The sequence below is a fragment of the Jatropha curcas genome, chromosome 7 (genome assembly GCF_041381405.1).
Source record: "Jatropha curcas cultivar XTBG-Jc1 chromosome 7, XTBG_Jcur_1.0, whole genome shotgun sequence".
Taxonomy (NCBI): domain Eukaryota; kingdom Viridiplantae; phylum Streptophyta; class Magnoliopsida; order Malpighiales; family Euphorbiaceae; genus Jatropha; species Jatropha curcas.
This window is the reverse complement of record NC_143157.1, coordinates 17,278,331-17,344,385: the sequence shown is the minus strand read 5'-3', so window position 1 is coordinate 17,344,385 and position 66,055 is coordinate 17,278,331. Positions and strand designations below refer to the sequence as shown.

Here is a 66,055-nt window from a genome sequence, read left to right as displayed (position 1 = left end):
AATCCACGTTTAGGGTTTTACACAATGAAAACTTATAAGTTTCTCAAGAGGTATCATCAATCACTATACTGAGATACGAACTCTATCAATAAATTGATATTTCACGAATGCACATTGTTATTGTCTAATTCACTGAGTTTATTGGCCCATAATGAAACTCATTCTTTTAATGAATCAAAACAATATATAACATATATTACTAATAACAATCAAATCAAGATTAAGAGTAATTAATATATATCTATTAATGAGCTAGAGAATTTATTTTATTTAGTTAGCATAAAAATACTTATTCTCTACTTGGTCCACGTTCAATACATACAATATGCACCAGTACAAGAAAGTTAGAATTTAACCATTCACATAATCGAGATAAACTACATATAATTCTGTGTTACAATCATATTGATGGTTTGTCAGCTCCACCTTAAATTGTTACAAACTTTATATCTCATATAAACAAAATAATTTAATCTTCTATGCATAGAATAAACTCTATACATCAAATCATCCACTAGTATAAGATAAAAGATAGTAATTATAAATATACCACAAATGATTTATTAAATGTAAATCTTAGTTTCAACAATAAGAAATAATAGTTATACTATTACAAGGGCATGATTAATAGTATAAACTCTATCAATCTCCCACTTAGACTCATAATCATGCATTTATAACTCTAACTCACATTCCTTCTACATGACTTTTGACTTTCAAATGTCTTTGTTGGTAAGCTCTTCGTAAAAGGATCTGCCGGGTTATTTTCTGATGTAATCTTGCTGAAGGAACAACACTTAGATCCAACAGGAAGTTTTTTAGCCAAACCGCTTCCTTGGCTGCCTTAGAGGCTGCCACATATTCGGCTTCCATGGTGGAATCGGCAACACAAGTTTGCTTAATACTCCTCCAACTTATGGTTCCACCTCTTTGGAAAAACACATTTTCTGAGGTAGACTTTCTAGAATCTTTATCCAACTGGAAATTTGAATCTATATACCCAATGGGTATAAGATCAACTGATTGGTAGGTTAACATATAATCTCTTGTCCTTTTCAGGTACTTGATTATATTTTTTACTATAGTCCAATGCTCTCCCCCTGGATTAGACTGATATCTGCTAATCGTACCAATAGCAAAACATATATCAAGTCTTGTACATAACATCACATAAGTGAGGCTTCCTACTGCAGATACATAAGAAATTGCCTTCATGCTTTCTATCTCATCAAGTGTCTTAGGACACTAATCCTTAGATAGAATAATTCCATGTCTGGAAGGAAGAAATCCTTTCTTTTAATTCTGCATGTTAAAATGAGCAACAATCGTATCAATATAACGAGCTTGGGATAAACCTATTATCCTATTCTTGTGATCTCGCATAAGCTTGATACCTAGAATGTGAGCTGCTTCTCCTAAGTCCTTCATATCAAAACGTTTGGACAACCATTCCTCAACTGAAGATAACATACCTATATTATTTCCTACTAGCAGAATATCATCCACATATAAGACTAGAAACACCACCTTGTCCCCATTCCACTTCTTATACACACAAGACTTATCGTGACATTGATCAAAACCAAAAGTCTAAATGGACCTATCAAAACAAGTATTCCATGAGCTAGATGATTGTTTAAGTCCATAAATGGACCCAGTCAACTTACAATACATGTGCTCCTGGCCATTTGCTATAAAACCCTCTAGTTGCATCATATTGATTCATTCATCAAGACTTCCATTCAGGAAATTTGTCTTGACATTCATTTGTTAAATTTTATAGGTGAAATGAGCAGCAATGGATAAGAGAGTCCTAATAGACTTAAGCATGGCTACCAGCGAAAAAGTTTCCTTATAATCGATCCCTTCTTTTTTAGTAAACCCTTTCGCAACAAGCCTAGCTTTAAAAGTTTGCACTTTTCCATCTACACCTCTCTTTTTCTTATAGCTCCACTAGCATCCGATGGGTTTTAACCCCTTCAGGTGGTTCTATAAGTTTCTAGACTTGATTAGAGTACATGGACTCCATCTCTGATTTCACAGCAGCAAGCCATTTATCGGCATCCTTATCATGTAATGCTTCGTCGTAACAGAGTGGTTCGGTATTCAGCTTTTCAGGAATTCTGTCATATGGCTCCCCTAAGAGTGTATATTGAACTAGCTTCCTAATTACTCTCCCACTACGACGAGACACTACTTGTCTAAACACAGGTGATCCGATGGGTTTAACTCCTTCAAGTGATTCTACAAGTTCCCAAACTTGATTAGAGCACATGGACTCCATCTCTAATTTCATAGCATCATGCCATTTATCGGCATCCTTATCCTGTAGTGCTTCGTCATAACAGAGTGGTTCGGTATTCAACTCTTTAGGAATTCTATCATATGGCTCTCCCCTAAGAGTGTATACTAAACTAGCTTCCTAATTACTCTCCCACTACGACGAGACACTACTTGTCCTGACACACTGTAACACCCACTGCCCGATCCCGAAAGACCCGACGGTGGATGCCACATTCGGTGCTGGAGGCACCGTCCTAACCTACATATAAATCATACAATCATATTATGAATGAGAAGTGACTTAGTATTCACAAGTTTAGCAAGTAATAATATTTTATTTTGAAAATGATTTAGGAGAGTCCTATAGAAAAACTGCAAGAGTTTCCCCTAAAAATAGAAGTTGCCAAACATATGAGTACAAAGCACTCCCAAATTCAAACTCCAAACCCCATCAAACTCCAATAACAACACAATAGCACTTCTATAATTTCATAACTACATAATTGCTCAATAACATTTTAATATTCATCAATTCAATACATTCATTTAAACATATCAACTTCTAATGTTCTAACCATTAAATAAGTTCCAAGTTTATCTCCCAATATATACACCAAAATAATTTACAATAACATGCTTAAGTTATAAATTAAATAATACAGTCTCCAAAAATGTAATACTTATACATGCCATAATTCTTAGTTACATAAAATACTAATCAACTACCAAAATATCTCTTCAGTTCTGATGCTACTCTTCAGGTCTTTAAGCAGCAAGCACAGTCTCCAACTTGTGCGTGATAAAATCAACGCGCTGAGTATAAAACTCAGTGGTGCTTATAAACACAACAAACCAATGTTGTGATGACAACATATTTAAAAATCATTTATATACATAAAATCATTAAATTTGACCATGCATTACATATGTACACCAACACATCATGCTTTAGAAACTCATTTGATATCATAAATAAGTTATGGTAAACTAAGAGTTATTAACATAATGTGATCTCATTTATTTCACTTCCTTAAAAATATTTTACAAGGGCTCAAATACACTTAGGAGAAAAAGAAGCAGATAAGTTTTCATAGCTTATTCATAATGGCCTTAGGTCGCCAACCTTTTCATAACATATAGAGCACGTCTGCCCTAACATAAGACACCCACGTGCCTAGCATATGATCATAGCTTCTTATCATAATGGCATCAAATGCCGAGCATGCTCATCATACATAATAAAATCAAATCATGCATCAAATTCACACCAAGTATATTAGAGCCCAAAATTCTTGTTTTTCATTCTTACTTCATACCATTTCTCATAAAATTCATTTTCTTAAGTCTTCTTAAAATCATAATAAAAACTTAATTTCAACTTAAGTAATTCATAAAAATTCTCATATTTAAACAAAATGACTTAACATAGAAAATTGCCAGCATAAAAGTAACATTGACCTTTGCTGTGATTTTAAAACATAACTTGAGTTATGGGTCTCCAAATTGAATGAAATTAGATTCATTAGAAAGTTAAGACAAAATTCTACAAATGTTATGAAGGGATCATAGCCCAGATCAATATGGAAGATAACAAAACAAAGCTAGGAACACAGATTAACAGACCAGACCTGATTCAGCAGAACCAAGTCCAATGTTTATTGAATTCCTACTTAACCAAATACTCAAATTAAACCAATCCAGAACGAGGAAAGTCTCAAGACACAGGGCAACAACTTTGATGAAGAACTGAGAACCTAATCTTGTCATTATAGTGGTCAAAATGGGCACTCAATTCAGTGATGCATGTGGCCCAACACAACAGAGTCAGTTTGGGTGTTTCAGCCATAAGTTGAACTATGTATCTCCAAATTGGACACAAGAGGATGGGTTGGAAATCTAAGAGGTAGGCCTACAACTTTTATGAAGGACTCAGATACAAATGGAAATTAGAAAGGATCGAAAAATGGTCCTTAATCTCACTCAAAAACACGTTTTTCCCAAATTCAGCTTTCTTTAACCATAAAAAGAACATGAACAACAAAGATACAAGGTAGAAATGTCTACCACATAATAAATACTCATCCAAGAGCATGTAATTGCAACCAAAATTCAACAAATCATTCATTTCATACAAAATCCCAAAATATACACATAATAGCATAAAGGCAGAAAATAAAAAATTTGAGTAAGGTAAGTGTGTTTATGAACACTAACCTTCAAAACAAGCTTTAACAAGCTTTAATCAAAGCTTCTCAAGCTTTGGTCTTGCCCTTATCTTTGTTAGAAGGCTCTCCACCCTCTACATGTAAGAAACTCAAAATCAAACAAAGAAAACAAATAAAAGAAGTAATTGGAGCATGATTAAGCATGTATATGCTAAAAGAAAACTCTAAACCCAAAAATAATGAAATTAGCATAAAATCACTTACTTGACCCAAGTAGGAAGATCACCAAATTCCTTGAAATTAGTCACCAAATATTACTTCTCTAGCTTCACTCTCTAAGATTTATTACTTAAATCAAGTTGGATAGGGTGAATTTGATGTGTTTACTAAGTAAGAATTGAAGAAAATGAAGAAGAAGAAGAAGGAGAAGAAGAAGGAGAAGGAGGAGACGTGTAGGAAAAGAAGAAGAAGGAAAAATTGTTGCTCAATAATTGATGGTTGCCTTTAATAAAGCAACTAAAGGGTGTTTTGGTCTTTTCTCCAAATTGGATGGCTAGGATTAAGTCACTAGTAATCTAATCTAATGGCTACAAATATTCTCCAATTAAATTCCTTCAAACTATTATTTATCTCCACAAAACTCTCTAATTTACTCCATAAAAAAAATTCCTCAAATTTCCTTACTTAATATAACACCATAATTCACTATTCACTAATTCTCTAAATTCTCCAAAAATATTCCTTACTTACTTTCTATCCATAAAAACCATGCATACATGCTCCAAAAATGTGAAATAAAATATAAAACATATATAGTAATTTTTCCGGACCAAAAATAATACCGACTCCCGGATTGATGGTACTATTCACAGACCGGTAAACTACTATTGAAACACAGGAAAAATAGGGCGTTACACACACCTTCATTTTATTGTGGTTCTAAGTTGGCAAATCTATGACTGGTGATGGGACTGTGTCATGGTTAGAACCCTACTCCTCGACATCTCCTCCACCACCATTTTCAGGCAGTTGAATGTCAACAGGGACTTCTACTTGTGGCACATCCTGCTCAACATTTTTGTTGTAGTTAGAACATCACTCTTACTACTATGTTGCTGTAGCAGAATGTCATGAACTACTACTTTAGGCAGCTGTTGATCAGTTAGTCTATCAACATTTCTCCCACTACGGTAAGGTAATGGAATGTTAAATCTGACTAAGGGTGGTTAAGATTCTTGGACTCTAGGAATGTTATCTATAAGTACATTATCCCCTCATAATTCTTTCAAAACTAGTTGACACCTGATAATCTTATTATTAATATAGTCCTCCTCTAATAATGAGCATTGGTACTAACAATGACTTTATTTGACTTAGGATTATAAAGCAAGCCCCCTTTCGTTCCTTTCGAATACCCAATAATGAAGCACAATTCTGTTTTTGACTCTAGCTTATCTGCCTTCCCTTTCAGCACATGGGCTGTACACCCCCACATCCAAACTTGTCTCAAAGTAAGCTTATGCCCAATCCACAGTTTTGTAGGAGTCAAAGGTACTGACTTAGATGGAACCAAATTCAAAATGTACGCCATTGTTTCAATCACTTGTCCCCAAAATGAAAGTAGTAAATCTGAATAACTCAACATAGATCTCACCATCTCCATAAGTATACTATTTCTCCTTTTTGCTACACCATTCTATTGTGGCATACTAGATGCAAAAAATTGAGATGTAATTCTTTGTTATGACAAAAACTAATAAATTCCCAATAAAGGTATTCACCAGCACGATTAGATCGTAATGATTTGATATATTTACAATGTCGTTTCTCCATTCCTGCCTTGAATTCTTTGAATTTCTCAAAGAATTCAGACTTACGATGCAACAAGTAAATATGCCCATACCTTGAATAATCGTCTGTGTCATTGGACCACACAAATCAGAATGAATTAATGCTAATACTTCAGTAGCTCTATTACCTTTTAAAGGAAAGGCCTCTTAGTCATTTTACCTTCCAAACAGGATTCACAGGGTGATAGTGCCTCCACTTTCTATGAACTCAAGGGTCCATCATTAACTAACCTAGAAATCCTATCTAGATTAATATGACCAAGCCTTAAGTGCCAAAGATATGTTTTATTTATTTTAGTAGGGCGTTTTCACTTATGTGGCAGATTATCTATGTTATGTAATTCACGATTTAGTTGCAGTTCAGGAATAACACTTAGAATATAAAGGCCATCTATCAATGTATCAGAACAAATATTTTGTTTCTAAACTTAATAATAACAGTCTTACCACAAGATATTGAATCATCAAACAATTCATTAAAATAAACTAAATATCCATTATTTTCCAAACAAGAAACATGAATTAAATTTCTTCTAATTGAAGGTACATAAAGAACATCCTTTAAAACTAAGGTCTTATTATTCCCAAAACTAAGACAGATATTTCCCATAGCTAAAACTGCAACTTCAGTTCCATCTCCCAGGAAGATGCTAACCTCTCCTTCACTTAGCTGGCGCGTTACCTGAAACCCCCTACAAAGAATTGTAGATATGATTAGTGGTTCCTGAGTCTACACACCATTAGAATGTAGACAATACCGCCAAACATGTTTCAACTACCAGTAAATGGAAAGAAGACTTACCTTGTGTTTTCTACTTGGCTAAATAAGTTGGACATTGCTGCTTCTAGTTTCTCGCTTGCTCTCCAATGGAAACACTTGCCCTTAGGCTTGATATCCCCAGCACCAGCAACTATAATAGCTGTTCTCGGCTTAGGTTTCTAAACTTTTTTCTTTTTCTAAATCTTTTTATTGCCATAAGCAAAACCTTTTTAAGTATTAAGTACAACAGCTTGAGAAGATGGTTTTAGGATAGTTTCTGCAGCCTGCAGCTCATTCTACAATTTCGCTAAGGAGAAATTCAAATGACTTATGTTATAATTAATGCGAAATGCTAAAAACTGTCAGGAGTGTCTACAGCACCATCTCCACACGCGATTCCTTATCAATCTCAGCACCTAGGATCTCTAGTTCATTCAAAAAACCAATCATTCTAAGAACATGATCCCTAATTAGAGCTCGCATGGTAGCCAGCAATCAGTAAAGCTCGCATGGCAGTTTGTTTAGCTGTCCAAGTCTGATCTCTGAACATCTCTTTAAGGCTTTTTAAGATGTCATAGGTACATTCCATATACTAATGCTGATGTTGCAATACTAACAGTGATTTTTGCAAGTGTACGAAATCGCAGCAAGTAATATAGAATGAGGAGTATCGTCTCCACAGGGATTGTATATCGAGTACCAAAATTATGTTAACCTATTATTATTTAAACGGCAATAAAGGGGAATTATTGTAAGAAATTTAAAATAAATAATTAAAAGAGAACGAAAATAAATCAAGCAACAGTATTTGAAGGAAAGAAATCAAAGATTTAAAGCTACTAGGGATTTTGATTTCACTTAACTCTATCCAATTTATTTTATTAGTTTGTTAATCAACTTTAATTGTTCAAGTTGGGGAAATAACCCTAAAATCACTAACAAGCTCTCCCGATGTTTTGTTAGCTATTCTAATCCAATCTAATTACCTATCTTCCAATAGTGTAATCAAACATGAATTAAATCATTAAGTTTTGTGGTTTGTTTTGTGAATTCATAACCTAAGGTCATTAACTTATGAAAACCCCCATGAGTCAAACCACATAGCTTCCGCATCAAGTTATTATTCTCATGTAATTTATTACCCTTTTCATATCACAAACCCTTCTCCCAATAGTGATTAATGAAATAAATCAATCCAGGGGAGAAACTCTGCCTGGAAGCATTAAGTTCAATAATAAATTACATTTTGAACAAAGAAAAAAAAATCTAATATTATAAATTGGAAAAGAATTCAATCTACATCAAATCCCTAGTATGAGAATTTATTTCGACATATTAATTAAATAAAACTCAATAATACTTGAATAAAATTCCATAATCAATGTGAATAATGAAAAATAAAACAAGATTAAGAGTTTAGAGATAAAAACTAGGCAACAAATAATGTGGATGGCTTCCTTGAATCTTGGCACAAATCTTGAATGCTTGAAGTCTTTGAGAGAGAGAGGAAACAATAGAACAAGAATTGTCAAAGACTGGAGATATCTTACAATGAATGGCCCCTCTCTTTATATAAACTTCTTGGTCCGACTCCGTTTAGGAAATAGAATCCTTATTAAGTAAGAAATCTTTTTGGAGATAGGAAACTATTTAGGCTTTGGATTTCTTCTTAATTAGGACTCTTCCATCTTCCTAAATAGGATTAGATCTTGATTTGTATGTCAGGAAAATATCTGAGTTGGGCCCATGTAAGTTATAGAAGCTGGCTGGCGTTCTCGATTCAAGACAGCACCAAATTCGTAGCACGGGCATGCTGCTGTTTTGCACGGTCTGGGCATGCCAAAGTCTGAGTTTTATGGATGGTTCAGCACAGGCCGTGCTCCGCGATACGTCCAGAGAAGAATCTATGGTACGAGCGTGCCCCATGGCACAGCTAGGGCATGCTAAGCTTTGACTTTCCAGGATAAAATGCATCACCCTGAGGTCCTCTTAGGCACGGGCATGCCAGATAGCATGGTCTGGGCGTGCTAGAATCTGAGTGTTTTACTTTAATTTACTCTTTTCTATGCCAAAACCCTGCAAATTTCTTTAAGATCAAGTGGATTATGATTCAAGGAAGCTTTGAGCAAAAACATAAATAAAACTAAATAAAAATTAATTAAAGTAATTAAAACTACTAAAATTCCTAATAAAAACTATATTAAAAATACTATAAGAATAACACCTATCAAATACATTTGACATAGATGCCAGAATGTAACACTGTGCCATCTCATCAACCTTAATCCATCTTTTGTATGGTTTCTGTTCCTCCTTGGAAGCTGTAACATCCTCTTGAGTTGAGTCGGGTTGAACCAAACCTGGTTGAGGTAGAATGGATGATAAGTGGACTTATTTGCATGGAAAGTTTAGGACTTGTTTGCCTCCAAACATATAGCTTGGGTAGTAAGTTGTAGCCTTTGTATACTTGAGGTACCAATTAGAGAGTTTACACAGCCAAATCACTTCTTCTAGAGTCTACCCGTTCCTATCATTTTCACTTTCCTATTTTCACGTTTTTCATTTTCTTCTTACGTTTCCCTTCCATTTCCTTGCACTTTTCATGCAAGTTATGCAGTAAGTCCACTCCAAGTAAGTAGAATTCCTTGAAGTTATATGTTATTCACTCTTTAATTGAGTTATATTGGAGATGAGTTATGAGAATTCTTGTGTATAGGAGAAGAAAGTTCAAAGGTAGCAGAAAAGAGAAGCTAAAATAGAGCCCCAGCTTTGTGGCAAGACAGGTTTGATATCTCTTGTTATTTCCCATGTTCTTTGCATGAAAAATTGTGTGGAGTGTTGCTCATGAGATCATATGTTGCTTATTGTGGAGTGAGAGGATTGAAAATGATGTGAAAACAGGGGATGGAATGAGTTTATGAACCAGAGTTTGCTGGAAATTTTACCAGCAACTTCATCTTGATTTTGACCCCAGTAAATGATGGAACTAGGAATTGTCATAGAAGAGTTATTTGTTCCTCTATGTGTTATCTTTACGTGGGCTTTTGAATCACTCAATTTGAAGTTGTATATTGAGAGTTATGGCCAAAAGAACACAGACTGCACAATCTGGAAACACGTCGCGCGCCCGCGCGGTCTGGAAAGCAAGTCGCGCTCGCGACTTTCACATGCGCGGTCGCGACTTTGGCCAGAAGCTCTCTGACTCTCAGTTTGCGCATTTCGCGCTCGCGACTTCATCTCGCGCTCGCGACTTGTGCTGCGCGGTCGCGACTTGAGCCAGAAACCTCTCTGACTCTCGATTGCACTTCTCGCGCTCGCGAGGTTTGAAGACGCGCTCGCGACTTCTCCCTGGGAAGCATCTCGCGCTCGCGACTTTTCCCTGCGCGCTCGCGACTTGTGTTTTCATGCATTTTGGACTTCATTTTCTATACAATTACATTCCTTTGCTCAACATGCATGCATCCAATCATTGTAAAACAAAAATATAATATAAGAACATGGATTAAAACAACATGTAAGCATTTATATGGTGTGAAATCAAATCAATATGATGAACTATGACGTTGTGAAACCATTTATGTGCTATTGTGTTACATTGTTGACATGCTAATCTTAAGCTCCATTGAGGTTAGGTAGAAACCATGTAGATAAGGCTATGTCGCGACATAGAATAGCAGATCTGCGCCCCATACAGTTTGGAACTCCGGCTACAGGCCGTTGAGTGGATATGATTAAACCGTGCGGTGCAAATCCGGTTAGGGGCACCAAAACGGACAATATTGGCATAGGCGAATCCGGTTCGGGGCCTATAGCATACAGTTTCATCCAGTTTCATACAGTTTATCTTATCACTTCGGTTTCACTATAACCTTATGGAGCCATACAGATATTTTAACTTGCTATTGCATGAATCAGACAGTAAAATAAACAGTAAGAAAGATCATCAAGGTGAAATGAAAGCCGTATGTTATGTGTGATTATATGTACTTACATAATTCTTTCTGCATATATGTGTGCTTAATTATGTCTTTCTATATTGAGATATCCACTGAGCTGTAATAGCTCAGCGAGTTACTTGTTTAACTCGCAGGTTTTGAGACTGGTCTATAGAGCGACAGCGTACAACTGCAGCAGTTCATCTGTAGAAGACACGGTCTTCAGGGTAGCTCCCTATTTTGATATGTATCTTTTATTATTCTTTCATGGCATGTACAGGGCACACAGTTGGGCCCATCTCATTTTGAACACTTGTATAATGTATATAAATATTCAGTACACTAGTAATGTAAACGGCACCGATATATATATAAATATTCAGTATTATGATATCAGCATGTCTAATCATACAGTCAACCAGTGTTGTAGCATCTCGACTCGGTTCATTCGGGTTAACGGGTGGACCGGGAAGGGGTGTTACAGAAGCACCATCAGTAGGTTTCTCAGGACACATCTCAGTAAGCATAAACTTAAATTCCTCAGCAGTTAGCACAATGTCTAGGTTCCTCTTCTAGTCAAAGTAATTAGGACCCTCTAGCTTATTTCGGATGAGAATGGCGGTAAGAGGGTTAGATGAAGTCATATCAAATCTGAGATACATTATATTCATAAAATCATCATCACTACAATATATTAATAACATAGTAAGACTGAATTTAAAACTATAGTTGCAATATCTCATATAATTAGAGAATCATACAATTGCACCTATATTAAAACTCAACAAGCTTATACCAACAATCAGGAACAATATCTCAATGGGAAATATTACTACTCATTGTAAATGCTAATCAAATAATGAAGTATATGAAAGAACAATTTTAGTCCTACAAAACATAACAACAACTCAGATGGAGAGATATTGCTATTAATTATAGTCAAGTATATTCTATTACCTAAACTAATTCCATTTGCCCCTTAAGTAAAATATTCAGATAGAGAATAAATCAATATGGACAAACACCAGAAAACTGTACTTAGTGAACTTATTACACAACTAATCCAATGTGGAATTAAAACAGGGTTACTTCACGTACAACTAGTAATAGAGACTATAGGATAAGTTCAGTACCCTACCCTCATCCACTTGAAAAAATATATATATTTTTAATTTTTGTCTCTCATGGATACTTAGTGACCTAAAACAAGTATTTACAAAAGAATTGCATAAAAGAAAATTTTAAAAAATTCTAAAAAATTGATGAAAACAGAAAAATGCCTGAAAATCCATCTAAAAGACCTCAGATGGGTGAAAAATGATGGACATCACAACATTAGCAGTGTGATTTGATTAGTGGATCGTTTTCGATGTCTCCACCAAATTTCAGCTCAATCAGACAACATTGCTATTTTTACAATTGTTTACCAATTATGGCAAATTTGGTTTTGGAAGACAGCAACACCTATAAATGTTTTTTAAAAAAATTGCTACTGATTAATCTAATATACTGCATCTCCAATTAAATCACAAATAGACAAATTTAATCACAGTAATAATTGTTTAACAATAAGATCAAATTTTAATCAAACTAGGGTTCTAAAAGCTAGGGTTCCACTACTTTTATCTATATTCGATTTCAACCACAGCAACAAATCCAAACACGATTTAATCACAGTAACAGATCTCTACGAATTTAATCATAGTGATAGATCTTTTAAACAGGAACACTATAACTCTAATCTTTTTCTATGATATAGATCACATATATACTTTTGAAACTAAAATATGCAATTTGATAATAAAAATTGGTTACATATATTCATGCACAGAGGCTCTGATACCAGTTGATGAAAAAATCATACAACAGAAGCCATAAAAAATGCATATGCATAATATACAAGCGAACCACAGAGGTACAAAAAGCGTAAATCAAAGTTATGGAATCATAAATACCTCTTAACCGAAAGAAATCAACACTGGTTTTGATTTTACTTCCACGCAATAGTTCCTGCGCCAACAGCTCCTACTCTACTGAAAACGCACTATTTTTCTCTACAGTCTTATGTTATGTGACCTAGGCTATTTCTTTGGAACTGTCTAAGTGGGCAGACGTTGAGAGGCTAAATGAAAATAATAAAATACTGACGTCTAGTGTCACGACCCGTTTCCGTGGGCCGGACCGGCACTAGGGCCTAGGTAAGCTTAAGGCCCCCGAGGCCCGTAGTAAGCCTAAATTATTCAAACTGTCTACATGATTCTCCTAATTTCAACAAAACAGTAAGCCCATATGACTTAAAATATAAGTTTTATAAAATTTTCAAACATCTGGCGCAATATCAAATAATACATAAAATTTAACCAGGGCCTATTCACAATAACTCATAATCACAATAAGGGCTTACTAGTTTACCTACAGTTAATTACACAATAATTAATTTATAGCGTAGTGCTAACAATAAGGCCCAATTTAAATACACAACCCTATAACTGCGGAGTTCAATAATCATCTGATAATAGAGTAATTTATACATCCAAAATTTAATAACAGAAATATAAAGTTTACATTTACAACTCTGCGGAGAAGATTGCAGAGCTTCAGTCGAATCAGCTGCTTCCTAGTACCTGGGAGGTTTGTTGGGGGGGGGGTGAGTTTTGCAACTCAGTGAATAATAATAAATAATACACACCACATACAGTCAAGCAAAATGCACCCTAGTATACTGAATGTGTTGGATTTAATTTTCTATTGTGGGCTTAATATGTAAAATTAAATATGTACAGCAGTCTAATTGTAAAGTCAATTTCAAATGTGGTCTTGATTGTGAATAATTGACTATTGAGGTATCAACTAATTATAGATATTAAGTGTAGAGACCATTATATAATTCCTATTTCGTTAAAGGACCGAAATAGGAATTGTACTAACCCTACAGGTATATAAAGGTCGTGGTCCCCAGAGGAGTTGAATACGATTCAGTTTTACGTTCCTTTCGTACTGCTTCCGCAAAATCGATTCTTCAATTCTCTGGAAGGCTGCAAACCTAATTCTACACATCAAGATCGACGAACAACGATGTCAGGTACGCAACCTTTTCTTATTCAATCTATTTTGTTGAATCTAGTGGTGTGCATGATCTAGGTTATTGTGGAATTATTTGAGATTAATTCTTAACAAGTGGTATCAGAGCCTTGTGCATAATTGCTAGATTTTAGATTGATTTTCGTATGTTTTTATTTGTTTACCCTACTGTTTACGGATTGAGGGTTTTGTTTAATTAAAAAAAAAAAAAAAAATTTTTTTTTCTCACTGTTCTTCGGATTCCCCAAGAACAAGTAAGAGGTTTTGAACAAACGCCATTGACGATTAATTGTTCGTGTGATATTTTATATATTTATTTATTTATTTTTTTTTTGCCGGATTTTGTTTAAAAAAAAAAAAAAAAAAAATTCAGATCGTTTTTTGGTTGGCGGCGGACCTGTTATCGTTTTTGTTTTTAGGGTTAGGGATGGCAAATTACAGTTAGGTCCCTGGAAACTTTCGGTTTAGGCCTTTAAGTTTCTGTAATTTCGGATTAGGCCCCTAAGTTTCTGTAACTTCAGATTAGGCTCCTAATTTTCTGTAACTTCAGATTAGGCCCCTAATTTCCTGTTTTCTTTCGTCTAGACCCATGGATATATATTTAATTAAATTAGATCCCCAAACTTTATTTATTCAAATTTATTTAGTCCAATTTTATAACTTAGTCTCTAATTTAGTGACTTAAAGACTAGATTATAATTTTTTTTTAGGCTAAATAATTTTAGATTATTAAATATTTAGACAATCAATTCATTTAATTGCAATTGTTTTGTTTTAATTACAATTAAATGAATTAATTTGTCGACTTGAGATTAAAATTTGGAGTGATTAAGTCCCTATTCTGTTTGATATTTATTAAAATAAATTGATTTGATCAATAAGTCACCAAAGTGACCTCTATTGCTTGAATTGATTTATTTTAGAATATTAGACAGGTGTATTAGAATTCGTTGCGGATAGTTAATCGGCCCAAAGGAAGGTTGCTATCTGGCTGAGTTTTGAATACATGTTGGCAATAAGTATGTGATAATTGTTTGATTATTTTCATGACAATGATATATCGGCCCAAAGGAAGATTTATTATTTGTCAGGACTATGTTATCAATATTTGATTGCTGCGTTGAGATACTAATTACAAGTTAATGTTTTACATCCAAAGATGAGAATATTAATGTTGTGTCTGTATCTTATTTCCATTTTTTGATCTCTACTTATGTGAATTGTTTCATTTGTGGATTGTGAGCTTATACTTATCTATTTGTTTATTTTCTCCGATGTCAGCTAACATGTCATTTAATCCTGATTGTGTCCCTAAACTTGAGGGATCAAATTTTGAGTCTTGGAAATCAGACATTATGATCTTTCTGGGCTGTATGGATTTGGATCTTGCATTCAGGATGGACGAACCTGCTCCTCTTACTGATACGAGCACTGATGTTCAAAGGGTTCAGTATGAGAAGTGGGAGCGTTCTAATCGCTTAGGTCTGATGATCATGCAGAAAGGAGTCCCAGAACATGTTCGAGACTCTGTCTCAGCTGAAAAGAACAATGCTCAAAACTATCTTGCCGAGCTGGAGAGGGCTTATGTCAAGAATGACAAAGCCGAAGTGGGAACACTTTTAGGAAAATTAACCTCCATGAAGTTTGCTGGCAATGGTGGTGTTCGGGAGCATATTCTTAGCATGTCTCAAATTGCAAAGAGACTGAAGGCGCTGGGTATGGCTTTACCAGATGACCTTTTAGTCCATATGGTTATGAATTCTCTTCCTTCTCAGTATGGACAAATTAGGACTTCCTATAATTGTCAGCCGAATAAATGGACTCTTAACGAGCTCATTTCTCATTGTGTTGATGAGGAGGAAAAGATGAATTCTAACAAAAGAGAGAGTGCTCATTTTGTTTCTTCAGCTGGGAAGGGTAAGAACAAGAAAAGAAAGAGGCCTTCTGCAAAGACTGTTGAAAAGGCTATTGAGAAACCTGCTGCTGCTACTGCTGTAGATCCAGTACAAAAGAAGCCTTATGTGCCAAAATGCTTCTTTTGTAGAAAGACGGATCACTTGAGAAAGGACTGTCCTAAATTTGCTATTTGGCTTGCAAAGAGGGGTAAGTACCTTGTTTTAGTCTGTTGTGAAGTTAATTTAACTTCAGCTCCTAAAAACACTTATTGGATGGATTCTGGTGCTACCGCTCATATAAGTGTTTCATTGCAGGGCTGCCTCAACTACAGAAAGCCAACTGACGGTGAAAGATACGTCTATGTGGGAAATGGCGATCTGGTTGAAGTAGAGGCAATTGGACATTTTAGATTATGTTTAAGTACTGGCTATTTTTTGGATCTTATAGATACTTTTGTTATTCCCTCTTTTAGAAGGAATTTGATTTCTGTTTCCTTTTTGGACAAATCTGGTTTTCATTGTTCTTTTGGAGACAGTGTATTTACTTTATCTATGAATTCAAAAGTTTTGGGTACTGGTTGCTTGAATGAATGTGATAATCTATATATGTTAGACATTGATACTAGTTATCATGAATCCCTGCATGTTACTACAAGAGGTACCAAAAGAAAGTTGAATATTGATAACTCAGCTGTACTTTGGCATAGACGTTTGGGTCATGTATCCAAATCAAGAATTGAGCGTCTTGTTTCTGATGGTATCTTAGATACACTTGATTACACAGGTTTGGATTCTTGTATTGAGTGTATTAAAGGAAAACAGACTAAACAAAAGAGACTAGGTGTCATTCGGTCATCCAATGTTTTAGAACTGATTCATACAGATATTTGCGGTCCATTCCATATTGCAACTAGAAATGGCCAAAGATATTTTATATCATTCATTGATGACTATTCTCGTTATGGTTACTTATATCTCATTCATGAAAAATCTGAGTCTTTGGACGTGTTTAAATCTTATAAAGCCGAAGTTGAAAATCAACTAGGAAAGAAGATTAAATCTGTTCGATCTGACCGTGGTGGTGAATATTATGGTAAATATGACGGTTCAGGCGAACAACGTCCAGGACCTTTTGCGCTTTTCCTACAGGAATGTGGAATTGTCCCTCAATATACAATGCCTGGTACTCCCAGCATGAATGGTGTATCTGAGAGACGTAATAGGACTCTTATGGATATGGTAAGGAGTATGATTAGTCATTCTACTTTACCAGAGTCTCTGTGGGGTGAAGCGTTAAAGACAGCAGCTTATCTTCTCAATAGGATTCCATCTAAAGCAGTTGCTAAAACACCTTATGAACTTTGGACTGGACGTAAGCCTAGTCTAAAGCATCTTCATGTTTGGGGATGTCCAGCTGAAGCAAGGCCTTACAAGCCGAATGAAACAAAACTGGACTCCAAAACTATCAGCAGCTACTTTGTTGGATATTTTGAGCGGTCTAGGGGTTACAAGTTTTATAATCCTACTTCCAGAACTTTTTTTGAAACGAGAATTGCAACATTTTTTGAGGATGTTGATTTTGGAGGGAGAAATAAAGAAAGAAACATTGTCTTTGAAGAGGAACCAAGTAAGGATGATTCGGTTCTCATTCCTTTTGTTGTTTCTGATAGCGTACAGACTCCAGTTGCTCCTGTAACTATTCAAGATCCAATTCAAGACAATGCTATTCTTCCTCAAGAACAAATTCAACAACCTCAAGAATTAGAGCCTGTTCAAATGCCTTTGAGGAGATCTACTAGGGAGAGAAGAAGTGCTATTCCAGATGATTATATAGTGTTTCTTCAGGAACATGAGGATACTGTAGACATGATAGATGATGATCCAGTTAGTTTCTATCATGCCATGCAGAGTTCTGACTCTCATAAGTGGATTGAGGCAATGAACGAAGAGTATAAGTCTATGCAAGACAATCAAGTTTGGGATCTTGTTCAATTACCTGAAGGAAAGAAACCCATTGGTTGCAAATGGATATTTAAAACCAAAAGGGATTCTCAAGGTAATGTGGAGAGATATAAAGCACGTCTTGTAGCAAAAGGCTTTACTCAAAAGGAAGGGATTGACTATAAAGAAACCTTCTCTCCAGTTTCTTCGAAGGATTCTTTTAGGACAATCATGGCCTTAGTTGCAAATCTTGATCTTGAGCTTCATCAAATGGATGTTAAGACTGCGTTTCTCAATGGCGACATTGATGAAACAATATATATGGTGCAACCAGAAAGTTTTATAATTGGAGATCCAAAACATCTGGTATGCAAATTAAAGAAATCCATTTATGGACTCAAGCAAGCTTCTCGTCAATGGTACTTTAAGTTCAACCAAGTAATTGTCTCGTTTGGTTTTGAGGCAAATGCTGTTGAAAATTGTGTGTACCATAAGTTTAGTGGGAGTAGGTTTATCTTTTTGGTCTTATATGTGGATGACATACTTCTTGCTACTAATTGTAAAGTCTTGTTGCATGAAACCAAAGTTTTTCTTTCAAAGCATTTTGAGATGAAAGATTTAGGTGAAGCTTCTTTTGTTTTAGGGATTCAGATACATCGAGACCGTTCTCGAGGTATTCTTGGATTATCACAAAAGAGCTATATTGATAAAGTGCTCAAGAGATTTGGTATGCAGAATTCTAGACCATTGGATACCCCTATTGCAAAAGGTGATAAATTTAGTAATCAACAATGTCCAAAGAGTGAACTTGAAATTCAGGAAATGGAAAAGGTTCCTTATGCGTCAGCTGTAGGAAGTCTTATGTATGTTCAAGTTTGTACTCGTCCAGACATTTCTTTTATAGTTGGCATGTTAGGTAGATATCTCAGCAATCCAGGAATGGATCATTGGAAAGCAGCCAAAAGAGTCATGAGATATCTTCAGAGGACTAAGGGACATATGCTCACATATAGGAGATCAGATCAGCTTGAGATCATTGGGTATACTGATTCTGATTTCGCTGGATGCCAAGATAGTAGAAAATCCACATCTGGCTACGTTTTTCTATTGGCTGGCGGTGCTATTTCTTGGAAGAGTGTGAAACAAACTCTAGTGGCAACCTCCACCATGGAAGCTGAATTTGTAGCATCTTATGAGGCATCCAATCAAGCTATTTGGCTGAGAAACCTTGTCACTGGGCTGCGTGTAGTAGGTGGAATAGAAAGACCACTGAAGTTGTATTGTGACAGCAGGTCAGCCGTTTTATTCTCCAATAACAACAGGAGCTCTTCTCGATCAAAACACATTGAGATTAAGTTCTTGGCTGTGAAGGAGAGGGTACAGAGTGGACAGATATCCTTAGAGCATATTGGAACAAACTCTATGATTGCAGATCCGCTTACAAAGGCAGTGATACCGAAAGTTTTCCATGAGCACACCGCTCATATGGGTATCGTTTTGTTTGAGACTGTCTAGTTTTAGTGGGAGTTTGCTCTTTATGTATACATTATGTTTTTGAATGCTCTATTTTGTTTTGGATATGTTTTATTATGAAATTTTGTTGAGTACTCATTTTGGTTGATGGTTACACTCTGTATTACTATTATTGTTTTGCTTGATCTCACTTTTGTTGGTGACCAGTTGGAAACAGACATGATGATCACATTGCATGTAGTTTTCATGCTACACTTCTATAATGAATCTATGTCATTTAGGGATATTGGTAATGTAGTTGATGATGAACTTAGTCATGAGATCTATGGCGGATGTTTCTTCAGCTCTTTATCAATATAACTAATGGACGAGATTGTTTTTGGATACCTTGTATGACTGCGTTTGTTGAGCTCATTTTGGTGTATGTATTTTATTTAACATATGTTCGCCCAAGTTGGAGATTGTTGGATTTAATTTTCTATTGTGGGCTTAATATGTAAAATTAAATATGTACAGCAGTCTAATTGTAAAGTCAATTTCAAATGTGGTCTTGATTGTGAATAATTGACTATTGAGGTATCAACTAATTATAGATATTAAGTGTAGAGACCATTATATAATTCCTATTTCGTTAAAGGACCGAAATAGGAATTGTACTAACCCTACAGGTATATAAAGGTCGTGGTCCCCAGAGGAGTTGAATACGATTCAGTTTTACGTTCCTTTCGTACTGCTTCCGCAAAATCGATTCTTCAATTCTCTGGAAGGCTGCAAACCTAATTCTACACATCAAGATCGACGAACAACGATGTCAGGTACGCAACCTTTTCTTATTCAATCTATTTTGTTGAATCTAGTGGTGTGCATGATCTAGGTTATTGTGGAATTATTTGAGATTAATTCTTAACAGAATGAACATACAACAGTCAATCATATGACATTACATCAGCACCCACAAACAATATCACCTTCAAATAATCACATCACGTGGAAATTAGTCAGTGGAGTCACCGAAACCCCCGATGATCCGCCCTCCCACATGGCTCATCCTCTCACATGTGCACCAGGGAGCCGATCCCCCATACTGGCTGATCGGTCTAATCCTCACTTGACCAGCCTCTCATTGTTTTTCCATTCTCTCTATTCTTTTCCATACCAACAGGAGGTAACCCGGTCGTCCCCATCAAATCTAGATCATCAGGCGCTCACAACAGGAGGCCACCCTGCGAGCTGCGATCAAATCTAGATTATCAGGTGCGCCCAATAAAGAAACTAACCTGTGGTTTTCCATATCACACAGATCATAGCAGTAGGTGCACACGGGGGCGCCGATCTCCCATTTACCCGGCCAAATTTCATATCATATTCAGGATCCATATCACATATGCCATTCTCACAAACCCATGGTGACCCACTTCATCCCAATTCCACACAAACAAATCACAGTATAGTTACAGCACAAATAATCAGACATTTCATTCATCATAATACACCAATTCCATCCAAATGCACAATATATAAATATAATTATAGTGATCGTAACATAATATATATGATAAAATACTTATAATATATTGTAAATATATAAATAAAAATATAAGGTTTATAAATAAATGTTATGCAAATGCAGTGTTGATATGCATTATTTATTATTACTCACAGTGATGGAGAGCGAAGTTCTAGCTTTGATTCTGTCCTGGAGGAGCACTAGATGGACCCGGGCGATCTAAGCAAAGTAAGAATGACACAAAGAAATAATTCTATCAGACAAAATATTTCTTACCACTCTAAGAATTTTATTTTATATTCTAGCTTTTCTACGTAATTTACTCTCGAGATTTAATTTATTTATTTATTTATTTTTTTTATAATAATTTATATTTCTACCGAACACTATTTTATTTATTTCCTTTTGACTTGTATTTTATTTCCTACCGAAATTTATTTTATTATTTTTTCTTCTACCGAAATTTCTTTTATATTTCTACCGAAATTTCTTTTATATTTCTACCGAAATTTCGGCAGCATCTCCCCTAAAAATTGGACTATCCACCTGTTAAAAATATCAACAATATCAAATATTTCCAAACCACACAGCCCATCCATCGGGCAATCAATCAAGTAACTTAATCCCGTCCTCCACATTATCCATATCAACATTAATTCATAAATTCTTCTTTAATTCCATAAACCATAATTTCCTACAATTTATTTATTACTAAAACTAAATTCTTTAATTAACCAAGTAATTTTAATTAATCAACACTTACTTTATAACTCAATTAACCATTCATAATTGCTAAGTCAATTTAACTAAATTAATTAACTACAAATAATGAATTTAATTCATTAGCTAATATTACTAAAATTAAATTAATCAACTAAAAGTATGAAAATTAAGCTAACTAAAATGACTAAATTTAGACTATCATGAAAAAATTAAACTAATATTTCTAACATTAAATTATACCCAATATCTTACTGCCGGAATGAAGAGCAGGTGGAGGCTAGTGGCCGGAGGTGCGCTGGAGCAGCAGTAGGGCTGCAGTGGCGTCGGCGGAGGTGACCGATCGGCGCGCTGGAGCGGCGGCAGTGGCAGTAGCGCCTTGACAGGGCTGTGGCGCTGCTGTAGGTGCGACAGAGGAGCAGCAGTCGCGATCTGGGCTTGCTGGCGCGACGTGGAGCTGCTCTGTGAAGGTGCGACTTGCAGCAGCGAGCTACAGCAGTAGCGTGCGGTGGTCGATCTGCTCCAACTTGCAGGCGCAGCACAACAGTAGGGAAGAAGAAAGAAAGAAAGGAAAAGAAAAGGAAAGGAAAGAAAAGAAAGAAAGGAAGAAGAAGAAAAAGAAGAAGAAGAAGAAAAGAGGAGGTGGAGGAGGAGTGGTGGTCGGAGGTGGTGTCGCTGGTGGTCAAGAAGCGCAGAAAAAACGGGGGAGGGGAGTGAGGTGTGTGCTAGAAATAGAGGAAAAAAGAAAATTCTAGATGGTTTGGGTCCAACCGGTTCGATTCGGTTCGGTTCGGCCCAAATCTTCGGTTTCCAATTGGTTTACAGGTTTTTCAATCGATTTTTGGTTCGGTTTCCCACAGAGTTCACATTAAAATATTAAAATAAATTTCCAAGCTGTCGGTTTATTAAATTTAATTGGAAAATCTTTGAAAATAAAAATTCGAGTTGTTTCAGTCTTCCCCCCTTAAAAAAAATTCGTCCTCGAATTTTGAAAATAACAAGAAACTAAGATACAATAATTGTTTACGACAATGGTGGTTATGCTTCTCACATAAAGTTGCAAGTTCGTTAGTCAGAGTGGTGAATCTAATTTTTCTTAAATTTAATAATTAAGACAAACCAATGAACAGACCTGGGAAGAAAATCTAATTTATAGAGAGGGTAAGATGATTATAAGATAAATCCATCCCTAAAGTTAATTTAAATGTGAATCATACTATGTCTACAAGTTGTCACCTCAAGTCAAATATTCATAACTTAAAGCACAGATTCGACACTAATATTCACCTTTACACGTAAGAATTTTATTCACTTATAACATCTGCTCAAGTAAGGGTTATTGATCTCATTAGCTCTATATCATGTGTCCTTACATTGATGTATCGTCATTTATTCTCTCACTAGCTATCATAGGCAATGATCATCACTCCATAAGAAACTCATACACCAACCCATTATGTAATCTTACAGATATAAGAATCCACATATTCAATCAAATTTATTACTATTCCAATTTAGAATCCTTATTATTATTATCAATTCTACCATTAAATACCATTCAATCCTTTCCAATTAAAGAGAACAAATTCATGGCATTACTACAAGCTTATTTCAAACAAAATCATGACATTTCTCTAGCTAAGTGCTATCAACTGATAGGATATACTGACTTCTATCCCAATCTCATCACATATTTATCAACTTAACTATTTTCCAACAAAAGATATATAATTTATTCTCAATTCCTACTAATGAGAATTCTCATAAAAACAAATAATACATCGACTATATAGAGGAAATTTCAATTCACAATCAAGTCTCTATTTTAGTTATTAACCTCTCTATCCTTCTTCCCGAATTATCATATCATACCATTTCTTAACTAATTATGACAACAACTTATGCAACTAGCCAAATTAGTTGTTGCCATGCCGGATAATTCTTAATTTATTTTCTAAAATTCGCAAACACAGTTCTATTATACTCCATTCCATCATGAAATCCAGTCTACATTTTTTTTTTACAAGCTTAATCAAGATGTAAAATTCTCCAAACCGTAATTTATATCCAATTTACCTAGGTCTACGTATCCAAAAATCCTAAACAAGTAGTGCCTTTGCTCTAGCTAAGTATGAGATTAAGGATATTAAACCTATAATCTAATTCCTGATTACACTATGTCCATTGTTTTATGTTTATTCTTAATCCCATGAATTCTTAAAGAATATTCAGATAATAATATCATAGGGTTATTCCTTTTCTCCAAGTCTATCATAATGTCTATCACCTCCAAAAATTGTAAAATTTATACCTAATACGATCTAGGAAGATTTTCAACCTTAATTATGTTCTCTCTATATTCTTTACTCCAAACAGGGTTAATAGCTCATTGAATTCCTCAACATCTGAGTTTCAATGTACCAGTCCTCAAATGCACCTAACTAATTAAATATTTCCTTAAACCATTAGATATGTCGCAAACTACCATTTATAACACAATTCTATTCATTCAATCATAATTGCTACCAATTGCTAAGGAATTCAGAGTAGGTTTACATTGACTCTACATTATGTATCAATAATTTTCGCTCTAATTGGTACCTCAATAGTCCCATGAGCAATTTGAATTGATTAGTGATCTGATCGACACACATGAGTTGGCACTCCAATATAATCAAGATGTAGTCTTAGACCATCTTGTTATCACATCCAATAAACCTCTAGTTTATATCCTTAGTCTTCAAACACTAACATGTATTCTCTTCATTAATTTGTTAAAACTATCCCAAATTCACCTTTTCCTTCTTATACCAAGTTTCACTGTTCCATGCAAATGGTAAATTAAAACTCAGCTTGCTTACTAATGAATGAAAATACTCTAATTACCTTCATGTTCTACCAAGGACATAAATATAACTTCCCTTCTTTATCTAATAAAACAAGCAACTTGCAAAAGTTGCACTAATTAATAGAAATTCCTTATTTTAATTGCTTTACGTCAAGAAATTAAATTTATTTACATTCGTTGTCATCTCAAGCTAAGTCCCGTGATCCTTTATCAACTATTATTCCAACTAGATGCTATCAAATTACAGTAGTCAAAATTCTCTTCTCTCTTTCTCTCCAATAGAAAGTCTATCTTTCTTTCTGAATATAAGTACTAAATTCTTTTGTCATCGGGATTACAATCCTCGAATCATTTATCTATTTGTTTAACATAAGACATTCAATAACTTCCTACCTTTGATCTCTTTTTAGATTTAAATTTACTATTTATGAACCACTAAATTCTCGAAACTCACCTCGCAAAGACCCGATTAACTCAACTCAAAAGTTTGGTTATAACATTATCAATTATTTATTTAATATCCTATTAGAATTATCATCAACAGTGATAATTATTTTAAACCTCAAAGCCATTTTTCCTACCTTCAATAGTATACATGTTCCATTATTCTATCTTTAATAATATTTCGCTCCTTTTTTGTTTAACTACATAGTCTTAACTACTTATTCTAAAACATCTGTTAACTTTCTAAATTTTTATAAATTTTAAATTTATTTACAGCATAAAATTACTATTTATGATCATTTAAATTCTTAATATCCACCTTATCTCTATTTATTTATTTTTTTTTTTCATCAATATAACAAGAAACTTTACAATTACACAAATATTATTCTCCTTCAAATTATATTCTAATTATCATTTTCTAATATAATTATCACCCAACATAATAGCGTTCCAATCCCAAGTCCACTAGTTTCCTCTATTATCTTTTACTTTCATTTTATTATACTAGATCCATAAACTTAGTCTGGCTTATTAAACATCCTACATATACTAGGGTCCTACTTATGTCCCGTCTAATACACTCATGAATTCCCAAAGTATAGAAGTCTTTATCTTAAAGCTGCTGAGGTATCACTATTTCTAGTTTTATCAAATCTTGTTACCCATAATCCTTAATTTATTAAACCTCTAATTGCTGACTATCCTCATTTAAATCATATTAATTTATGCCCTTCACGTTTCTGTAATTGATTCTTTTCTTAATATCCAAACAATAACAGGACTAGATCCATCCTTACTTATCTATTTCATTAGTATTATATCAATTCAATAATTGGACAATTATCTCTCCATGTCCGATGTCATTCATCAATACACTTAATCATCATAGCCCACTATTTACATAACATAAGTACCTTAATTCCCTTATGGAGTCATTAACTCCTTCTCAGATCATAGAATCTCCCATTAAACAAAAATCATTGTTTGTAATTCACATACCATCGAGTGTGCAACAATTATTTTAAATATCAAAAGGCTAAATACCATTAGATTTAATTCTTACTTGTACCATATTAAACCATAAGATGCCACAATCCACACAATATCCACCACTAAGTACATCATGATTAAAGTAGTTTATCTTTTACTAAGAATCACAATTTACTTTTCTTATAACCACAATAATTTATATTATTCCCTACATTCATACACTTGAAACGAAATAGCTGATGAATGCTACAATACACTTTGTCCCACCAAGCAGTAATTACTCATAAATAAAACTCACTTCATCTAATAATTCCACCAATATTATTCTTTATGAAAAATACTCATCACCAATTATTATACCAAATCGCACCAAATCCTTCAACATTCAAACCTTATAAAAATCATGTATATCCATTCCATCCAGAAAATATTTATCTCAATAAATATAAGAAATTCCACTAACCAACATCATGTAAATTTCATCAAATTCATATACTCATTCAATACTCTAATTAAATAGATTCTGATGTCCTCGAATCCGAATCATTTAGTTCTCTTGTTAAATAATTAGCAACTCATTCTCAATTCCGCAAGCACACCTATACACACATTCATGCATTCTTAAATATGTATTCCACATTCAACACATATTAAATAAAAATAGCACACTTACAGTATTTGACTTCAACTTATTAATCATATGTAACTTATCTTCTTACATAATTTATATATGAATATTATTTATTCCATAGAGGGATTTTTATATATATATATATATATATATATATATATATATATATCATCCCCTTAGCATCAGTAACCAAATCACATCTCTAAAGAACAAGGATACAAATTTAATTATACTAAACAACTTGACTTTAACCTAACTGCGAATAACGCTGAAGGGGAAAGCAAGGAAGACAATGTCAAGACATGACAGGAATTACTCCGTAGTTACATCTAGACTTATGAACTTTTGCTCTGATACCACCTTTGTCACGACCCGTTTCCGTGGGCCGGACCGGCACTAGGGCCTAGGTAAGCTTAAGGCCCCCGAGGCCCGTAGTAAGCCTAAATTATTCAATCTGTCTACATGATTCTCCTAATTTCAACAAAACAGTAAGCCCATATGACTTAAGATATAAGTTTTATAAAATTTTCAAACATCTGGCCCAATATCAAATAATACATAAAATTTAACCAGGGCTTATTCACAATAACTCATAATCACAATAAGGGCTTACTAGTTTACCTACAGTTAATTACACAATAATTAATTTATAGCGTAGTGCTAACAATAAGGCCCAATTTAAATACACAACCCTATAACTGCGGAGTTCAATAATAATCTGATAATAGAGTAATTTATACATCCAAAATTTAATAACAGAAATATAAAGTTTACATTTACAACTCTGCGGAGAAGATTGCAGAGCTTCAGTCGAATCAGCTGCTTCCTAGTACCTGGGAGGTTTGTTGGGGGGGGGGTGAGTTTTGCAACTCAGTGAATAATAATAAATAATACACACCACATACAGTCAAGCAAAATGCACCCTAATATACTGAATGAACATACAACAGTCAATCATATGACATTACATCAGCACCCACAAACAATATCACCTTCAAATAATCACATCACGTGGAAATTAGTCAGTGGAGTCACCGAAACCCCCGATGAGCCGTCCTCCCACATGGCTCATCCTCTCACATGTGCACCAGGGAGCCGATCCCCCATACTGGCCGACCGGTCTAATCCTCACTTGACCAGCCCTCTTATTGTTTTTCCATTCTCTCTATTCTTTTCCATACCAACAGGAGGTAACCCGGTCGTCTCCATCAAATCTAGATCATCAGGCGCTCACAACAGGAGGCCACCCTGCGGGCTGCGATCAAATCTAGATTATCAGGTGCGCCCAATAAAGAAACTAACCTGTGGTTTTCCATATCACACAGATCATAGCAGTAGGTGCACACGGGGGCGCCGATCTCCCATTTACCCGGCCAAATTTCATATCATATTCAGGATCCATATCACATATGACATTCTCACAAACCCATGGTGACCCACTTCATCCCAATTCCACACAAACAAATCACAGTATAATTACAGCACAAATAATTAGACATTTCATTCATCATAATACACCAATTCCATCCAAATGCACAATATATAAATATAATTATAGTGATCGTAACATAATATATATGATAAAATACTTATAATATATTGTAAATATATAAATAAAAATATAAGGTTTATAAATAAATGTTATGCAAATGCAGTGTTGATATGCATTATTTATTATTACTCACAGTGATGGAGAGCGAAGTTCTAGCTTTGATTCTGTCCTGGAGGAGCACTAGATGGACCCGGGCAATCTAAGCAAAGTAAGAATGACACAAAGAAATAATTCTATCAGACAAAATATTTCTTACCACTCTAAGAATTTTATTTTATATTCTAGCTTTTCTACGTAATTTACTCTCGAGATTTAATTAATTTATTTATTTATTATTTTTTTTATAATAATTTATATTTCTACCGAACACTATTTTATTTATTTCCTTTTGACTTGTATTTTATTTCCTACCAAAATTTATTTTATTATTTTTTTTTTACCGAAATTTCTTTTATATTTCTACCGAAATTTCGACAGCATCTCCCCTAAAAATTGGACTATCCACCTGTTAAAAATATCAACAATATCAAATATTTTCAAACCACACAGCCCATCCATCGGGCAATCAATCAAGTAATTTAATCCCGTCCTCCACATTATCCATATCAACATTAATTCATAAATTCTTCTTTAATTCCATAAACCATAATTTCCTACAATTTATTTATTACTAAAACTAAATTCTTTAATTAACCAAGTAATTTTAATTAATCAACACTTACTTTATAACTCAATTAACCATTCATAATTGCTAAGTCAATTTAACTAAATTAATTAACTACAAATAATGAATTTAATTCATTAGCTAATATTACTAAAATTAAATTAATCAACTAAAAGTATGAAAATTAAGCTAACTAAAATGACTAAATTTAGACTAACTATCATGAAAAAATTAAACTAATATTTCTAACATTAAATTATACCCAATATCTTACTGCCGGAATGAAGAGCAGGTGGAGGCTAGTGGCCGGAGGTGCGCTGGAGCTGCAGTAGGGCTGCTGTGGCGTCGGCGGAGGTGACCGATCGGCGCGCTGGAGCGGCGGCAGTGGCAGTAGCGCCTTGACAGGGCTGTGGCGCTGCTGTAGGTGCGACAGAGGAGCAGCAGTCGCGATCTGGGCTTGCTGGCGCGACGTGGAGCTGCTCTGTGAAGGTGCGACTTGCAGCAGCGAGCTACAGCAGTAGCGTGCGGTGGTCGATCTGCTCCAACTTGCAGGCGCAGCACAACAGTAGGGAAGAAGAAAGAAAGAAAGGAAAAGAAAAGGAAAGGAAAGAAAAGAAAGAAAGGAAGAAGAAGAAAAAGAAGAAGAAGAAGAAAAGAGGAGGTGGAGGAGGAGTGGTGGTCGGAGGTGGTGTCGCTGGTGGTCAAGAAGCGCAGAAAAAACGGGGGAGGGGAGTGAGGTGTGTGCTAGAAATAGAGGAAAAAAGAAAATTCTAGATGGTTTGGGTCCAACCGGTTCGGTTCGGTTCGGTTCGGCCCAAATCTTCGGTTTCCAATTGGTTTATGGGTTTTTCAATCGATTTTTGGTTCGGTTTCCCACAAAGTTCACATTAAAATATTAAAATAAATTTCCAAGCTGTCGGTTTATTAAATTTAATTGGAAAATCTTTGAAAATAAAAATTCGAGTTGTTTCATCTAGGTTTAGCCTAAAAGTCTCTTATATATTTTCTCAATTAAAATTACTATTAATATATATATAGTCACGTTTTGCAATATTAACATTAAATTTAATTAACCTCTTAATTAATTCTAAATAACACGAACACAACAGGTTCCTATAAGAATAAAATTAATAAGGCGACCTTATAATAATAATGTATCTATACAACCTGTAAAACATTATTATAATAAATTATGAATTATTCCACTAAAAATTCATAATTGAACTCCTTATTAATTTCGAATTTCCAAATATTAAAATATATAAACTCCCCATATTAAGATTACAGATACCTGTCAATTAAATTAAATTATCAACTATTTAATTTAATTCCCCAAGAATTCTACTTAATTTATTTCATGTGTCAGATACAAAATCCACATGCAAGGTTTTACATAATGAAAACTTATAAATTTTTCATGGGTATCATTAATCCCTATACCTACATGAACTCTATCAATAAATTGATATTTTACAAATGCACATTGTTATTGTCCAATTCATAGAGTTTATTGCCCCATAATGAAACTCACCCTTTTAATGAATCAAAACAATAGATAACATACATTGCTAATAACAATCAAATCAAGATTAAGAGTAATTAATATATATTTATTAATGAGCTAGAGAATTTATTTTATTTAGTTATTCTCTACTTGGTCCACGTTCAATACATACAATATGCACCAACATAAGAAGTTAGAATTTAATCATTCTTATAATCAAGATAAACTACATATAATCCTGTGCTACAATTATACCGATGGTTTGTCAGCTCCACATTAGATTGTGAACAAATTTTATATCTCATATGAACAAAATGATTTAATCTTCTATGCACAGAATAAACTTTATATATCAAATCATCTACTAGTATAAGATGAAAGACAACAATTATAAATATACCATAAATGATTTATTAAATGTAAATCTCGGTTTCAATTATAAGAAATAATAGCTATACTATTACAAAAACATGGTCAATAGTATAAACTCTGTCATATACAACATTGTTTCTCTAAAGAGAGGGTAGCTCTTTAAGCAATAAAACCTTAAAAAGCTAAACATAAACACAATTTTATTTTCAAAATAGTTTTTGATATATTAGAGGCTATCAATATTGATAATGAATTTCTATTAATAGATTTGTGTGGAAGTAAGATGATGAAGGGAGAGAGAAAGGTAGAGAAGAGGATGGTACAGATGAGGAAAGAGCAAAGGAAATAGAGAGGAGAGAAATGGAAAAAAGAAACAAAGAAATATCGGTTTAAATAAATGAATTTAGATATAATCATTTATAAATTTTTAAATAGAATAAATATAAAAGAAGAAATAGGCATATCAACCCCTTACGCCTAGGCATGGCCACGGTTCCGGAACCGAACCGAAATGGTCCGGTTCCGGTTCCGGTTCCGAACCGTTCGGTTCCGGTTTCGGTTCCGGTTCCGATCCGATTACAAAACCGACGGTTCCGATTGGTTTTCCGGCGAATTGCATAATTTTAAATTTTAAATTTTAAATTTTGGATACCGGTTTAAAAAAAATTTTATGTGAACATAAAAAATTAAAAAATACAGTTAAAAAATTTTAAAATATGAAGACCGGTTAAAAAAAAAATTATTTGAACATGAAAAATTTAAAAATACACCTAAAAAATTTTAAATTTTGAAGATCGGTTTAAAAAAAAATTATTTGAACATAAAAAATTAAAAAATACACCTAAAAAATTAAAAAATACTTCAATTAAATTTATTTTTTTAAAGACTTGAATTGTTGAGTGTTGAACATAATGATTTTTTTTTTAAAAATTTTGAACTGAATTTTTTTTTTTTTAAGTTTGAACAAAATTAAAAAAAAAATGGGCTTGAACTTAATTTTTTTTTTGTTTAAAAAAAAATTAAGTTGCCTACGTATCCTCTTGGGGTTTAGAGGAATCAAAGCCCACGTAGTTCTTACTTACCTTATATCAATTTCACCTCTTTTTACCTTAATCGCTATTTGCACCACTGGTTGATGTTCCCGTTGAGGACCCATCGTATAAATCAAATAAATCTTCATTTTCTTTTGGATTTTCTTGGGCTCTTAGTTCGGCTTTGGTCCAATCATCCACGCACGCTTGTGCTTCTAATGAATCGGGTGTCATACGAGATCGTGTTTCATCAAGTATGTTACCTCCTTGACTAAAAGCTTGTTCAACCGCAACAGTGGAGACCGGAGCTGCTAAAATTTGTTTTGCAAGTAAAGAAAGAATTGGAAAAGTATTTGCATGACGACTCCACCAATCTAAAATTGGAAAATCTGCATCTGCATAATTATCACCAAACTCAAAAGAAGTTGTTAGATAATTGTCAAATTCAGAAATAGAACTGGATTCCCTTGTTCTTTTTTGTCTTTGCAATAAAACTTGTTGAGCAACATCAACACCACTTACCCTTTGTGTTGAAAATTATGGAATATTAGATTGAGAAGAAGTAGAAATAGAAGTAGATGAACTAGAAATTTGAACAAATTCATTATATAATTGCATAATATTTTGTTTAACTTCATGCACTAGTACATTTATATTAACATTATCTTCTACATCAAGATTTAATACGTCATAATAAATAGTCAAATAATCACATAAAATATCCATTCTACATCTAGGATCAAATACAATAGCAACAAGATAAAGAGGTGGTATATTTTTAAAATAAGATAACCATTTTTTTTTCATTGAAAAAATACAATCTTTTAATAAATCATCATTTTGAAATTCTTGTAGTGCAGTAACAATATTAATACACATAGGTAAAAATAAATTAGATGTGGGATAATAAACTCCACTAAATTTATAGGTAGCATCATTAAAAATTTTTAAAATATCTAAAATTTTTGCACAAATCTCCCAATTTTGTGGATATAAATTAATATCCTCAATATTATTAGTAACAAAAAAACATAATAATTCTTTATAAGAAAAAGACTCGTTTAGTAATTCATATGTTGAATTCCAACGAGTTGGGACATCCCTTGGAAAACGTTTTGGTCTTTTATTATTTTCTTTACAAAATTTAGCCCAACTTTTCATCACTTGGGGATGTGTCCATAAATATGAAATAGCTTTTTTAATTGGAGAAATAAAAGAATCAAGAATTTTCAAACCATCTTGTACACATAAATTTAAAACATGGCATGCACATCTTATATGAAAAAATTTACCACCAATATTTGGTTCACAAATTTTTTTAAGTTCAATAATTGATCTAGTATTTGCAGAAGCATTATCAAATGAAATAGAAAAAATTTTTTTTATCAACCTATATTCATCTAAAATTGAAACAATTACTCTATAAATATTAATTGCAGTATGTTTATCATCAAAAACATGAAAACCAATAATTCTTTTTTGAATTTTCCAATCATCATCAATCCAATGACATGTAATACCCATATAAGAATGCATTTGCCAATGATCACTCCAAACATCACAACAAATTGAAACACGAATTTTCAATGGAGAAAATAAAAGTTCTAACTCTTTTTTTCCTTTGTTATATAAAGAAATAATAGTTCGTTTTACAGTATTTCTTGGTACTCTTTTAGCACAAGGATTTAAAGCTTTTTGACAATAATTATTAAAACCTAATTTTTCACCAAAACTAAAAGATAAATGTTCCATAGAAATCATTTTTGCTAATTCTTCTTTTTGTATTTTATCAGAATATTTAAATAAAGAAAGGTTAGAAGCGTACCCGGAAATTTGTTGTTGAGACCGATCAACTCCTATTTTTGTTGGATGTTTTGCCTCCAAATGCTTCCAAAATGATCCATAGCCGCCCGCTTGTTTAAATTTATAAGATTTTCCACAATAATTGCAAATTACATCGTACATTTTCTCACCTTTGAATTTTTTTGTGAAATGAATGGAGAATATGTCGGAACTTTGTCTTGCTCTTCTAACAATTTTTGCTCGTTGCTCTTGCTCTTGCTCTTCATCTTCTTGAAATTGCTCATTAAATTCGGATTCTTGAGTTGGAATATCCAAATTTTCATTTGGAAAACCTTCAAAATTAAATTGGTCGGGAATCATATCATAGATGTCGTTTGTAGGGATAGATGATTCTCCAATTTTTCCCTTGCCCTTACCCGAATTTGAGTTTCCTCCACTTGCCATTATATGATAATAAAATATAATTTGGAAAATTGAATAAAAAAAATTAGAGAGAATAATTACTTAATAAGAGATATTGTAGAGTAGAGAAGAATAAATGAATAATATAGAGTAGAGTGTAGTATATTGTAGAGAGAGTAAGTAGAGAGTGTAGTATATTGTAGAGAGAGTAAGTAGAGAGAGTTGAGATTTTTTTGTAATGAATTTGTAAATAAAATGAGGTATTTATAATAAATCCAAAAATTCATTTTTCCAAAAATACCCTTAAAACTAGCCGTTATATAGCCGTTTATGGCTGTTGGGAGGGGTAATTAAGACATTTCACAAAAAAAAAAATCAAAAATCTGACAGTTACAATGGCTAGAACCGCCGGTTCGAACCGGTTCGAACCGGCGGTTCTAACCGGCCGGAGAACCGGCGGTTCCAGTCCGGTTCCGACCGGTTCTCTGGAACCGCCGGTTCTGGTTCCTCATTTGCAGGAACCGGAACCGAACCGGATTTTTCCGGTTCCGGTTCCGGTTCGTCCCGGTTCCGGTTCTCACCGGTTCCGGTTACGGTTCCGGGCCGGTTCGAACCGACGGTTCCGGTTCCCGGAACCGTAATTTGGCCATGCCTACTTACGCCAATGGAAAATTGATTTATAAGAAATAAGTTGAATGGCTGGACTGGCTGCACGTGTAGCTGATATTGGGCTTTTCAACAGTGACTGCTGTGGCTGTGAGGTAAATTATGGTGGGGATGCGTCCATTAGACCGGAAAGGAGGTTGGTCAAGAATGGAACTGGACTTTAGATGTTGGCAGTGCAAAAATAAAAAATATAGTTTAATTTTAAATTTTAGAAGGGCCTATAAATATTTTAGAAAAAATATATAAAATTTATGAGGTAATTTTAATTTTAAAAAACTTGAATAGGCCACGGCTCTCAAACTGCATTAACGCTATCTCCTTTTTATTTAAAAATTTAAAGTAAAAAATGTATTTTTAAACTCCTGAATTTATCGAGTTTTATCTATTAATTTTCTAAAATTTTATTTGTTAATATTAAGCTAATCAATTTTTTATTTTCGTTAAAGTTAAATTCTTATTTAACTAGTTCATGAAATGTACAACCATTATTTGATTAGGTCTTCTTCAGCTGGGAGAAGGAAAACAATGTTAATAGAAAGAAATATTTTTCTTTGAAAATGAAAAATAATCTGACATCATTTTCTTCTGTGTTTTAGCTTTTATATACTTTTATTGTGGTCTCCATATGAGAATAGAGATTTTCCTATGCTACATTATATTATTATTGAATCTATGGCTAGTAATTTTGATTTGCTCTTAATTAAATAAGGGTTTAATTTTAATAAATAAAAGTAAAACGGTTCAATATTTATAAATAAAAATTTAAGAGTTTAATGGGTATAACTCGATAAATTCAGTATTTTGCTGAAATTTTGATCATATCTATACAGAAGGCTATAGGAAAGAAGAGATGATCGTATTGTCATTAGTATGCTGTTTAAATACAAGAAGAGTCCTATACTGAATAGTATATGGTTACAAAATAAATTACAACAGAAATTATCTATCCATAACAACCTAAACAAACTTTATCAATATCTGTTAACTCTTATCTCCAATACTCCCCCGCAAGATAGAGAATCCATTGTGGATTCCTATCTTGGCCCGATTTTGTTGAAACTTTACCTTAGACAGAGATTTAGTTAGCATATCAGCCAACTGATCTTTGGAAGAAATGTGTGTGACCCTAATCTCACCTCTTTGGACCATTTCTCGGACAAAATGAATATCAATCTCCAAATGTTTCATTCTGGTATGAAACACTAGATTCTGACATGTATACATAGTAGAGATATTATCACAGTAAATAACAGGGGTGTCTACTGCTTGTCCGAGTTCTCTTAGCACGGATGTAACCCATTTTACCTCAGATGCTGTACTTGCAACAGCACCATATTCAGCTTCTGTGCTGGACCGAGCAACTGTCCTTTGCTTTTTAAAGCTCCAACTAATTGGAACCTTACCAAGATATAAGATAAATCCGGTTGTTGATGTTCGATTCGAAGGATCGCTTGCCCAATCAGCATCCGAGTATGCATGAAACCCACAAGCAGCTTGCTTCATGATTGAAATTCCATAATAAATTGTGGATTTCAGATACCGTAGTAGTCTCTTTAACGCCAGCCAATGGTCGGCATTCGGATGTTGCATATACTGTGATAATTTGTTCACAGTGAAAGCGATGTCCGGCCGAGTGAGATTTAAATATTGCAATCCTCCAATTAATTTTCGATAGGCAGTAGCATCAATAGGTAAAGTCTCATTTTTTGATTTTTGGAGCTGTATATTCGAAGCCATTGGAGTAGAAATCTCCTTCGCACCATCCATCTTTGCTTGCTCAAGCAATTTCCAAATATAGTGATGTTGAGTTAAGAAAATCCCTCCATTTATTTGTCGCACATCCATACCAAGAAATAATGACAGTGGTTGCGGATCTTTCAGAGAAAAACACTTCCCAAGTGCTTGCACAAAACTCTGAACAAACCCATTGTTATTTCCAGTAATTACTATGTCATCTACATAGACAAGAAAATAACAATATACACCATCTTTAATATAATAAAAGAGGGAATGATCACATGCCGATAACCGAAAACCATAGGCAACAGTAAAAGCTCTTAAAGCTTGATACCAAGCACGTGGTGCTTGCTTTAACCCATAAAGTGCTTTAATCAACTTACAAACATGTGTGGGTTTTGTTGGATCTTTAAAACCTGGTGGCTGCTGCATATAAACATCTTCTGTCAAAGGACCATGTAAAAATGCATTATTCACGTCCAGTTGAACAATTGGCCAAGCTTTAGTAATTGCTAGAGTAAGCACCAACCGAATTGTCACTGGTTCGACAACTGGACTAAATGTATCACTGTAATCAACACCAGGTCGCTGACTATAACCCCGAGCAACTAGTCTTGCTTTGTATCTCTGCAAAGATCCATCGGCATTTTTCTTCACCCTGAAAATCCATTTACGACTGACCAGATTATAAGCAGAATCATATGGAACAAGCACCCAAGTATTATTATCAAGTAATGCATTAAACTCTGATGTCATTACCTGTCGCCAATCAGGAATAGCTAAGGCTTGTTTAACTGAACTAGGTTCTGGTAATGAAGGTAAAGGATGCTTGGTAACTGAATTTAAAACTTTTGGCTTGAAAATATTATTTTTGGAACGTGTGACCATACGATGAAGATTAACAGGTGTTGGAAATGACTGTATGTCAACACTAGGAGGCATAGACTCAATCGGTGTTGGACTTAAAGACACAGGAGCAGTAGAACTTGAAATAGACTCATCCACAGACATATTCGACGAAAGAAAAGGAACAATAGAAGTAACTGGTTCAGTAGCAAAATCATACCAACTAGTCTGAGATAAATCTGTAGCCGAATTTTTTTTAGAAAAGGGAAACTTATTTTCAACAAACTCAACATGGCGAGACTCAAAAATTTTCCCAGATTCAATATGATAACAAAGATAAGCACTTTTGTTTAGTGAATATCCTAAAAATACACAAGGAAGTGATCGATTATCAAACTTATTTTTCATGTATGGTTTGAGACATGGATAACACAGACATCCAAATACTCGTAAAGAGGTATAATTAGGATTTTGACCAACCAATTTTTCATAGGGAGAGACTAGTTTAAGAAGATATGTAGGTCACCGATTTATTAAGTAAGCTGCAGTACGAAAAGCAAAACTCCAAAAACTCATGGGTAAAGAGGTTGTTTGTAACAAAGTAAGCCCTATTTCAACTAAATGGCGATGACGACGTTCAGCCGCACCATTATGTTGAGGTGTGTGAGGAGGAGTTTGCAAGTGATTGATTCCCTGTTGTTGAAAATATTTTTTAAGAGCAACATACTCCCCCCCCCCATCAGAATATATAGTTTGAATTTTGGAGTTAAAGGTGTTTTCTACAAGCTTTTGAAAGATTGGAAAAAATTTCGATAACTTGAGATTTTGTTTTTAATGGATACAGCCAGATATATTTTGTGAAGTGATCAACAAAAATAATATAATATCGAAATTCATCCAAAGAAATTTCTAGTGCAGGTCCCCACATATCAGTATAAACAAGTTCTAATGGTTTGCTACTAACAAAAGAAGATACTCCAAAAGGTAACCTATGACTTTTATTACAACGACAAGGATCACAGACACTATCCTTAATAACAGTCACAGGAATATTAAGTTTAGAAAAAACAGAATGAAGAATTTTCGAACTTGGATGTCCAAGCCGTTGATGCCATGACACAGAAGATAATCGAACATGATGACTTTCAAAAGAGCCCATACTGCGAATCTTATAAAAAGACTGATCAAGGTTGCCTTTGTACAGGATCTCCCCCGTAAACTGATCCTTAATAAAATAAAAATGAGAGAAAAATTCAATGGAAACTTGGTTAGAATCACAGAACTGAGGAACAGAAATAAGATTAGATTTTGCTTTGGGCACATATAAGACATTTTGAAGAAGACACTTTTTCGATGGTAAGGACACAATACCAGAACCAGTTCGAGTTATGGACAAACCTGACCCTCAGTTAACTGTAGCTCATCTGGTCCATCATATGCCGAATGAAGAGATAAGTTATTCAAGTCATTAGTGACATGATGCGATGCTGCAGAATCAAGCAACCATGGCTGGGAATTCTGGGACTGCACACTTGTAGCATTAGCTTGAGCTTTTCTAGCAATATTTGCAAAGTATCGTTTGGCTTTAAAACAGTCTTTAACAACATGCCCAAACCGATCGCAAAACTGACATTGAACAGTAGAACGGGATCCAGAGAACTGAGACTGCGTCTTAACATCTAAAACACGTTCACCAGAGGAATTTCCACCAGACTGACGATAAAAATTGCCCTGTGAATTAGATCCCCTTCCAGCAGCAGTCTTGCGAATATTATTAGCAGTAACAGGAAGAACATCATAATTTGAATTAACCTGCTTCAAATACATCTCATAAGCTAATAACTTATCTTGTAGTTCTTCAAAACTAACGATTGTCTCTCTGGCATGAATTGCCACTGCGATTGCACCGAATTCAGATCTGACACCACCAAGAACCTGAACAACAAGATCTACATCATTCATTGGACTCCAGCACAATGACAGCTCTTCCGCAATACTCTTAATCGTTGTTAAATATTCAGAAACAGAACGAGATTCTCTCTTCGTTCTAGCAAGTTTCTCTCGCAGAGATAAAACTCTGGTGGCAGACTTATTGGCATAGGACATTTGTAGCTTTCTCCATGCATCAGCGGACGTATCAGCATCTGCAATATCATTCATGATCGAAAAAGAAAGGGAGGCTCGAATAGCAGCAAGAATCAATTGATCTTGACACTCCCAAAATTCATAATCTGGATTTGAAATCTGTACACCTCCCTTATCAGCAACAGTAGCAGAAGGTACAGGTACCGTACCTAGGACATATTTCATCAAGCTATGTCCTTTCAACAGTGGTACAATTTGAGCCCTCCAAGTTGGATAATTCGTAGCAGTGAGTTTTAGAGGCAGCTGTGCACCATTAATTGTTACAAGAGAACGCCCAGAAGAATGAACAATAGTGCCGCTACCTGAAGCCATATCAAAGTAAAGAGGAAAGAGATTGAAAGAAAATCAGAGATTGGATCGGAAAAAGCCTTTTAAGCTTTGTGCTCTGATACCATATACAGAAGGCTATAGAAAAGAAGAGATGATCGTATTGTCATTAGTATGCTGTTTAAATACAAGAAGAGTCCTATACTGAATAGTATATGGTTACAAAATAAATTACAATAGAAATTATCTATCCATAACAACCTAAACAAACTTTATCAATATCTGTTAACTCTTATCTCCAATAATATCCATGTTAAATTTCAATTTTTGACTGAAAAGTCTTCATCAATAATGAAATCTCTTTTTTATTTCTGAGAAATTGTATGAATTAGGTCAAAAAACGAAAAGATTCAAATTAGAAGTTTGAACATATATCCATCATTAAAGATTAATTATTTTAAAATCAATAAGCTAAAAATAATTCTATACAGGCAGAATTTTACAATATCAAAAGAATGTCAACCTCTATTGACATATTCAAATTCAATAAACGAATGAGAAAGTAGACTACGACTGAGTTTACAAATACACGGCTATGACCATCTTGTGGTTTGAGTGGTTTTTGACTATGACTTGTACTTACGCCATTGCATATAAATATTGCATTTCACTTCAGTTGGAACTCACAAATTAAGAATCCATAATTAAATTTCCTACAAGAGCATTTTGTGACACAAAAATTTCATCAACTTTCTCATGGCTTTTGTGGGTGCCAACACCAGCTTTCTACCGAATACTATTCCATGTTTCGCTAGCTCCAAGCCCTACCATAAAAAAGCTCTTATCATGTGAGTAGATAACGATAAATTTATGCTTTAAGAAAACTCTAAAACCATATTTGTGTCTGTGTATATAAACGTAATATATATTATGCAACTAGTTAGCTAAGTTTGCATTTTTGGTGATCATTAATTTGTGATTAATAAGTTATTCTAATCCTTCTCTTTTCTTGGATCAGAAAAAGTGCTAAACGGGATGTCCCACCGCCCAGTTCTGGAAAAAAACCTCCGCAAATTAATAGTGTTCTGATGGCCTCCAGGAGCACTGGATTCAGAAAAGTCATCGTTGCTTCTGGTAGCTTAAGTATTGTTGAAGATAACAAGAAAATTCAAGTAATAGATGATGATTCTATTGCTTTGAAGGCCGAGGATACTGATTAAGACCATCTTCTTCATTTGACTACATCAGGCTTTTTTAGTTTTCTATTTTTCTCAGTCTCTTGATGTATAGCAGCTTAAACAAATTGTAAGTTCATGATAATTAATGGCCATATGAAATTAATTCTTCTAATCCCTTTTAACAACAAACAAAATTAATTGGTGGTGTTTACTTCTTTAGTGGTTTATTTTCCGTTTGGTTCTTGGAAAAAAAATGTATGATATATGCTCTGAGAGAAAACCAGTCTCATCGCTTGTATGTAGCGGAATCAAATGAGTAAAATGGGGATATACATATATATTATCACTGGGAAAAGAAAAACCAAAAAATTAGTAATAATTGATAATTTTTCTTGACAACATTGAGTCAACGAAGAATAATATTTGTTTTCAGAAAATAGCTTACCTTAACATTTTCAGAATTTTTATTAAGGTCAATACTTGTGTAAACTCAAATTTTGTGTTGAGGTATGTTGACTTCCATGTATGAATGTAAAGTTAGCAAATGGAAAATACTTGCTAAACCTGGTCTATCATACTTGCATGTATGTATTAAATTAATGAAAATAAAAATTTTTTAAAAATCATTCCTAACAAGAAAGGTTTCTATATATGTTAAATTGAATTAAGGTTTACAATATACAGCAGAGTATATATACAAGTTATGGATTAGAATACACTCCTATATTTACGTAACATAAATCTATCTACACAACAGAATTTGTTATTCTGTTTTAACTAGCTGGATTACAGCTGACTATATTGGAGGCTTTGTCAGAAGGAACCAACGTCCAGGTGTGTTGTTTCATAAGTGCAGTATACTCTTCCTCCATGGCTCGTCGCCACTGAGGATCTTTCAAAGCTTGAGCAACATTCTTAGGAACAAAGAATTTTTGATTTTCTCGCACAACAGTATGAAGATTCAGTCTCTGAATTGGTTTTGTGATATTATTTTTCCCCCTGGTAATCATAGAATGACTGGGCTGAACCACAGGAACAGATACAGGTATAATACTCTGCTCAACATCAGGCGCAAGAATAGGGGTAGGAATGGAAACAGTAGGTGAAGGTAAGAAATCCATACCTGTACTGCATAACGCAGGAGATTGCAAATTGGTGGAGGTTTGATGGGACAACCGAGAAGCCGAAGAATGGAACCTTGAATCCTGCACAAAATTGGAAGAACGAGTAGCTGGCAAAATATAGTGAAGCGGTGACCAAACATCAATCGAATCAGAATTTGGACTAGAATTAGGAGACTTTTGGAACATAGGATATGGAAACGTAAATTCAACAAAATCAACATGTCTAGATATGTAAAGCTTATTTGCAACAGGATCATAACACTGAAAAGCACTTCTATTGACAGAATAACCCAAAAAGTTGAGCGTTTTTCTAATTTATTAGAAGTGTATCGCCGAATCCAGGGGTAACACAAGCAGCCAAAGACTTTTAATTTGGTGTAATTCGGCTCTTTGTTATGAAGTTTAAAAAATGGTGATTGATTGTGAAGAATCGGAGTAGGCATTCGATTTATCAAATAAACTGCAGTATGAAACGCAAAAGACCAGAATTCAAGAGGTAAATCAGCTTGATGGAGAAGAGTTAACCCAGTTTCGACAATATGCCGATGTCGGCGCTCAGCAATAGCATTGTGCTCAGGTGTATAAGGCGAGGTCAGAAAATGGGAAACACCATGTGCTTGTAAGAAACTCGTAAGGTGAAGAAACTCACCTCCATTATCAGAATACAAAGATCCAATTTTTGTTTTAAAATGATTCTCAACCAAGGTTTTGAACACAGGAAAGATTGCAGACACTTCAGATTTACGTTTCAAAGTATATAGCCAGACATATTTAGTGTAGTGATCAACAAAGATAAGATAATAAGAAAAACCATCAATAGAAGTAACCGGTGCAGGTCCCCAAATATCGGAATAAATTAACTCCAAAGGAGCAGTACTAGACATTGACGAAATCGAAAAAGGATTTTTGTGCATTTTATTGCACTTACAAGAATTGCAGAAAAAATTATTATCAGACACAGACAAATTAAGGTGCCGTAGCATAAGACGCAAAATAGGAGTGGCCGGATGGCCAAACCGTTGATGCCATAAAGATGGTGAACGAGAAACAGTATGTAAAACCCGACTCGAAGTATTGCTGGAGACAGGCACTTGCTGCGGCCATTCATAGATTCCATTAACCGGTTTCCCTTCCACCAATCGCACCCCCGTGTTCAAATCCTTTACACAAAACATAAAGGATTAAATGCAACCTCAACATTGTTAGCAGTACATAATTCATAAACAGAGATCAAATTTTTATCAAGAGCAAGAACACAAAGAACATTTTGTAACTGTAACGGTTTTGTTTTAGTCAAAAGCAAAGCAGAACCTTTATGAGAGATGGAATGAGCTGTACCATCACCAAGAACAACATCATCGGTTCCATCATATTCAGAATGAACAGCCATGTTTTGCACATCGTGAACCACATGCTGATTGGCCCCAGAATCCACTATCCATCGCGGATGAGCAGCAGAGTTGGTATTCACGCAATTGACTTGTGATTTAGCAACAGGTTTGGTCGGCGACGAAGATCCCTCAAACAGCCAGGGAAGCAATTTTTTCAGTTTGTAACATTGTTTGGTAGTGTGTCCAGGGCGATCACAAAATTGACAAGACACCTTGCCTTTAGAATTCGAAAAATTCCGATGACCAGACCCAGTTCCAGATCCACTGGGCTTGGAATTATGAAAAGCAAAACTTGGTCGGTTCTGCAGTGAATTTATAGTCGTTGGAGCCACAACTGTGGTAGCTGAGTGAGATAACTGACTTTCGAAGTCAGTAAGTTTAGCATATAACTCATCAAAAGAGACATCATTGTCCCTAGCCCTGAGTGCCGCCGCAACTTCTTTATAATCACTTGGTAAACCACGAAGAACATGAAGCAAGACTTCTCCCATAGAAACAGTCACACCTGCCAGTGCTAGCGTAGCAACTATAGTTTTAATACGCTGAAGATACTCAGTAGCAGTAGAACGACCCATCTTCGCATTGAACAAGGACTCTCTCAAGCTCATGATTTGAGCTTGAGATGGTTTGGCATACGTCTTCTCTAAAGTTCGCCACACAGCAAAAGATGTATTTTCACCAATAACAAATGAAATTAATTCAGGTGAGAGAGATGCAATAAGTGCACTGCGCAAGAGTTGATCTTGACGCAGCCAGAACGGGTCTGTGGCAAGAGTGGCTGGAATTTCAGGTTCAACAAATTTCATCAGATCATAGCCCACAAGCAATGAATACCACTGCGTATGCCAGGACTGATAATTAGTAGAGTTTAATTTGAGTGGTGCTTGAGCTGCAGAATTAATAGACACCAACTGGTTTTCTGCGTTTAGACTTAACACAGTTGTGGGTATCACAGGAGTACCAGGAGATGTTGTTGATGGAGAAGGAGACTTTGAAGAGTCGTCACCCATTGCAACAAAGAAACTGAATTGATATAGAAAGAAAACTAGTAATCAGAAAAGCTTAGAGAGCGGAAGGCTCTGATACCATAACAAGAAAGGTTTCTATATATGTTAAATTGAATTAAGGTTTACAATATACAGCAGAGTATATATACAAGTTATGGATTAGAATACACTCCTATATTTACGTAACATAAATCTATCTACACAACAGAATTTGTTATTCTGTTTTAACTAGCTGGAACTTCATCCTTACCCAATAATTCCTACTTTCAATTCTAAATTTTTTTTATTGGTTCGGTTCATAATTGGTGTGATAGACCCGGTGTAATAAGTTAATCACTTTGTGAAGTGTGCATTTAAATGTTTTATTTCAAGCATATCAAATGCAATCATGGATTGCTTTAATTTATATGCCACATATGAAAAAGAGAGTTAAAAACAAAAACATTCTCCAATGCTATTGTCTGTTTAATCTGAGTCTAATGTGCCAAAAGAACAAAAGAGATAATGTCTATTGCACTCTATACTTTCAGAGGGTCTGTTAGACGGCGTGATTCAATTTTTTGTTCTTTGTTTTTTCCTATTTATTCATTTTTTTCTTATTTTTTTATTTTCCTTTATGTCTTCTCATTTATTAACGCTCAAATTTATTCTTGTGCTAAAACTTATTTCTTCTTGGTGCATTGAAGAGCCATTTTTAAAATCTAACATCTGTAAATATACATTTAACCATATCACAATCTACAATTTTTATTTATTAGACGCATAATGGTTCTATTAGAATGCTCTTAGTTTGTTAGTTAAGTAATGTGAGATAGGGATAGCCAGTTTGTTAAACGGCAGTTATGGTTCACTAAGACCGTGAACGGAGACCGGTTTAAACTTAGCTAGTTGCAGCCCGGTTCATCATTTTTATTTTTTTATTTTTTTGCAAAATAATTAAGTGAAACCGGGTAAATTCTGTTTCTGGTTTCATATTAATTTCCAAGCCAAATAACAAACTAGTTTCTGCCCCACCACCCTTGCAAGGATATAAACAACTTCAAAAATATTCAACCCAACCGATCGGACACTATCCAATCCAGTCTTGCACGTTTAAAGAAATAACTGTTGAGGTTGCACCGATCATTTTTATAATTTATAGATTGTATTGAGTCATGAACTCACTAAATAAATCTACAGACCTAATTTAAACTATAAATAATATCAAATATATATCCCTATATATATATATATATATATATATATATATATATATATATATATATATATATATATAATAACAAATTAAAGTAATTTGATTTAATTTGTTAGTTTGCATATAAATATTAAATCGTTGTTTTTTTTCTCCTTAGTATAAACGTATTTTGAGTTGCTTCTATTGGAGTATATTGTAGTCTAAAAGCCCGTTTGAAACAAATGAATTCCACAAAATTTTATGAAATTCATTTGGAAATTCAAAATGTTTTGTTTGGAATGCAAAAAAATACAGATTTAATTTTACGAATTAAATTCTACGAAATTGAGTATGTCTAACTCAAATTCTACTAAAATAGAATTTGTAAATGAATTTCACAAAATTAACCATTGCAATGTTTATTAACAAAATTACCTTCCACTATAAACTCAACTATTTTCACTTTTTTTTTTCCTTTCTGGTTATTTTCTTTGGAAAATTCTAAACTATAACAATGTTATTTTCTAATCCAATAATAACGTTAATTTATATCTTTTTCCTTTTTTTTTTGAAAAATTTCAAACCAGTAATGACTTTTTTTTTTTAAGTCTAGTAATAAATTTAGTAATAACTATGAAACTATAAAAGCTTCAACAATTGTTTTCACATGCAATTAAAAACAATAGTAACATTCTTAATTTTTTTTAGTTTCCAAATTAATTATTTAAATCAACAAATTTTTTTTACATCAATTAAAAATAATTATTGTGATGAATGTTACTGCTTATATAATTAATTAATTAGCATGGAATATTAATATACTTATTTATATGAAATTTGTTATTTAGATTTTAATATAAAAAATTACAAGTTATTATATTGTAGATAATAAATATAATTGGTGTTTGTTATTTATTTTTATTAAATTATTATGCAAAGGGTGTTATAATAAATAAATACAAATAAATTTTCATGTAAGAATTTATTCCAAACATAATTGTGTGGAATTTAATTGAATTTCTTATTTTTAAATTGTAGCATATCAAACATGACAAATTCATTTGTAATGAATTCTACTTAAAATTCATTTACAAATAAATTCTACAATCATGATTCATTTGTTCTAAACGGGGTGTAAAACGTACTCTCTCCATTCCTCTTTAATAGCAAAATTTGTTCTTTTCACAAGAATTAAGAAAATAAAATATATATTCCTATACATATAAATTATGAATTATTTAAATTAATTTGTTTGATTTGCTATTTTTTATATAAATATTAAATTGTTGTTTTTTCTTTTTAGTATAATCTTATTTTGAATTGTTGCTATTAGAGTATATTGTGGTCTAAAACATATTCCCTCCATTCTACTTTAATAGCAACATTTACTCTTTTTACAAGGATTAAGAAAATAATTGAAACTCATTGATTTTCTAAAAAAATATGGTACAATATCTAAATTGTCCTTCTTAAATGTAAATATAAAAATAAATTACACCTAATAAATATGGGTAAAGTTGAATTAAAATAATTAATATAGTATCAAAATCCTAAATGAGCACTTAAGTGCAACAAGATAAAATGCCAATTTGTTGCTATTAAAACAGAACGGAGGGAGTATTGTATAATTATGTTACTCCATCTGTCCTAAAATATAAATCATTTATGATTTATGCATGAAAATTAAGGAAATAATTAATTATCGAAATTATGACAAAACCAAAGGCAATTTAACCAAATTTTCTTTCGTCTCAAAACTAAAAGATTGCTTGTAAAGTAGTTATTATATCTAATGTAAATAAATATAATATTTATTAATCCTTAAGATACTCAAAACCAGCTATATTTTGAGATAAAATAATGACTCAAAAAAGGGCTCATATTTTGGAACGGAGAGAGCTGTCATGGTCAGCCCACCTTGGTAGGTATTGTCCGCTTTGGGCCACGCAGGCCCGCACGGTTTTGTCCCTTGGGCCAGGCTTTTCAACCCACCCCAAAAGGCGCCTACCAGGTTAAGCTACCACCCCTCTTATGTACTGATCGTGAACCTTGTGCGTAGCCGATGTGGGATTTGCCTAAGGTGAGTGCACTGCCTCTCTGCAGCCACCGCTCACCCCCCCTTAGGGACTCAGCGCCCACGCTGAGGTTTGCCCCACCACCGGCCAGAGGAACAAGGCTTGGCTCTGATACCAAATGTCATGGTCAGCCCACCTTGGTAGGTATTGTCCGCTTTGGGCCACGCAGGCCCGCACGGTTTTGTCCCTTGGGCCAGGCTTTTCAACCCACCCCAAAAGGCGCCTACCAGGTTAAGCTACCACCCCTCTTATGTACTGATCGTGAACCTTGTGCGTAGCCGATGTGGGATTTGCCTAAGGTGAGTGCACTGCCTCTCTGCAGCCACCGCTGTAATGGTCAGCCCACCTTGGTAGGTATTGTCCGCTTTGGGCCACGCAGGCCCGCACGGTTTTGTCCCTTGGGCCAGGCTTTTCAACCCACCCCAAAAGGCGCCTACCAGGTTAAGCTACCACCCCTCTTATGTACTGATCGTGAACCTTGTGCGTAGCCGATGTGGGATTTGCCTAAGGTGAGTGCACTGCCTCTCTGCAGCCACCGCTCACCCCCCCTTAGGGACTCAGCGCCCACGCTGAGGTTTGCCCCACCACCGGCCAGAGGAACAAGGCTTGGCTCTGATACCAAATGTCATGGTCAGCCCACCTTGGTAGGTATTGTCCGCTTTGGGCCACGCAGGCCCGCACGGTTTTGTCCCTTGGGCCAGGCTTTTCAACCCACCCCAAAAGGCGCCTACCAGGTTAAGCTACCACCCCTCTTATGTACTGATCGTGAACCTTGTGCGTAGCCGATGTGGGATTTGCCTAAGGTGAGTGCACTGCCTCTCTGCAGCCACCGCTCACCCCCCCTTAGGGACTCAGCGCCCACGCTGAGGTTTGCCCCACCACCGGCCAGAGGAACAAGGCTTGGCTCTGATTCCAAATGTCATGGTCAGCCCACCTTGGTAGGTATTGTCCGCTTTGGGCCACGCAGGCCCGCACGGTTTTGTCCCTTGGGCCAGGCTTTTCAACCCACCCCAAAAGGCGCCTCTTGGAGGAATGTAGATAAGAACTCTCCATAGAGGACAAACTCGTGAGAGGTGGTCACTCTGGGGATACCACTCTCAAAGCGGACAATACTTAAGTAAGGCAGGGCCTACCAGGTGGACCACTGAATTGCTTAGGCGCCTTTTGGGGTGGGTTGAAAAGCCTGGCCCAAGGGACAAAACCGTGCGGGCCTGCGTGGCCCAAAGCGGACAATACCTACCAAGGTGGGCTGACCATGACATTTTCAGCCCACCTTGGTAGGTATTGTCCGCTTTGGGCCACGCAGGCCCGCACGGTTTTGTCCCTTGGGCCAGGCTTTTCAACCCACCCCAAAAGGCGCCTACCAGGTTAAGCTACCACCCCTCTTATGTACTGATCGTGAACCTTGTGCGTAGCCGATGTGGGATTTGCCTAAGGTGAGTGCACTGCCTCTCTGCAGCCACCGCTCACCCCCCCTTAGGGACTCAGCGCCCACGCTGAGGTTTGCCCCACCACCGGCCAGAGGAACAAGGCTTGGCTCTGATACCAAATGTCATGGTCAGCCCACCTTGGTAGGTATTGTCCGCTTTGGGCCACGCAGGCCCGCACGGTTTTGTCCCTTGGGCCAGGCTTTTCAACCCACCCCAAAAGGCGCCTACCAGGTTAAGCTACCACCCCTCTTATGTACTGATCGTGAACCTTGTGCGTAGCCGATGTGGGATTTGCCTAAGGTGAGTGCACTGCCTCTCTGCAGCCACCGCTCACCCCCCCTTAGGGACTCAGCGCCCACGCTGAGGTTTGCCCCACCACCGGCCAGAGGAACAAGGCTTGGCTCTGATTCCAAATGTCATGGTCAGCCCACCTTGGTAGGTATTGTCCGCTTTGGGCCACGCAGGCCCGCACGGTTTTGTCCCTTGGGCCAGGCTTTTCAACCCACCCCAAAAGGCGCCTCTTGGAGGAATGTAGATAAGAACTCTCCATAGAGGACAAACCCGTGAGAGGTGGTCACTCTGGGGATACCACTCCCAAAGCGGACAATACCTACCAAGGTGGGCTGACCATGACATTTGGTATCAGAGCCAAGCCTTGTTCCTCTGGCCGGTGGTGGGGCAAACCTCAGCGTGGGCGCTGAGTCCCTAAGGGGGGGTGAGCGGTGGCTGCAGAGAGGCAGTGCACTAAATGTCATGGTCAGCCCACCTTGGTAGGTATTGTCCGCTTTGGGCCACGCAGGCCCGCACGGTTTTGTCCCTTGGGCCAGGCTTTTCAACCCACCCTAAAAGGCGCCTAAGCAATTCAGTGGTCCACCTGGTAGGCCCTGCCTTACTTAAGTATTGTCCGCTTTGAGAGTGGTATCCCCAGAGTGACCACCTCTCACGGGTTTGTCCTCTATGGAGAGTTCTTATCTACATTCCTCCAAGAGGCGCCTTTTGGGGTGGGTTGAAAAGCCTGGCCCAAGGGACAAAACCGTGCGGCCCTGCGTCGCCCAAAGCGGGCAATACCTACCAAGGTGGGCTGACCATGACATTTGGTATCAGAGCCAAGCCTTGTTCCTCTGGCCGGTGGTGGGGCAAACCTCAGCGTGGGCGCTGAGTCCCTAAGGGGGGGTGAGCGGTGGCTGCAGAGAGGCAGTGCACTCACCTTAGGCAAATCCCACATCGGCTACGCACAAGGTTCACGATCAGTACATAAGAGGGGTGGTAGCTTAACCTGGTAGGCGCCTTTTGGGGTGGGTTGAAAAGCCTGGCCCAAGGGACAAAACCGTGCGGGCCTGCGTGGCCCAAAGCGGACAATACCTACCAAGGTGGGCTGACCATGACAAGAGCACTAGGTATTTTTAATTTTACTGGTTTTCTTTCGTATTAGAAAATTTATTTTTCATTTTTATGACTTATTATTATTATTATTATTATTAAGAAATTTAATTTTAATATGTTATTGAAATATATTTATAGTTTGTGAAAATTATTGTATAATTATATTTCTAAATATATTTAATTTTTTTAGTAATTTCTCTTAAATAGTTATGTTTATTTGAAAATATTTTTATTATTTATTATTTATTTGATCCACATGTTTATATTAAACTCGTACTCAATTTAACCCATTTATAATCCGTGGGTTTATGCATTTAATGAGTTGAGTTGGATAAAAAAAAATCATTCATCCGACAAATACGGATGAGGTATTTTAAATCAATAAATCTGTCTCAACCCGCGCACATAGAGCCCTATGCATATATATTACCAATCCTGTTAGGCTGTTTTGGAAAGCCAGGAGGATCGAAGGGATGATATTTCTGTGAACCCCTTCCCCAAATGTCATATAGGCATATGAATGCATGTGACTAAAGGAAGAAATGCACGTGAGTGTGTGAGTCGCCACCTTGTTTAATTATTTTAGGGTAAACTAGGAAAAAACCCTAAGTGACTCCATTTTTAATTAACCTAGTTACTAGATTAATTATCCCAATGTTTAAGGCACAGTCTGCGAACCCGAGGTGGATCCCGAGACTATGTCATGCTGATGAACTAACCGATGGATGAATGCTTTGCAAGGTGAATGATGGATTAATGAAATGTTTGTGTGATTTTGACTTGCCGCCCGGGGCGAAATCCCGAACGTGCCTACGTACTTCCGTTTGAATGGAAGATCAAAGTCAACGTAGTTCGATAGGCCTCTTTTAGAGGGCTTTGAATGGTATGCTTAATGCATGGGTGTGTATGCTTTGTGCATTTTGTGTGTATGCTTTATGCATGATTTTGTGTATGCTTTGTGCATTAGTGTGTGTATGCTTTGTGCATTTTGTTTAGGCATTTTGCCAAAAATTGATTGATTTAGGCATTTGTGCCAAAATGGTTCATTTAAACGATTTGTCGCTTAAAAGATTGATTTTAAGGCATTTTGCCAAAAATGTCGATTTGAAGCGATTTGTCGCTAAAATGGTTGATTTTACGGTTTTAAACCGAAAATGATTGATTTTGAGGCATTTTGCCAAAAATGTCGATTTTAAGCGATTTGTCGCTAAAATGGTTGATTTTACGGTTTTAAACCGAAAATGGTTGATTTTGAGGCATTTTGCCAAAAATGTCGATTTTAAGCGATTTGTCGCTAAAATGGTTGATTTTACGGTTTTAAACCGAAAATGATTGATTTTAAGGCATTTTGCCAAAAATGTCGATTTTAAGCGATTTGTCGCTAAAATGGTTGATTTTACGGTTTTAAACCGAAAATGATTGATTTTAAGGCATTTTGCCAAAAATGTCGGTTTTAAGCGATTTGTCGCTAAAATGGTTGATTTTACGGTTTTAAACCGAAAATGATTGATTTTAAGGCATTTTGCCAAAATGTTGATTTTAAGCGATTTGTCGCTAAAATGGTTGATTTTACGGTTTTAAACCGAAAATGATTGATTTTAAGGCATTTTGCCAAAATGTTGATTTTAAGCGATTTGTCGCTAAAATGGTTGATTTTACGGTTTTAAACCGAAAATGATTGATTTTAAGGCATTTTGCCAAAATGTTGATTTTAAGCGATTTGTCGCTAAAATGGTTGATTTTACGGTTTTAAACCGAAAATGATTGATTTTAAGACATTTTGCCAAAAATGTCGGTTTTAAGCGATTTGTCGCTAAAATGGTTGATTTTATGACTTTTAGTCGAAAGTGTTGATTTTAAGGCGTTTTGCCAAAATGTTGATTTTAAGCGATTTGTCGCTAAAATGGTTGATTTTACGGTTTTAAACCGAAAATGATTGATTTTAAGACATTTTGCCAAAAATGTCGGTTTTAAGCGATTTGTCGCTAAAATGGTTGATTTTATGACTTTTAGTCGAAAGTGTTGATTTTAAGGCGTTTCGTCAAAATGGTTCAATTTTACGACTTTTGGCCGTAAAAAGTTTGATTTTTGATTAAGCGGAATTTTAGTTGACGTGCATGCTTTTTATGCAGTTATAGAATGATTGAGAGTAGAAGAGAAGCATGCATGAAGTGCTAAAATTAAATAGGCAGAATTTTATTTACGTACCTGATTTAATCGTCGGCCACTTCTTAACTCCAGATTAAGCTCCTCGTTTAGGTATATTAATTAATTTTTAATTTTTGTTTAATTTTAGTGACCAAATATCACAATAAAAGTGCAATAAAAATTAAATTAAAATGCAAAAAAGCGGTTTAATAAGAAGACGCAAGGAGCCTGTGAGGAGAGAGATGGGTTTCGTCCGTCAATACAGTACGAGAGGTCCCAAAAACAGCCTGAAAATGGCCTATTTATAGGCCATTTTCGGGTCCCGGGCGGGGGGCTGCCGCGTGGCATGGAGGTGCCCACGCCAGAAAATCTGGGCGGTAGCTGCCGCCCAGGCTCGGCGGTAGCTACCGCCCTGTCGGTGGGGCGACAGGCCCCGCCGCGCAGGGCGAGAGGCCCCGGTGTGCTGGCGCAGGCTCGCCAGGGCGCGAGGGGGGGCCAGGCCCTGGAGGGGGAGAAAGGCCTCGATTGCGGGGGAGAGAGGACTGAACGAGCGGGGCGAGAGGCCTAGCGCCTCGGCGGCGCGGGAGGCCTGCGAGGGGGAGAGAGGCCAGACTCGCGACGGTGGGGAGGTCTCGACGCCGGGGGGCGAGACTCTCAGCCGGCGCGGCGAGGAGGCTCGCCCGCGCGAGGCGAGAGGTTTCGCCCGCGCGGGGCGAGGGGTCTCGCTCGCGCGCGGCGCGAGGGGCCTCGCCCGTGCGCGGTGCGAGGGGCCTCGCCCGCGCTGGGCGAGGGTCCCCGCCCGCGCTGGGCGAGGGTCCCCGCCCGCGCTGGGCGAGGGTTCTCGCCCGCGCTGGGCGAGGGCTGTCGCCCGCGCTTTGTGGGGGCTGGCGCCGCCGTGGCCGGTGCGGCCACCGTGTGTCGCTTCGGGAGCTGTTTTGGGAGTTTCGGACCTCCGAAAAATATTCCGGGACCTGTTCCGCGATCCTCGTAAAATTCCGGACGTTTCAAGTGCCATATTGATATATTTTCGGTGAACTTCCGAAATGGCCTCCGGTCCGGCCGGACTGTTTGCAGTCCGGAAAAATTGGCTCTTTGAGCCTTGTGAGTCAAAGTTACTGTAGCAAATTTACTGTAGCAAATGCACTGTAGCACAATTAAATTTGCTGTAGCAAATTCATTGTAGCACAGTCAAATTTACTGTAGCAAAGTCAACCAACAGGCTTTTTGAGCCTCAAAATTTGAGTATTCACAGTTGCCCCCCACCGTCGACCATAAAAATGATTTATGGGAGTCGGTGGTTGTCCGAAACGCAAATTTTGAGGATGGGCAGAGGAGGAAACCCCGCCGTTGTTTTTTTTTTTTTTTTTTTTTTTTTTTAAATGAAATGATCAAATGCATGGATTTATGTTGGCAAAGAGAAAATGTTATTTATGATGCAAACTTATGTTTGTGACCGGGCCTTTGTGGCTGCCTACGTATCTCCAAGAGCTCTTCGGGGGATGGGGAGAATCAGGTCTTTCGTAGTTCCTTCCAGGATGCGAACTTCGTGCTCGGCTGATGCGGAATTCATCTCCGGCTTGATGTTAGTGCGGAATTCCTTTCCGTCTTGGTGCGAAATTTATTTCCGACTTGCTGTTGAGGCAAAATTCAATGCCGACTTAATGCTGATTGTGGAATTCATTTCCAATTTGATTTCTTCGGGATTCCTTCCCGACTTGATTTCTTTGCGGGATTTCTTCCCGGCTTGATGTCTTTGCGGGATTTCTTCCCGGCTTGATGTCTTTGCGGGACTTCTTCCCGACTGGATGTCTATGCGGGATTCTTTCCCGATTTGATGTTGATGCAGAATTCATTTCTGGCTTGATTTCTTCGCGGGATTCCTTCCCGACTGGATGTCTATGCGGGATTCCTTCCTGATTTGATGTTGATGCAGAATTCATTTCTGGCTTGATTTCTTCGCGGGATTCCTTCCCGACTGGGTGTTGATGCAGAATTCATTTCTGGCTTGATTTCTTCGCGGGATTCCTTCCCGACTGGATGTCTATGCGGGATTCCTTCCCGATTTGATGTTGATGCAGAATTCATTTCTGGCTTGATTTCTTCGCGGGATTCCTTCCCGACTGGGTGTTGATGCAGAATTCATTTCTGGCTTGATTTCTTCGCGGGATTCCTTCCCGACTGGATGTCTATGCGGGATTCCTTCCCGATTTGATGTTGATGCAGAATTCATTTCTGGCTTGATTTCTTCGCGGGATTCCTTCCCGACTGGGTGTTGATGCAGAATTCATTTCTGGCTTGATTTCTTCGCGGGATTCCTTCCCGACTGGATGTCTATGCGGGATTCCTTCCCGATTTGATGTTGATGCAGAATTCATTTCTGGCTTGATTTCTTCGTGGGATTCCTTCCCGACTGGGTGTCTTTGTGGGGTTCCTTCCCGATTTGATGTTGAATCAACTTATTGACTCGAGTTCGTATGATAGTGATGACTTTAGGCGAATCTGACTTTGTTGTTGTAGTGGTTTTACCACTGGTTGACTGAAATATGACTTGTATTCATCACAAAGAGTTTTGAATACCCACATTGTGGTGGTAACTTGAGTGGCTTGAGTGTTGAAGAAGCTTTTATGCTTTGGCTTCACCATGTTTGAATTCTTGAGGTTAATTTGATTCTTTTTCTTGAACTTTATCTTCCTCTGAATTTGAAACTTATTTCCTCAATGGTTCTCCTCTCCATAAGGAATTTTGAGGAGACTCTTCCTTTCCTTTGTTTTGAGAAATGATCCTTGTTTATAAGGACACTTGTACTTGTACCATGCTAGGCGCTTCATTTTCAAGTTGTTTGTTGTCATCCAATTTGTGGAAATGACTGCTTCTTTTAACTTGCTTTTCAAAATGTGAGCAGCCGCTGTGGTCTTTGTCCTTATGGCTGAGATGATTTGTCATCTACCCTTGATGGGTTTGAATTTAACGGAGAGCTTGCAGTTGACCCGTTTTTTGACAACTTGATTTCCTGTAGCTTTGTCCTTGATTTCTTTCTTTTGTGCAGAGGTTCCTTTTGACCCATTTTTCCTTTTTTTTTTTTTTTTTCTTTTTTTAGAAGCACCCTCTCCATAAAGAATGTCGAGGCAACTTGATTCTGAGATGACTTGAGTAGTGTAGGGATAGCATCGTGACTGTGCAGACCCAACCATAACTTCTTTATTCTGTCGCTTTTAAGCTCAAAATTCAGACACCTCTCTGTCGGAGCATCTTCCATTTCTGGGTTTTCGGAGAAATCATTCTGGCCCTAACCCCTTGAATCGGCTTTGCCTCGGTACTGTTTGAAGTCTTGCGTACCCTTTGCTGGATCCTTTCCATGATTACCCTTCAAAACTTCCCCTTTGATGGTGCTTCTGCATTGTACTTTTGTATTGAATTTTATTCGTACCTGCACTTGGTTAGTATTGAAAATATGTATGCATGTTTGAAATGAAAATGGGGTTTCACCATTTCGGATGTACTTTTTTTTTTTTTTTTGTGGCCCCCGCCGTCGGCGCATTCTTCTATAAAAACAAGTTTCTTGTTTGGTTTTTCATTCATCCTTCCTTTTCTCTCTTCTTCTTCTTATCTTCAAAGAATGAATCCCTTTTTTACTCACAGCATGCACAGCTGGATTAGGAGTCTCTCCAAAGTCGAAAAGATCAACTTGGGGAGGTACGGTCTCTCTCCTATCGTTACGCTCAGGGGGGTGGTGATCGACTGGAACTTTTTATGGGCCTGCATCAGACTTTGGGATCCTGAGGCCCATGTTTTCCGGTTCGGAGCCATGATGGAGGAGATGTGTCCTCTTTTTGAGGAGTTCTGTGCTATCATAGGGTGCGACCCCAATGCCCCTTTGGTCAGGCATGAAGTCAAGATCGGGTATGTTCGGTCGTTTGAAAACCTGTTTCAGTTCAGCCGACCACAAGCTAGGGCCATGATTGTTGGTGATCAGAAAGCAATTTTGTTGCCCCTGATTGATGAGTTTTCAGGGGTCTGTTCAGATGACCCAGACCGGATGAGGCTAAGGATGCGGGCCTTGGTTTTTTGTTTATTGGCTGGCTTCTTGTTCAACAAGGATCCGGGCTACGGGGATTTGCGACTTTGTCCCATGGTTCGGCAGATGGAGGATATGGGTTGCATAGGTGGTATTGTGCTGGCAGAAACTATCAGGAGCCTCGACAGAGCCGCTTTAGGCTTTGAGGATTGGACGGTTTCTCCTATTATTCTTCAGGTATTTCTTCTTTTTCTATTTCTTATCTTTTCTTCTTTTTGGCCTGTTCCTTTGTAATAGAAAGGATCCATTACTCAGGTTTGGTTGAAGGACCATCTCCAAGTGGTTGCCACTCCTACTTTGCTGCCTTATAACCCTGTCCAGTATCGCATGTGGAGGATCTTGATCACACATCCGTCTGCTGATGCCTGGACCTCATGGCTGATTGAATTGGGTCCAAACGAAATGTTGTGGTTTGTACCTTGGTACGGCATTACCCGCTTTATTCAAGTCAGCTCTCACCATACTCAGGTTTACCTTTTAGGCCTTACCCATTGTACTTGGTACTGCGCTTCGCGCGTTATGAGGCAGATGGGAATAGATCAGACTGTACCGATCATGGATGACTCTTTATCTGATTCCACCATCACTCCGGGAGTTACCCGAGCTGTCCTTAGAGCTTGGGTTAGAGATCATCAGATGGTTAGGCCTTTACCTAATCCTGCTGGTATTCAGACTTCTCCTGAGTATCGGGCCTGGTTCGTGAATGCTGTCTGGCCGGTTGAAAAGCTGAGGAGGAACGCACTGCTGAGTGCACTTGAGGGTTGGACTCAGGCTGACACTGGTGAGGGGGTTAGGATTGATGAGGAGATTGTGTTGACTCCTTGGACAGGCGAGGCTGGAGAGAGTTCAATAGCTAGGGATGACTCGGAGGACGTTGCCCCACGGAGGCGACGGGCCACCTAGACTCTGATAGGCTTTTATTCTTTGGTTTTGAGATGTATTTTTGTTTCATGGATTTTATTTTATTTTTTTTTTTGGCTTTTTGCTTGTACTGTTTGGCTTTATTTTTTTTTTTATTGGAGTGTTGTTTGACTTTTAAGCTTTCCAAGCACGTTCCAACTTTATTCCTTTAAGCTCTAATTTTTGCCTAAGCTGCCCTTCCGGGTTTTCAACTTAGCGAGCTACCCATTTTTGCCTAAGCCGCCCTTTCGGGTTTTCGACTTAGCGGGTTTTTCTTTTCTTGCCTGAAGCCGCCCTTCCGGGTTTTCAACTTCAGCTTTGATTTGATTTTTTTTTTTTTTGGTTTTGTTTTTTTTATTATTTGGCAAAGAAGAATGACATGAATTTTTTATTAATGCTTAGACCGTGCCCAATGAGGGCTGCCTACATATCTCCGATATGTAATTTCTTTTTTCCGAAGAGAATCAGGTCTAATGTAGTTCGTTTTACATTATGCAATGCTTATTACACAAAATATCTTTTTAACTGATCTAAATTACATGGATTCGTGAATTCCAAACCATCCAAATCAGTTAAGATGACGGCTCCGCCAGACAGTATTTTCTTCAACACATAGGGTCCAGCCCAATGAGGGCGAAACTTCCCACGTGGGTCCGTGATTGGCTGTCTAATTTCCTTCAGGACTAAACAACCTTCTCCCAGTTTTCGGTCTTTGACCTTCTTGTTAAAATGTCGTGCCATTCTCCTTTGGTAGACTCGAGTTTGGTGGATTGCTTGTAACCGCTTTTCGTCCATGCCCAAGAGTTGCGAATGATAATTCTTCACCCAATCGGCTTCGCTAATCTGACTTTCTTGGATAACTCTTGCCGACTGAACTTCCAGCTCAATAGGCAATACTGCTTCCATGCCATATACTAAGGAATACGGGGTTGCCCCAGTAGGTGTTCTAATTGAAGTCCTATATCCCCATAAGGCATTCGGCAACTGTTCATGCCAAGCTTTATGCTTTTTGACTGTCTTCTGTAAAATGACTTTTATAGCCTTATTTGCAGCTTCCACAACCCCATTTGTTTGTGGACGATAGGGCGAGGATTTATGGTGTCGAATCCTCGTTTCTTTCAACAAATTAGCAAATTCACCCTGGAAGTGAGCTCCATTGTCCGTGGTGATCTCGAATGGCGTTCCGTACCGACAAAGGATGTTGGTATGAACGAACTGCGCTGTCTTCTTGGCATTCAGAATTGAATAAGAGGCTGCCTCGATCCACTTAGTGAAGTAATCTATAACAACCAAAATGAACTGGTGACCGTTGGAAGCTTTCGGGTGGATTTTTCCGATCACGTCTATGCCCCAAGTTGCGAAAGGCCATGGTGAAGCAATAGGATTCAAATTGACCGGAGGTTGTCTTTGCAGCTTAGCAAAAATTTGACATTCGTGACACTTCTGCGCGTGCCTCACGCAATCTGCCTTCATGGTTGACCAGTAATAACCTAGGTTCATGATTTTTCGAGCCAAGGCTATCCCGTGCATGTGTGGGCCAGATTCCCCGTTATGTAAGGAATCCATGATGGTTTGAGCTTCTCCCTCATCGACGCACCTTAGGTGCAAGCCGCTCCAACTTCTCTTGTACAGAACTCCATCAGTAAGGAAATATCCGGATGCCAACTGTCTCAATGTTCGTTGATCAGTCTTAGTGGATCCTTCCGGGTAGGTTTCATTCTGAAGGTAATTCTGTATATCCCAATACCAAGGCTTGTCATCGACCAAATTCATGATATGTGCTGGCTGTTTCTGTAGCCGCACTGTCAGAGGTCGGATGACTCGGTCTCCTTCTACATCGACCATGGAGGCTAAAGTAGCCAGAGCATCTGCGAACTGATTTTTGGCTCGCGGCAAGTAGTGGAAAGATAAATCCTCAAATTGCTGAGCCAATTCGTCCAAGCGTTGTAGGTAAGGAACCAAACGCTCTTCTTTAATTTTCCATTTCCTTAAAGCTTGGGAGACTATTAAGTTAGAATCTCCGAAAACCTTGAGGACCTTTATCTCTTTTTCCAGGGCTACTTCTAACCCCTTTATGCAAGCTTCATACTCGGCTTCATTGTTTGTGCAGTCGAAATCTAATTTGACTGCAATCGGAATGTATTCGCCACAAGGAGTTTTGAATACGACTCCAACCCCGTTTCCATGGTAGTTCGAAGCTCCATCGAAGTACATTTCCCAGACCTCACTTTCCAAGTTCAACAAGTCTTCATCAGGAAATTCTACCTCCGGCATTTTGTCTTCGACCGGTAATTCTGCTAATTGATCGGCCAAGGCTCCGCCTTTCACCGCTTTCCGTTGCACAAATTTCAAATCATAAGCCGCGAGTACTGACACCCACTTAGCCATCTTACAATCAAGAACCGGCCTCTCCATAAGGAATTTCAAGGGGTTCGATTCAGAAACAACATTTGTGGTGTAAGATGAGAGGTAGTGCTGCAGCTTTGTACAAGCCCATACTAGAGCCAGACACAATTTCTCTATCTTATTGTATTTTAGCTCATATTCTAGCATCCTTTTGCTGAGGTAATACACGGCATTTTCTACCCTTGTATCTTCTGCTTGTTGAGCTAGGATTGCACCCATCGCTTCTTCTGTCACCGATAGGTACAACAGCAAAGGCTTTCCCAGCCTTGGTGGCTGTAAAACTGGCGGGGACAACAGATATTGCTTGACTTGGTCGAAAGCTTTCTGACAATCCTCATTCCATTTGACGGCTACTCCTTTTCTGAGCAATTTGAAAATCGGACCACAAGTGTCGGCCAATTGATTGATGAATCGGCTGATGTATTGTAGCCTTCCTAGGAAACCCCGGACTTCCTTTTCCGTCCTTGGTGCCGGCATCTCCATAATGGCTTTGGCTTTTGAAGGGTCAATTTCTATGCCCTTTTGGCTGACCATATGCCCCAGAAATACTCCGGATGTAGCTCCAAACAGACATTTTGCCGGGTTGAGCTTTAAGTTGTACTTTCGAAGTCTAAGGAAGAACTTCTCAAGTGCTGTTGCATGCTCTTCAGCCGTTTTTGACTTAATGACCATATCGTCGACATACACTTCTACTTCTTTGTGAATCATGTCATGGAAAATGGTCGTTGCCATTCTTTGATAGGTTGCCCCGGCATTTTTGAGACCAAAAGGCATGACCCTGTAACAGTAGGTTCCCCATTCTGTGATGAATGCCGTTTTCTCTTTGTCTGGCACATGCATCATTATTTGGTTGTATCCGACAGCAAGATCGGTCAAGGAGACCATCTCGTGTCCCGCCATTCGGTCCACTAACAAGTCAATATGCGGTAGGGGAAAGTCATCTTTTGGACATGCTTTATTCAAATCCCGATAGTCTACACACATTCTGACTTTGCCATCTTTCTTCGGCACTGGCACAATGTTTGCTAACCATGTCGGGTAGGCAATGGGTTCTATGAACTTGTTTTCTAGTTGCTTGGCAACTTCCTCCTTGATTTTCAAGGACCATTCTGTCTTCAGCCTCCTTAGCTTCTGCTTCACTGGCTTAACCTCGGGATAAACTGGAATCTTGTGTACCACTATTGCTGGGTCAATTCCCGTGATGTCATTCGCCTTCCACATGAAGCAATCGACAAACTTCTTTAAACATTCACTGATCTGTTCCCTGTTCACACAATCAGATGCAATGTATGTATGTTCATTTTCTTCTTTGCCCATTATTATTTTTTCTTTTTCATTTTTCATTTCATTTATTTCTTTTTCATTATTTTTGCTTGGAAATGCTTGGAAAGATAGACACGCGGAGTAGTCAAAGATTTGCAAGCCTTTATTGATAATGACAGAATCGTCTTCAAAAGGTACATTAAATTTGAAATTTGGATTTTCGAAATCCAACACAGATGACTCAGGACTGGAACTGGACTCTGACTCGGTTTCGGACTCGGGGTCAGGCTCAAACTGAATACAGGACTTAATTACACATTTTGACTCTGGGTTTGACTCGGGAGGGGGTTTATCAGCAGCGCGCTCCTCCTCGACATACCAGTTGACAAGAGGCCCTTCATTTGGCTTGATTAAACTTAGCAGGTCTTGATTTTCTTTCTTTCCCGTAATGACTGCAACCTCATCAAAGAGACTTGGCAGCATGAAGTCTTCTACTTCCAGCTCAGCTATTGCCTCAGACTTGTTACCCCAGACATCAGCAAATATCTCTAATCCAGGTAGCACTTTCTTGGCGGTCGGGCAGTAAAATGGTTCTTGGAAACCGTGATAAGGAATTGTCTCTCCGGATTTGCGGAAGTGACTATTCAAAGTTAAAAAGTGTGATGGCATCTGCATTGTTCTGCCTCTGTTCCTAGAGCTCCTAGCTTGGTCTTCCTCAGTAGGCTCATATCCCAGCCCAAAAGTCCCTTGGTTTACTGGACATTCCCAGGCTTGCAGTGCGGGGTATGTTTTTCCGGACCTCGCCATAGCCATTCCTGGTAAGTAAGACATTTTCAACATTAAAGGCACTATGCAATTTATTTGCACCGTCCCAAAATCAAAGAGAATCTGGGAGTTCATAGTCTTTCCTTCTATAAATTGCACAGTATCATACTGAAATCCCGAGAGGGGAAAGTAGGCGCTTTCAGGGTTGACCTCAAAGAGAGGTTGGCCCTTTGGCTTTTTAAGTTGGCTGTAATCATCTCCTTGAACTGTTATGATTTTACCCTCATAAGGGAATTTGACTTTCTGGTGTAAGGAGGAGGGTACTGCTTTGGTACGGTGTATCCATGGCCGTCCCAAAAGCAGGTTGAAACTGGTGGGCACATCGATCACCTGGAATGGTACCTCCATTACGGCTGGCCCGATTGCCAATTTCAGCATAGCAACTCCCAATACTTCCCTTCGGGTGCTGTCATATGCTTTCACTATCTGGTCAGATGGCATGAAATCCGTTTCTTCCAAACCCAGACAGCTGGCTACTCTTAATGGACAGACGTTTAATGCTGACCCATTATCAATGAGAACCATGGGCACAGTTTTGTCTCTGGTCTGAACCGTGATATAGAGGGCATCATTGTGACTATCTCCTCCAGTGGGTAAGTCATCATCCGAAAACCCGATGTTTTGAGTCTTCGAGGATTGGGTGAGGGTGGATACTAGCACTTCGGGGCTAACCTCCACCGACGTTTGAAGCTGACTCAAAGCCTTGCAAAGAGCTTGGCGATGAGGAAAAGATGCTGCTAGAAGTTCCCAAATCGATACCCTAGCTTGTGTCTTCTTTAGCTGTGAAAGTACTGGGTCTTCTTTTGGTTCATCTGTCCTTTGGTAAGGGTTATTTGGGACTTTGTCCAAGACTATCGGCTCATATTGTCTCCCGCTCCTGGTTATAGCATCGAGTTCCTCGACAAAGTCATTTAAATCTAGGACACAAATTTCGTTCCTTTCAAGGAATAGATCGAAAGGATCGATCAATTCCTGGTCATGAAAGATAGCATTTACCCCGTGATTTGGCAAGGGGTTAGTGCTAATGTTCGGTTTGCTTCTCGGAATAATTGAGCCATTGTCTACCAAGTCCTGGATGCGGTTCTTAAGAGTCCAACATGCCTCAGTCTTATGCCCATATGCTTGGTGGTACTCACAGTATTCATTGGTTTTGAAATTCCTCGGTAAGGGGTTAGGTGGTGGTCTTGCCTCCAAAGGTTTGATGTAGTTTGCTTTAACAGCTTCTCGAAATACCAAAAGGATTGGCATGCCGAGATCAGTATATGCTCTTCTTGACTGACTACCGTTTCTCATGTTTCCCATGCTTCCCGTGTTTCCCATATTTCCCACACGTAAAGGGTTTGTGGGGCTGATACTTGCCACTTCGTGGATTTTTCCGGGCTGGATAGGTTTTTTGTATCTTGAGGCTCCCGAATCTTCTTTCAGTTGTCCCATTTGAAGTAAATCCTCTACCTTCGTAGCAGTGGCAATGAGCGACTGAAACGTTGGTAGGTATTGTGTTTGAAGCTGAGACTGGTAGATAGGCAGTAAATTTTTGATTATTATGTCAACTTGTTCCTGTTCAGAGGGTCGGCTGATCATTTGAGAGGCTTTGGCCCTCCACCTCGTAAGGAACGAGGAAAAGGGCTCATTGTTTTTCTGTTTGGTGGTTTCCAGTTCTCTTCGGGTAACATCCACTTCCATGTTATAGCGATATTGTGAATTGAATGCATTACAGATATCTTCCCAAGTCTTCATCTTTGATCGGTCCAAACTGACAAACCATCTCAAAGCAGCGCCGGTGAGTGACTGTTGGAACAACTGAGCAAGGAGCTCGCTGTTCAATCCGAACGGGTTAAGGGCACCCACATACATTTTCAAGTGTGTTTTTGGACAAGTAGTTCCATCGAATTTGTCCATGTTTGGCATTTTGAATTTGGTTGGCAGTCTTGCTTCGGGGAACAGAGACAAGGAGTCCATGTCCACGACTTCTTTGTGTGTCTTAAGGGCGGTAACAGACCTTTCTAAGAGTTCTAGCTTTTCTCTCATTTTCTGAGCTTCCAGCTCAGAGGCAGTTTTGGAAGGCATGTCATCCAAGTTAAGGGTAGGGTTTGAGGACGCAGATGCAGCACCCGGTCCTGGATTGGAGGCACCATGATCATTTCCCCCAACCGGAATCCCGTTTCCATTACCACCGCCTAGTTCAGCTAGCAGGGCGGTTCTCTGGGCGGCCAATGCCTCATGCATTCTAGCTTCCATTCTAGCTTCCATTTGTTCCATGAGGGCTTTGATGTCATTAAGTGATGCCATTGGCCTAGTTGAAGTTGGTGAACTTGGTGAATTTGGTGATAGCACAGTAGGTGTAGCTGGCACTGACGTTGGCGCTTGAACAGTAGGTACCTGATAGGATGAGGGTAACCGGGTTAGGGTACTGTGTTGTGTATCAAGGTAACTAATAAGAGATAGATCGTTTCTTTGTCCAACTGTGCATGACTGACAAACAGAAGGATATTTTTGTGTCCCTCCACTCTTTTCTTTTTTTTCTTTTTTTTTTTAATGCTTATGGTATGCAATGAATGCGCACAACAACACGTCATAATTTATTTTAATGAGATGATTCGTACCATTGGGTGCATATAGTCCTAAAGGATAAGTTCTATAGGCTATGACACAAATAGAGAATCGGCTTATTAAGGGACCCTTGAACCTTGAGCATGAATATACCTAACCACATGTGAAACAAGGAGTTTCGCGTGGGTCCAACGGTACGCATACTCATGGGCCACCTCCAAAAGGATTAGAGATGGTTTGCGGTAACAGGGAGGACGCTTTGGCTATCCGTCGGCATAATCAAGGAGACCTGCCGATCAGCGCTACTTGCTATCCAGACTCAGAAGTTTAAACAGAAGGAGAAGAAATTCATTTGAAATTCATTTTTTATGCAATGGAGAAAAGGATTCTCAATCGTGCAAATAAATCAACAAGTTTTAATGTCTTAATCACATTTTTCAATTAAGTCCGGATTTATCAAGTATTCTTAAAGAAAGAGCACTTGATTCGTATTAGGGTACCCTGCAAAACAAAGCATAATAAAATAATGCCTTAAAGAAAGGCCGGTTAGTTTTCACAACAATTGTAGTCCACTTTATGCAAAATGATTACATGTCCCCAGTGAAGTCGCCAAACTGTGAACCCCTTCCCCAAATGTCATATAGGCATATGAATGCATGTGACTAAAGGAAGAAATGCACGTGAGTGTGTGAGTCGCCACCTTGTTTAATTATTTTAGGGTAAACTTGGAAAAAACCCTAAGTGACTCCATTTTTAATTAACCTAGTTACTAGATTAATTATCCCAATGTTTAAGGCACAGTCTGCGAACCCGAGGTGGATCCCGAGACTATGTCATGCTGATGAACTAACCGATGGATGAATGCTTTGCAAGGTGAATGATGGATTAATGAAATGTTTGTGTGATTTTGACTTGCCGCCCGAGGCGAAATCCCGAACGTGCCTACGTACTTCCGTTTGAATGGAAGATCAAAGTCAACGTAGTTCGATAGGCCTCTTTTAGAGGGCTTTGAATGGTATGCTTAATGCATGGGTGTGTATGCTTTGTGCATTTTGTGTGTATGCTTTATGCATGATTTTGTGTATGCTTTGTGCATTAGTGTGTGTATGCTTTGTGCATTTTGTTTAGGCATTTTGCCAAAAATTGATTGATTTAGGCATTTGTGCCAAAATGGTTCATTTAAACGATTTGTCGCTTAAAAGATTGATTTTAAGGCATTTTGCCAAAAATGTCGATTTGAAGCGATTTGTCGCTAAAATGGTTGATTTTACGGTTTTAAACCGAAAATGATTGATTTTGAGGCATTTTGCCAAAAATGTCGATTTTAAGCGATTTGTCGCTAAAATGGTTGATTTTACGGTTTTAAACCGAAAATGGTTGATTTTGAGGCATTTTGCCAAAAATGTCGATTTTAAGCGATTTGTCGCTAAAATGGTTGATTTTACGGTTTTAAACCGAAAATGATTGATTTTAAGGCATTTTGCCAAAAATGTCGATTTTAAGCGATTTGTCGCTAAAATGGTTGATTTTACGGTTTTAAACCGAAAATGATTGATTTTAAGGCATTTTGCCAAAAATGTCGGTTTTAAGCGATTTGTCGCTAAAATGGT

The 66,055-nt window shown here is 37.1% G+C and overlaps 1 protein-coding gene and 2 long non-coding RNA genes across 3 annotated transcripts; 1 reads left to right on the top strand and 2 right to left on the bottom strand.

Moving 5' to 3' along the window:
• Positions 1-13,348: 13,348 nt before the first annotated feature.
• Positions 13,349-22,599, bottom strand: LOC149494818 (uncharacterized). The gene is made up of 3 exons (XR_016321579.1): positions 21,854-22,599; positions 21,044-21,109; positions 13,349-13,617 (listed from the first exon to the last, which is right to left on the bottom strand). It is a non-coding gene; the product is annotated as an uncharacterized LOC149494818 (long non-coding RNA).
• LOC149494819 (uncharacterized) lies at positions 13,790-20,321 on the top strand. Its single transcript, XM_089723986.1, has 3 exons — positions 13,790-14,075; positions 15,356-16,167; positions 20,310-20,321. The coding sequence occupies exons 1-3, from the start codon at positions 14,069-14,071 to the stop codon at positions 20,319-20,321; spliced, it is 831 nt and encodes a 276-aa protein (XP_089580112.1). The 5' UTR covers positions 13,790-14,068.
• Positions 22,600-27,203: 4,604 nt separating the features above from the next.
• LOC149494817 (uncharacterized) lies at positions 27,204-29,523 on the bottom strand. The gene is made up of 2 exons (XR_016321578.1): positions 29,005-29,523; positions 27,204-27,359 (listed from the first exon to the last, which is right to left on the bottom strand). It is a non-coding gene; the product is annotated as an uncharacterized LOC149494817 (long non-coding RNA).
• Positions 29,524-66,055: the final 36,532 nt, after the last annotated feature.